Source organism: Apodemus sylvaticus, chromosome 15 (assembly GCF_947179515.1).
Source record: "Apodemus sylvaticus chromosome 15, mApoSyl1.1, whole genome shotgun sequence".
Lineage (NCBI taxonomy): Eukaryota > Metazoa > Chordata > Mammalia > Rodentia > Muridae > Apodemus > Apodemus sylvaticus.
In genome coordinates, this window is record NC_067486.1 from 44,760,589 (window position 1) to 44,832,677 (window position 72,089).

A 72,089-nucleotide genomic window follows, 5' to 3' on the forward strand; every position below is an offset into this window, starting at 1 on the left:
CATAATGGATAAGACAATGTGGCCTAGGAGAGACAAGTCATCTTTCCTGAAATGGTAGAAAAAGCATAGTTTAAGCAGAGAGCTATTCCTATTGAGGTACTGAAATGGAGGCTAAAAGTGAAAGCTGGAGCCAGAGTACTTTATCACAGAGAGAGACAGCAGGACAGATGGGGGCGTGTGTGAAGGGATGCAGAAGTGTTATTCCACATGACAAGCAGAAATAATGAAATTTGGGGGCCTTAGGCAAAATTTGAAAGCCTGCCAGTGATGATTTTTGTAATAACTGAGATCACGGTAATGTCCAATAAGATAAATATGTAACAGGTCACATCTTCATGGTTCTAACATGTGACCAGCCTGAGGAAAGCAGAAGTTAGCAGGGTTGGAAGGGTGAGAACAAGTTTGAAGAGATCTGACGAATGACCCAAGAAGCAAGATGTGGACGATCAGTGTGGCCTCTGTCATGTCCTTGAACAGCATGAGTTAAGAAAACTAGAGGTGCAATTATGAAACTAAATCTCTATTTTTATATTATTTTATATTTCCTATCTATATCTCCAGGGTTATTTGATGAATAACCCCACTATTTAATGAATTTACATCTCAATATTGTTATTAATTTATCTTACTGATATTTTGCTGTGAGTAGAATTATAAGGCACAGAATAGTGGTTGTAGTATCTAGCATATAGGAGCTATTTAATCAGCTCTTCTATTTTTTACAGCAAAACAAGTAGAAAAACTCTCAGAATCTTTAATGTACATGTGATAAATTTACCTGACCAAAATGTTAACTAGTTCCATTCAATAAATGATACATTTGAGATATTTCCTTTGGGTTCCACAGTAAATTGGCAAAGTAATGATTTTACATTTGGTTCTTTTCTTAATGCCTAATGGAAGTAAAATAACTTCTAGATTATTTCAAATGCACTGAAAACATAAATAGCAGTAGTTTGCCAGCTGCAAAATTGAGGCTGAAGGTACTTAAATGGCCCGTAGGATGTTGAATGTCCATAATCACTGAACATTCAGTGCAGTCTCTTGGCTGAAAACATGAGTTAATGTTTTAAAGTAAGAGGAACCAAAATAGCATCTCTACTTTTAAATAGTTTGTTAGATTGCAGTGTGGAGCTTACCATAAGCCCACATGTCACATGACATATCAGGGCAGGACTCTTCCACTATTCTTCCCAATTACTGTAACCTTATGAAGGTAAAATAAAGATGTATACCTTATTTTCAATTAAATTAAATTAAATTTCTAAGAAAAAAATGTGTCTCAAATGCATGTTGGATCTTGACTATCATTATGCATTTGAGTTGAGGTCTTTGTTTATTTATTTATTTATTTTTTACTTTCCACAGAGTCAAAATTTAGAGTCAGTGAGAAAATTAGTAATTTGTAGTACTTCCTATTTTCTTTCTTCATAAAGTTAGATTCTCACGGTTACAGCAAGAAACCATACAAAACGATATTTTATTGGGGACAGTTGTTTGCCTCTTTGCATTTTTGGACTGTATTTGAGTTGAGGTCTTAGTTTATTTATTTATTTATTTTTTTACTTTCCACAGAGTCAAAATTTAGAGTCAGTGAGAAAATTAGTAATTTGTAGTACTTCCTATTTTCTTTCTTCATAAAGTTAGATTCTCACGGTTACAGCAAGAAACCATACAAAATGATACTTTATTGGGGACAGTTGTTTGCCTTTTTGCATTTTTGGACTGTATTTGAGTTGAGGTCTTAGTTTATTTATTTATTTATTTTTTTACTTTCCACAGAGTCAAAATTTAGAGTCAGTGAGAAAATTAGTAATTTGTAGTACTTCCTATTTTCTTTCTTCATAAAGTTAGATTCTCATGGTTACAGCAAGAAACCATACAAAATGATACTTTATTTGGGACAGTTGTTTGCCTCTTTGCATTTTTGGACTCTGATTCCATGAAGATCACCACATTTCCCTGCAAGTCTTCTGCACCAGTATTGACTGCTTAGTACTTCACACCTAAATATTTCAACCATGCTAACAATACTGATGCAGAAGGCTACCATGGTTGATATCCATGAAGCCTTTGAGCTCCTTAGCAAGGCTTCTCTTATCCCATTCTACTCTTCCTTCTGTCCTTTCTCGCCTCCATGCACTGTCCTGACACTATCTTTAAAGGATTTTGTGTATGACTACATTTTCAACTGATTATCACAAGCAAGTCTCAAATAGACCTATTCATCTCATATCTTTTTTTTTCTGGTCTTTGGTAGCTGAATCTATCAGCTTTCTGCTTCTATCTACCATGTCTAGAAGAAAAATTAAAAGCTCTTGAGTGAAACTGTTTCAATCATTTACTTTCCTGTCCTCCTCATGGATTTGTATGCTGGAAGCAAAATCTTGGTTATATTTGTTCTAACATACCCAATACATTACAATGTGTTAAGGAAAGTAGCAGGTTATAGAAACAGTTATATTTCATAATCACACCATCTGTGAATAGAGTGCATCTAATCTTTCTATAGAATAGTTAAATTAACCAGGAACAAACCTCTTAGAATTCTTACCAGAGACATGACATAAGAATATTTTATGTGATAAATAGTGAAGGAACAGTTAGAATACTAGTTTCTACATCATGATGAATTATACATATAAATTTAAAATATATTTGCTGTCTTAAAACAAGAGAAATCAGTTAGTTTAATGGCGTATAATAGTAGCTTCTTGATAAGTATCAATTATCTTGGTAGGTAGGAAAGAAAACAAGTTGAATAGAAATAATCGTGGTCCAATACAGAGGTCAGCAAATGAACTGATGTTACTTGATTTGCTGGCTGATCAAATGTAATGCTTTGTGGAGGTATGAAATGTGAAGGAACCTTCAAAAAATTGGAGAGAGTAGGGAATGATTTCAACATCAAGAGTTTGCTTTTGGGAGTGATTCAATGTGATTCTCAAGAGTCTTTGAATTAGTTCTTATGAGAGTGGAATATTTTAAAGCAGCAAACGTGGCCTCTCTCTGCTCTCTCAATCCTGTCTTGTCTGATATGTCTCACTAGTGCTGCTGCCATGATGCCAAACCACTAAACTTTCATTAGAAAACAAACAAATAGACACATTTGATCTTGAGCTTTCACTCACTCAAGTTGTATATATTTTCTTTATGAAAAATCTACTTGGATATTTTCATGTAGCAACAGAAAATAAAGTAGTATATATAGCACATGGCTTGGTTTTGTATGGCTAGAAAATGAAGAACAATATTTACCTTTTAAAAGATTGTTAGAAAGAAAGGTTGTCTTTTTCCAATTTGTTGGTTGCCATTTTGTCCTTTTGACAGTGTCCTTTGTCTTACAGAAACTTTGTAATTTTATGAGGTTCCATTTGTCAATTCTTGATCTTAGAGCATAAGCTATTGATGTTCTGTTCAGTAAATTTTCCCCTGTGCCCATGTGCTCAATGTTCTTCCCCAGTTTCTTTTTTATTAGTTTCAGCGTGTCTGGTTTTATGTGGAGGTCCTTGACACATTTGGAGTTGAGCTTATTACAAGGAAATGAGAATGGATCAATTTGCATTCTTCTGCATGCTGACCTCCAGTTGAACCAACATCATTTGTTGAAAAGGCTATCTTTTTTCCCACTGGATGGTTTTAGCTCCTTTGTCAAAGATCAAGTGACCATAGGTATGTGGGTTCATTTCTGAGTCTTCAATTCTATTCCATTGATCTACCTGCCTATCACTGTACCAATACCTTAGTCATTAGGGAAATGCAAATCAAAAAAACCCCGAGATTTCCCCTCACACCAGTCGGAATGGCTAAGATTAAAAACTCAGGAGACAGCAGGTGTTGACAAGAATGTGGAGAAAGAGAAACACTCCTCCATTGCTGGTAGGATTGCAAGCTGGTACAACCACTCTGGAAATCAGTCTGGTGGTTCCTCAGAAAACTGGGCATGGCTCTTCCAGATGACCCACCCTCTACCACTCCTGGTCATATATTCAGAGGATTCATGGCATGCAATAAGGACACATGATCTACTATGTTCATAGCAGCCAGAAGCTGGAAAGAACCCAGATGTCCCGCAATGGAGGAATGGATACAGAAAATGTAGTATATTTACACAATGGAATACTACTCAGCAATTAAAAACAATGAATTCATGAAATTTTTAGGCAAATGGTTGGAACTGGAAAATATCATCCTAAGTGAGGCAACCTAATCACAAAAGAACACACATGTAATGCAATCACTGAGAAGTGAATATTAGCCCAGAAGCTCTGAATACCCAAGACACAATTCACATATGAAATGATTCCCAAGAAGAAGGAAGGAGAGGGCCCTGGTCTTAGAAAGGCTTGATGCAACAATGTAGGCGATTAGCAGTGCAGAGAACTGGGAGGGGGTTGATTGGGGAATGGGCAGAGGGAAGAGGGCTTATGGGACTTATAGGGAGGGGGGAATGGGGGAAGGGGAAATCATTTGGAATGTAAACAAAGAATATAGAAAATTAAAAAATAAATAAATAAAATAAAAATAAATTAAAAAAGAGAAAGAAAGGTTGTAAAATATATGGAGAGGACAGACCTGTGACTATAGAGAATGAGACATAGAATAAGGAAGAGAAACTGCAGGGGAGAGAAAGGTGGAGTGCGGGAAGAGAGAGGCAGAATTAGCCTTTTCTGTTACTTGAGATTATTGTACCCTGAGATAATTGTTTAATTTCTCCATGCCTCCATTTTCTTATCTGAGCACAGATTCACATTTTCCTACTGTGCTTATTAGATTTTTGTCAATTTGACACAAAATAAAGTCACCTGGATGTGCGGACTTATCCTCAATTGAGGAATTATCTTAATATAATTGCCTGTAGACAAGTCTAGGGGGGGATTAGTTGATGCGGAAGGACCAAGGCCACAGTGGCTATTGCCACCAATGGGCAAGTAGTGTCCCTGACTTGTCCAGAAAAGCAAGCTGAGCAAGCCCTGGAAAACATGCTATCAATCAGCACTACTATGTATACTCTGACTTAGCTCTGGCTTCCAGGTTTCTGCCTTTAGTTCCTGTCTTGGTTTCCCTAGATGATGGACTGTTACTTATAGCCTATAGGCTAAAATAAAGCCTTTTCTCCTCAATATGCTTTTCATCACAGCAGAAAAAGGAAAACTAGGACACTCATCATACTGCATACTTACATGCTGATCTACCAAATAGTAATTGGTGTCTGTGGCAGAGGTCATGGAAATGAGAAACAGCAGAGACAGGATCTGTGGTGTATCCTGATACAGTCTAACTTCTTCCTAATAGATTTGTTTCTGTAATAATCATGGTTCTTTGGTCTCTAAAATACCAAAGTAGACAGATAAGCTGTTTTTGATGACAACATATAGGAGTTTTAGAACAAGAATCAGCAATCTGCTCTTCCTTTTCCCTTTCAGCATTAATGCTGTCCTGTGTACAGGGGATATCTGCTTTATTATTTGCTTGGATTAAAATCTGAACATGATAATTGCGTGATAGGAAAGTCGTTCCAAATGAGTATGCCCCTCTTTTTGTTAGAATTAAGACAAAAATTCTAAAAGTTTTCATTTAAAACTGAACTAAAACTGAATGTAAACTTTAGGCTAAGAATGGTCAGGGCAAGTGTGTGATATCCACATCAACAGTAAGTGTAGCTCACAAAATTGAAATAATGGTGAAATTGAAACTGTTTGATTGCTGAAGGCTTTGTTATATAGAAGATACACAGAATGATTTCTTGTGCACTTATGAAAGGGAAAGCTAGAAAGGTCAGCTGAGGGCAAGACAATCTCACTAGAGTCTAAGAAGATAATGAGATTAAGTAAGATACAAGTCAGCTGTGTGAGGTTCCCAAAGTAAAACTCAATCATTACCTTAGAGAATATGGGCGATACTTTTTTTGAATGGACTTATTTATCTTCATAACACATGGACTTCTGCTTGTGCTACAATGGCTACCACAGTTTCAATGCAATTTTATCATCCAAAATTTCTTTGGAACAGATTGTTCATACTTAATAGCCAATCACATAGAAATGATAGTTGAAATTCCTCTTTGTTGAAATCAACGTAGTCTGACTGACTATTGGAGCTATAGTCTAATAAAAGATTTTAGCACTTTAAATGTGAAATAATTTATACGATTCTAGCAAATAACATCCTTTCCCAAGGCAATGGCAAGGACACAAAAACACCTTAAAAGGGCTTTGAAAATTCAGCTTTTTAAACATAAAAGTATGGAAACTCAAGACCAAGGATATTAAATAGAAATAATTCAAGTCAGTACCATAAATAATATTTTCAAGATAACTTCACAAATAAGATACATAAGCAGAAACTTCAAGGGCAGTATTAAATATTTCTGAAAATGAGCAGTTATGAAGTCCAAAGTTAAATTTCTCTACTCAAACATGTATTACATGTACATCATGGATAAGGTGGCCAAGTAGAAGAAAGAGTAGCAAATGTTATCTACTTATAAAAAAATCAATAAAGATCTTCAATTATATTTAGTAATTAGTGGAAGACATTGATTCACTTGTATCTTTAAACTGTGTGTGTGTGTGTGTGTGTGTGTTTGTGTATGTGAAATCTCATTCATTATTGTAAATCTCATCCTTATTGTAAATGGCAAAAAGGCCTAGTGCACAGAGTGAAGCACTGGAGAAATCAGGAAAGTTAAACACTCAGCTAACCTTTGCTAAGTGTTGTAATGCTAAATTTTATACCTGAAGGTCTATGTCTATGAGGGAATTCTCATGTCTACCAGCTTTTGTTGTGCAAATCCTGTTCCTTAATTTAAAACTACTGATGAAATAAAAATGGCTACAGCCAATTACTGGTGGGATTAAGGTAGGTGGGCTTTTTAAGTTACCTGGTTGAGCATGAGAGAAGGAAGAGGATAAGAAGAGAGAGGAGAGAGGCCACTTTGAGACGAGATGTACCATGAACACTTTGCCAGGAGAAACAGCAAGTATTTGGGGAACACCACTCAGGAGGTTACCTGGTCAGGAGTTAGAAAAGTAGATTAGAGGTTAACCCATGTAATTGTAAAATCCAAATAAAATGACCGTAACCTGAGTCTTATTTGTTTGAACACTAGTCAGGGATAAGCTAATATAGGGTCAAATACAGCTTTTCCTGGAATGCAGTGAATGATGTAGTTTTATAACCTGGTGATCCTTTGCTGTCTGATAGGACAGGTTTTTCCCATATCTCCCAGAATTTACTTATCAAAGATAATATCCTTTTCTTTTAAATAATGTCCTTTCCCCTTAAAACCGTGAGCATTATATTTAGGCCATAAAACCCATCTTTATGAGTGATGTCATTTGTGTTTTACAGAAGCCTATGTGACTTCAGAGCCAGGCCAATCCTGATCTTAGTCCTTCTTTGTAGACAGTTATCTTGATCATTGTTTCTAAGTCAAGAATCCATCTTATGGATGAAGCCATGTGTTCTTTACTTAGAACTTCAATGTAAATGTGTCTTAAGCTTTGTTGTACCCACGGGGCTGAGTTAATTGTTATGTAAATACTCTTTTTCAAAAATTGTGCTGTGTTTAACAGTGGCTAATCTGAAATGATCTGGGCAAGACATAAAGCTCTGGTCTAGAGCTGGTTGCAATAAAGTTGGGCTGAACTAAATTTCATTTTTACCTCACCCTGATTGCTTTTTCCCTACTTTATTGAACATGTTCAGGAATATATATCCTTAAACACTAAATTCCTTCATCAAAATAACTGAGATTTATCGTCTTTTCTACACTAAAACTCGTTGTGAGTGAAATCAATAATTGGCAGGGATAGGGACAAATAGTGATATGAGGTAAGATATAGGGAAGTCAATAAAGAAAATATTTACAGTGTCCTGTGCCATATTTGGAATACCTCCTATGTTGTAGACCAGAGGTATCCTAGAGAACCCTCTAAACAATATAGCTTATTGACATTTACCTTGATTTTCCATTAGAACTTGGTAATATTCTGCTGTTAAAGATACTGAGAAGGCTAGGCTGATTCCATGACAGGTTTCAAATTGGCAGACAAGGAGACAAGGCCTAAATCTCTGTTTCTAAGAATTGGGAAAGTTTAGGAAAGTCCAGGCCTCAGAAGCTACCCCACCACCTTGCCTGAGGCAAGGACAATGGGTCAACAGCAGTTTCTAGAGTTCCTCAGCAATAATTTCTAACCCCCACATGCTGAGAATGTCCCTAGAGATGGAGCAAGATAAAGGTCATCTACCCCAAAATTCCCTAATGTGCTATAAATCAGGCCTATGTGCTCATTTGGCTGTGTTTCTGTCTTGGTAGTAGGAAACCCCAGCATTCTAGCCTTCTTCAGAATAAAACACTTGTTGTATTTACATTCTATTTGAGTCTGGGGTATTATTCTTCAGCAAACCATGGACATTTACAACATCATTTACATTGTTCACAGACATAAAGAAATCAAGTTGTTATATGATCACGATGTTTACTTGTATCATTGAGGTTTTAGCTACACTCCTTTATACTTCCTGCTCTCACACTTCCAGGAACCCACACCGGGAATCTTAGGATCCTCAAATGAAAGATTCACACATATTAGCTTATTTTTAATAAGCAATCTAGCTCAATGGCTGGGCACTTCTAATCCTCTGCCTGCTACCTTAGGCCCAGTTAGGAAGTGGCTTATGGCCACTTACCAGAAATCACACATGGCTGGTTGGCCTTATCTCCTGCAGTTCCTATATCCATACATATCCCACCACTTCATGGCAATCTCTCTTTCTCCTCCCTCCTGCATCCTAGCCTGCACAACTCTAAAGGTCCAGGCCTATTTCCCTTTGCCCAGTCATTAACTGTTGGCATCTTTATTGAGAGATCAAAATCCAACTGGGAACAAGGACCTTTAGCTTTTGAACATGCAAATTCCTTATGGAATCAAAGCATTAGAAGCAATCTCCAGAACTTTCTCCATGGTGACTATCTCTCACAGCACTGGAATGTGCAATGCATGTGGATGGATAAAATAGTAACCCCTGGTTGGTCAACTTCTAGGTTTTCTAAGGTAAAATGGGTCAGTGTTCTTTAAATGTGTGAATTTTGGTAAGTTGATGATGCTCCGATAGAACTCCCTACACTCAGGAGCCTATGGGTAGAACAAATTGGATTTGATGAGTTATTAAGATAAAAAAGAAGAGAAACTTATGGTTTGAGAAAATTAGGATAGGTTTTGGGAAGAGTGAGAAGTAAATATGATCATAATACAATGTATGAATTTTTGAAAGAATTAATAAAATAATAAACATTATAAAAGAGATTAATGATTAATGTAACCAGTCAGAGAAAATTTGACCAAAAGAAGTTCTAAGATATTTCAGTTACTCATCTAGGTTGTTTCTAGAAATTTACCTCGCAAAATCATCGCATGTGTCTTGAAAGGCCAGCAGCTAAGATATTCCAAGATAACACATAGGATACTGTGTTCTTCCAGATAACTGACTTAGATCTTGCAAATTTAACTTGAATACATTCATTCCCCTTAGAACATAAAAAAATAGTTTTAATAATGACATGTCATAAAAAAAATCAGTGCAATTCCAAGGAAAAAATAAAAATGAGTAGCCATAAACTAAACCAATTATTTCTTAATCTTTATCCATGTTGTTTAATTCAGTAACGAACCACTTATATAAAATACTATGAAATTACAGATGTCCATCAAGTTTTCCAAAGACATTTTCAAAGGTCAATAGTTTTGAGAGTGACATAACCATCCTAAAGAGAACAAGGTCACATTATCAGTATGATATATACATCAAAATAACCTTGGGTGCATTATAAAGCAGTAATTTAAAAGTCTGCAATGGTGGCTCACACGTCTAATCACACAACTGGGAGACAGAGGCAGGAGGTTTGCTGCCAGTTTGGGGCTAGCCTGCCCTACATAGAGAGTTCTAGGACAGCCAGTGCTAAAGAATGATACCCTAATCCAACAACCAACTAACCAACCAAAGAAACAAACAAACAAACAAACAAAAAAAAAAAACAACCAGGCAACCAACTAACCAACCAACCAACCAACCAACCAACCAACAAAACTATGTGCTTGTGCAAGATGTTTGTTATTTTCTTCTGCTTTTTTTCTCCCTGTGATCATTTCTTCTGAAACACTATCATTTTATTTCTTTCCTGACTGCTTTCTGCTTGTAAGAAGAAAAGAAACTCAAATTGGCTTACAGATTTATCAAGCTATTTATGATTGTATGAGAGGAATAATTTTAATTCTGCTTGCATCATTGAATTTTATGCCAAGAGAGCTTAGATTCAACCCCAAAGCTTGCAAGACTGCAAAAAATTAGCACTTACTGTTCATTCTCTTTATTTGTTTACTTATCTCTGTGAAGTTCAAATAGCTTGATTTTGTTCTTTTGCACTTGGAAAATAAGTTCATTGAAGCAACAGTGATTTTGAGAGTTTTATAAATCTTTTCAGAGTGATTAGGATATATCTTGGATTTTGAGTAGGCTTCTTCTACAAGTTGCCCAGAGAGGGGTAGAATTTGGAATATTTTCTTATGCAATTAAACTGTAGAGATCACTAGGTATAGAGATTCTTTAGGGGGATCATGGTATTCACCTTCATGGTTGGTATACTCATTTGTTCCTTGGGTTTCCTTTGCTACTTTGTTGTTTTTGTTTTTTGTTTTTCATATTAAGACCTGGTCTTGCTATGTTGCTTATTCCTGACCTTAGACTCTTTTTTTTTTTTTTTTTTTTTTTTTTTTTTTTAGTTTTCTATATTCTTTGTTTACATTCCAAATGATTTTCCCTTTCCCGGTTCCCCTCTCCCCAAAAGTCCTATAAGCCCTCTTCCCTCCACCTGTTCTCTGATCTACCCCCTCCTACTTCTCGGTCCTGGTAATTCCCTACAATTCTGGATCAAGCCTTTCTAGGACCAGGGAACTCTCTTTCCTTATTCTTGGGAGTCATTTGATAATGTGAATTGTGTCTTGGGTACTCAAAGCTTCTGAGCTAATATCCACATATCAGTGACTGCATTCCATGTCTGTTCTTTGATAATTGGGTTACCTCACTTAGGATGATATTTTCCAGATCCAACCATTTACCTAAAAATTTCATGAATTCATTGTTTTAAATAGCTGAGTAGTATTCAATTGTGTAAATATACCACATTTTCTATATCCATTCCTCCATTGAGGGACATCTTGGTTCTTTCCAACTTCTGGCTATTAAAAATGAACATAGTGCAGCATATGTCCTTATTGCATGTTGGGGAATCCTCTGGGTATATGCCCAGGAGTGGTATTTCAGGGTCCTCCAGAAGTGTTATGCCCAGTTTTCTGAGGAACTGACAGACTGATTTCCAGAGTGGTTGTACCAACTTGCATTCCCACCAGCAGTGGAGGAGTGTTCCCCTTTCTTCACATCCTTGCCAACACCTGCTGACTCCTGAGTTTTTAATCTTAGCCATTCTTACTGGTGTAAGGTGAAATCTCAGGGTTATTTAGGTTTGCATTTCCCTAATGACTAGTGATGCTGAACATTTTTTAAGGACCTTCTCAATTATTCAAAGTTCTTCAGGTGAAAATTCCTTGCTTAGTTCTGTACCCCATTTTTAATAGGGATATTTGGCTCTCTGGAGTCTAACTACTTGAGTTCTTTGTATATATTGGATATTAGCCCTCTGTCAGATGTAGGGTTGGTGAAGATCCTTTCCCAATTTATTGGTTGCCATTGTGTCCTTTTGACAGTGTCCTTTGCCTTACAGAAACTGTAATTTTATGAGGTCCCATTTGTCAATTCTTGATCTTAGAGCATAAGCTATTGGTGTTCTGTTCAGGAACTTTACCTCTGTGCCCATGTCCTCAAGAGTCTTCCCCAGTTTCTTTTCTATTAGTTTCAGTGTGTCAAGTTTTATGTGGAGGTCCTTGATCCACTTGGAGTTGAGCTTAGTACAAGGAGATAAGAATGGATCAATTCACATTCTTTTGCATGCTGACCTCCAGTTGAACCAGCACCATTTGTTGAAAAGGCTATCTTTTTTTCCACTGGATGGTTTCAGCTCCTTTGTCAAAGATCAAGTGACCATAGGTGTTTGGGTTCATTTCTGGTTTTTCATTCCTATTCCATTGATCTACCTACCTGTCACTGTACCAATACCATGCAGTTTTTAACACTAGTGCCCTGTAATAGTAGGTCTATAATTGAAGTCTGAGATACTGATTCCCCCCAAAATTATTTTACTGTTGAGAATAGTTTTAGCTATCCTGGTTTTTTTTGTTATTCCAGATGAATTCGAGAATTGCTCTTTCTAACTCTATGAAAAACTGAGTTGGGATTTTGATGGGGATTGCATTGAATCTGTAGATTGCTTTTGGCAAGATGGCCATTTTTACTATATTAATCCTGCCAATCCATGAGCATGGAAAAATTTTCCATTTTCTGAGGTCTTCTTCGATTTCCTTCATCAGAGACTTGAAGTTCTTCTCATACATATCTTTTACTTGTTTCATTAGAGTCACCCCAAGATACTTTGTATTGTTTTTGGCTATTGTGAAAGTGTCATTTCCCTAATTTCTTTTTCAACCTGCTTATCTTTTGGGTATAGGAAGGCTACTGATTCGTTTGAGTTGATTTTATAACCAGCCACTTTGCTGAAGTTGTTTATCAGCTGTAGGAGTTCTCTGGTGGAGTTTTTTGGGTCGCTTAAGTATACTATCATATCATCTGCAAATAGTGATAGTTTGACTTCTTCCTTTCCAATTTGTATTACCTTGACCTCCTTATGTTGTCTAATTGCTCTAGCAAGTACCTCAAGTACTATATTGAAAGACCTTAGACTCTTAAACTCAGTCTTCTCTTTTCACTCAGCTTACTTAAGAAAAATATGTGCCTACTTATTAAAAAAGATATGTGCCTACTTAATAAAAATGTAAAATACAAAAAAAGTGCCTTCCATGAATTCATAGGGAAGGAGAAGGATGTGGTTTTACTGAATCCCACAGTCCTAAACTTTTATCTACTCTTAGCATTGCACAATACACCAATATCCAGTTTTATTCAACTTCAAAGATACAAGAAGCTAAAAAATATGTGAGATCTGATCTAGGTAAAATTGTGAACTTAATATGGTCTTAAAATTGTCTTAGTCAGAGTTTCTATTCTTACACAAACTTAATGACCAAGAAGCAAGTTGAGGAGAAAATGGTTTATTCAGCTTATACTTCCATATTGCTGTTTATCACCAAAGGAAGTCAGAACTGAAACTCAAGCAGGTAAAGAAGCAAGAGCTGATGCAGAGGCTATGGAGGGATGTTTTTTACTGGATTGCTTCCCCTGGCTTACTCAGCCTGTTCTCTTATAGAACCCAAGACTACCAGCACAGGGATGGCACCACTCACAAGGCGACCTACCCCCTTGATCACTAATTGAGAAAATGCCCCATAGATGGATCTCATGGAGGCATTTCCTCACCTGAAATTCCTTTCTCTTTTTTACCTCCAGCCTGTATCCAGTTGACCCACAAAACCAGCCAGTACAGCAAGCCTGGTGTATTCCCTGCAAAGTGGACACATTTGGGAAGTGGTGAGTAGAACTACAGGCGGCTTCTCTTCTGGGCTGGCAGGTTTAGAAGATGATTTTAAATCTTTTAAGATCCACTAAAAGGAGGATGTTCAGTTCTGCATTCTTATTATAGCTTCCATCTGATCTCTAAACTACAGGATCATTCATTTTGTTTTCTTGGTAGGGTGAGAATATGTATTTAAGGTTTAAGCTCACTCAAAATGTTCATTTTAGAATTTTAATCTTTACACTTTACATTTATGGTTTTACTTGTTATTTTTTTCTTTTGTACCACTATATTTTTTTATGAGAGTAGAAATCTTAGTGGTTGTGTCAACTGTGAGCCATATATGCATTGCTCTCATTTCTCTGGCTTCCAAGACAGGAAATATTTGATTCGTTAGCCTAACAAACTGGATGCTCTTGCTCGTATGATGAGCATTCACTCTGCCAGTGAGCATGCCATATGTTTAGACACATGGTTTTATTTTTATGATCTTTAAAACTTAATTTATTTTATGTAGCTTGTGGCTGTGATCATCATTTATAGGCTTGAGTACGAAGATTGGTGTCAGATTAAAGGGCTCTCTGCTTTGGGCTGGAATGAAAGCAATGCTTCACTTCAAGGTATGAATTCAGAGAAATAAATATATTACTATCAATAGGAAACTTCTGAGCAAGTTCATTTTTTATTAGGACTTTGTTGTTATGTGAACCGTTTCACAGGATAGATACAAGGGAAAGGTTACCCATAAATTGATTTAGAGAGAGCTTTAGGTTAGATTATGGACATCCATTCTATGCATTATTAGTCCTTGACATTTTAAAAATCTTTATTATGGATAGAGGAGAAAAGATTGTTTACTTTATTTCAAGGCTGTTTATTTCTTTGTCAGAATGTTTTCAGAACAAATAAGGGAACTAGAAAACATGGGGAGGATGATTAAAGTAAATTAGAACACAAACTCTATGATGATATCTACTAATGTATACAATGTAAATGTTTGGACACATGAAAACAGACTTAACACTATCATTGCAATGGAATTAATGACTATATCACATACCTACCAAGATCCAAGACTTTTCTAGAACATTTTATTTTGATTTATCTTTAATAAGAAAGCAGCATAAAATCTGGTTCTTTATATTTTGAACCAGTACTGAACAAATACTGATGTACTGCTCAAAACTTTAGAACATATCGTCAAAGAAGCATAAGATTCATTAAACAACTTCCCACTCTGCACATCTTCTGCTCTATAGGCCACTATTGCCTTCTTTCCCCCTCCACAATGAGCTTAATTCCTCTAGAACTTTATGTAAATGGCATCACCCAGTATTTGTCTTCTGTCACTGGCTTATTCCACTGATCATAATGCTTTCTAGATTGTCTACTGCTTTTTGGAAAGAGGTGCATATAACCTTTACTTAGGTGTTGAGAAAGTAGCTGCCTTCCTTACCCTTTGAGTATAATAAAACCAGAACTTATTCATGATCTCCAAAAGCTAGTATGAACATAAACATCACTCTTCTGGTCCTTGATTCTTTAACAATATACTTTGAGACAACCTTCTCTTTCAACAAAATGTTCTGGAGATGAAATAATGAACAGTATATTCGTCCTTCCCTTCAGTACTCCAGTGGTACTTAGTTTGACAAGTACCATGTGATACTCAAAATATCCCACTGTAATTCGTGAGATATTGTGAAAGAAATAAAGTTAAAGGGAGGCATACTGTTTTAGGCTTACTGCATGTATTTGAGTGATTCAGTACAGTTAGAGCAAAGTTTCATTGTATGCTGTGAATGAAGCTTTAAAACTTGGTAGTAAAGGAGAACTAGTCGCTGAGCACATGAGCTGCCATATTTCTCATGATTTTATAAAGTTTACTTTTTTATTTGTACAAAATAGAAAAATGAGGTTCAAATTTTGCAAAACCTATGAAAATTTCTAGTTGATCTATTTAAACACATTCTCATTTTGATCTTAAAATTATATGGATGAATTAATTATCCCATTCGTGCTTGTAAACATTGTAAATAATCTTATCAGCTATGAGTAATAATTATAATTATGATTTGATGTTTTAGAGAGTCTTGCTATAAACTGAAAGCCAGACTGCCCTAGAACTATGTAGTTATGGCTAGCTTCAAAGTCACAATCCTCATTGTTCAACCTATTGAGAAAAAGGATCATAGGCATACCCTGCTATATCCAACTCATACTATTCTCAGTTATTTAATTTAATATGTATTAACTAGGAGGCATGGCTCAATTAGCTATGCAAGATGGTTGTTCACTTTAAAAAAGAATATGAGAAAATTAATTTATTGGTTTTATATTTCTCTAACCCTCCTTGCCCCTAAATTTGTTGGTTTTAGTCTAATATGAAATGTTCATCATTTCTGAAGGATTAGATAGGCTCTAGGGACTGATATTTATCATTTTTCTATTTTTGTCACCTCTTGAAATATTGGCCAGGAATATATTGTTTTATAAAGCCAGTACCTCTATCTTATTAATGGTTGCAAACTGTGATATTTATGGCTCTATATCAGTGGTTCTCAACCTACAGGTAATGACCCCTTTGAGGGTTGAATGATTCTTTCACAAGGAACTTCTAAGACCATCAGAATACATAAATATTTACATATCTCATACCTCGTTGCTCATAACTAGCAAAATTTCAGTTATGATATAACAATGAAAATAAATTTATGGTTAGGGTTCACTAACACATGAAGAACTATATTATTAAAGGGTCATAGTGTTAGGAAGGTTGAGAAGCACTGAAATCTATATCTGTCTCTATCTCTATCTCTACATCTATCTATCTATCTATCTATCTATCTATCTATCTATCTATCTATGTTAATCTTGGAAAGTTATCCAGTAACAGAGCTGTTAGGGACAGGGCTTTGATGCACATTCAAGCTTCCACAGGAATAAATTTATAAGTTTCATTTTTATTCTCTTTTCTTTAAGCTGTTTCCTAGAGATCCCATGTCATTGTTTGGTTAGTAGACAAATATCTATTATAAATTTATAGATTTGAATTTTATTTGTTCAGAAACAATCTATCCAGATTCCTAACAATTTTCTAAGAAAAAGACACTTCTGATACTGAAACAGACTCAATTACATGTGATAGACATTTCATTGCTTTTAACAGGTTGGTAAAAGACAAAGCTATAAAATAAATTACCTCATTTGATTATTTTGATGTTCTTGCATGAACGATTTATCTAGAAGTTATTTTGCTCACAAGTAGGCATTCTATGACTATAGTATTGAGAGATTATTATGCCTTAGGGAGTTTTAAAAATAATTATGTCATACTTTTTAAAAAGTGAAAATAATTTAATATCTATTTGATGTAGTAGACTTTGGATACTTGACCTCTAATTTCCTTCAATTGGGCTATATTTAATATTCTGAACAACGGACAGTACTTACCAGCATGACTAAAAAGGATGGAACATGGCATGACTAAAAAAGGATGAGATGGACTTGTATTTACACAACTCACTTTTAGATACCTGGGCTTCTAAAAAATGAGTTTACCTTATGATTCTATTTGGCAAAGATTATGTTTACACTCATTTAGTGATGCCCTACAGATGCCTTTCAGGCTTCTCTGGCAAAGAATACAATCTCAAGTTCTAAAACTCTCTTTTCAAAGTAGAAGGTAAGAAAATTGATAGGAGACACAAGCAAACCTAGTTAAACTCAGTGGGTCACCCAGAAGCAAGGCATGAAAGTAGGCGGGGTCTTGTTGGGAAGGGGCTCCTCAATGGGAGAGGAAGGGAGGGAGGACAAGAGATAGTAATCAGGGTGAATATGACTAAAATTTGTTATGAACAATTTTGAAATGTTAAAGAAAAATTGTCAAGCAGTCCATTTCCTTTCACCATATTTATAAATGCTATCCACAGAAGAACCTTGAGGATTAGAAAGCAGATAATTAGCATTCCTTTGCGAAATCACTTCATCTGATTTGACTGTTTAAAGCAAGCACTGATATGATGTCTTCAGCCTTTCCTGAGCAGTGAACTTGTCATGACTTTTCCATCTGAGACCCCAGAAGGAGTTATATTCAATATTATAACCAAGATGTTATAGTTCTTCTAAATAATTAGTTTATCTATTTCAAAATATGAGTTATGTAAAAGTGATAATTGTATCTTTCACAAAAATACTGAATTTCCTTTTGTCATGAAGAGTACATGTCTTATTATGAGCAGAGTTCAGCCTAAAGGTCTAGCTAGGGTTTTAGAAGGAAACTGCCTTGATACAGTACTCTGCAATTAAGACTTTCCTTTTCTGAGACAGAAGTCAGAGCAGGTCCTGGGATGTGAATGTTTTCAAAATTCCCATATGGAAACTTAATCAGTGTTGTGATTAGTCTAAGAGAGGGTGCCTGAGCAGGTAATGAAGCCAGGAGAGCAGTGCCATTATGGATTGAGTTAATGACCAAAAGGGCATAAAGAGGTAAGTTTATTATGTTATGAATGTTTATTATGTTATGACCCTTCTATGATATAAAGACACAGTACTCATCCTCTCCAGAGGATATAGCTATCAGATACAATATACTACAGAAATGTGCCCTCATTAGATACCAGCCCTGCCAGAACTTTGATCTTGAGCTTACTTAACTCTGCTAGAACTGCCAAAAGTCAATTTTTTCTCTTTTTTTTATTCAATATATTTTTTTATTTATATTTCAAATGATTTCCCCTTTTCTATCCCCCAACTCCCCGAAAGTCCCATAAGCCCCCTTTCCTGACCCTGTTCTCCCATGTTGTATTCCATAGCTGCCTGCAACTTTTACAAACTGGGTTGCTGGAAGAGAAGCTGAGGGATGGATGAGGAAGGGGCGAAAAGAAGGAGGGCCAAGACAATATTTCACTGATCAAGGCCAGAAACTTTAATGGCGGTCAGACTTTTCAACACTTTGGGCAACCCCTCCACCCAGACTCCAGGCTGAGTTCCGGGGGGGGGGGGGGGGGAGGAGTTGTCCTTGTCTTAACTGCTCTGGCAGCTGGGTGGGTCACCTGCTTAATTCAGGAATTCCTAGACCTGGAGGAACAATGAGCTTAACCTTCACTGAGCTTCTCCACCCTAGGATAAAAATTCCTGCTTTAACCTACTTCCCTATTATGTCCTAAGGGCAGATTCCTGTCCGAAGCCAGGGATTGTCCTCGACCAATGTCAAACTCCGACCATGTGCATGACTGCCCCAATATGGCTCTGTACATTTCCTCCCTTTTTTATTAATTTGAAAATGAGGAGGTAGAAAACAAGTAGATAAATATCCTTCATAACAAGGTGGGCCTTAACCAGGAGGGGAAGCATTGACCGTAATTCCTCTTAAATATTGTATAACATCTTTTTCAGAGGAGGGGTAATAGGCTCCCTTATTATTTTAAGGACAACCTTTCGACATTAACCCCTATGCAATTAGGGGTACTTCCTGGAGACTCAGAAGCAGAAATTCACCTCCCCATGCAGTGCCTTGCCTCGCACCTCTCACTGATACCCATGTTTGTTCATCAACAAACACATATAGATCTGAGTTCTATGTGGCTCCCTCTTTGGAGATCCACTTGTGTAAGTTTTGAAGCCAAGGGGTCTGCAAGTGTCTTTAACAGACATGCAATCCTTCCATCCAGGTGAGCCTGGGTGGAGACAGCTAGTCTGCTTAACAAACAAGGTCAAGAGTTAAAGGTGGAACAGGATTAACTTGTCTCTGAAGTATCCAATTCAGTTGCAAATTAGCAACTTTAAGGACACAAAGCTTGGCCTCTGGGATGGGAGAGGTAGCCATGTGTATCAACAGATAAGTAGTTACTTCTCAGGAAAAGTGGAGACTATATTTTAAATTAACACAGCTAGCTGAAGATTGTTAGCCATCTTCAAAATTAGAATCTTCAATATTGGAATTATTTCTAGACCAGTCTATGGTTGAGTCAGCTCAACCGTAAGGTGAAGAGTCATTATAACTCCTCTTTAGATTAATTTTTCCTAAGCTAGCTTAACAGTCTCCATGTTCTGTCCCACAAAGTCTAAAAGTTTGAAGCAAGGCAATTTATCTAACCTGAGACATTTGACAGTTAAAGTAAGTCAAGAACATACACCCAATATAGCTCTTATGTTACCATTGTCTGGGCATTTAGCAAGCACACAGTCAGCATATCTTCACCATGCCACACCAATCACTCTGTTAGCTAGCATGCTTCTGCAACTTTCTGTGGAAAAAACATAGGGGACATGCCTTCTTCCCCAATATTAAATCATGATCATGGCATATGTCAATAAGTGAATTTCTTCATTTAACCTAGGCATCAATATGCCTAATTACAGGATGTCATATACACTCATCAAGGAGTTCCTTGGCATCTAAATTTTAAAATTTTCTTAAAAATATGCAAGCATAATTTAAATGATATGCACCGGAACACAATTTCCCCTCTGTTCTCTCTTCCAAGAAGATATTGTTTTATTAATTTAAGTTGGAACACAAAGTATATACCATAACATAGGCAATAACTGTAATTATAGAAAATAAATGTAGCATTTTTAGTTGCTTTTTCTGTTAGAGCAGTTGTAACTAGACAGCCTAAAAATGAATCATTAGTCACATGCACATATTTTTAATCTTTATATTAGAAATATGAGTATCATTTACCTGCAATAATTAAGTCCTCTAGGATTAACACCTTTATGTGTTAGAGGTAGAAATTGAGGAAATCAAAAACAAATCTTTATAATCTGATATGCACAAAAATACAAAATTATTTTTTAAGCCTTTACCCTTTTGATGATATGAATAATATGCTTGTACACTGGATTGTTTTTATATAGCCTCTCTGGGAGAAACATTTTATGTGTCTTGCATTAAGGGGTCTTGTCCAGGCACCTTTTTTAAAGATTAATTATATAAGTATATTGTAGCTGTCTCTCTAGCCTTTGGGTTAGCTTTCAAATACCTAAAGGACAGTCATTTAGAGAACATATCCTTTGAAATTTGAATTACATTTGCATAAACAATTGTAAAAATTAAGAATTAGCAGTATTAAAAGGGAAACAATTTAAAGCAATTATAAACCATGATATATATATATACATATGTATATATATATATATATATATATATATATATATATATATATATTTACTATTATGAAAAGCTTGATTTTTAACATCTCAAAAATAGCTGCTATAATATTTGTGCTGAAGCAGGGAGAAACTTAAAGGAATAAACATGTGATCTGATAGTAACAAATTATCTTTTGGATAACAATTATTAATTTTGCCTAAAAAGGCTTGCCATGTAATAGATCAAGCATTAATAATCAATTTGATTGCTGCTTGAAGCAAGGAACAAACGTTTTCTACCTTGAAAACAGAGGTTTAAGACCTCCTGTGGCAAGCTTAAGATAAGGTTAATTTAAGATAAAGCCAATTAATATATCCTAACAACCTTTGAAAATCGTTTACCTAAAAATTTTAATTTTAATACAAGAAGTTAGGATCTTAAATTTTTCAGTGTATAATGTGCATGAAATGTTTGTTACAGGCCTTTGCTCCTAACTATGGACATTTTTTCTCACATGAAGTAAGGCTATTAGCCATTCCTTGAGGCAAAAACCTTCTAATGAAAATGCTTTGTTGTTTCTTTAAAGTTAGAAGCAAATGCTTTTATAATTATCAGAATGTAAAGCAAAAAACAACCCTTTAAATCCACAATAATTTTGTAGGGAGTAGACAGGCCAAATGTTAATGCCTTTATAGCCTCATGGACCTTTCATAGATTTGAACAGCATTTTAACCCACACCTGGACAAGTCAAGAATTTCTTTTTAAGCCACATACACCCTAGGTGAGGCTGTAAGGCAGAAACAATTTCTCAAAGCTTCCTCACTAGCTTCCTCTGAGGCAGCTCTAAGCTTTGCATTAACTCAAATGTAAATTTTTTTTATCTGCCCTAGGATCCACTTTGAGTCCTTGGCAAGAACATTGTATGAAATTCCTTAATTGTAAATATCTTTTAATCTGAGTCTTTTATCTAAGACCAGAACCAAACCTATCAGTCCTGCAAGGACATTTTGAGGATTAAATAACAAAAGGAGCCTGTAATTTTATAGTCAAAGGAACATGCTTGATATCAAATACATTTCCACTGAGATCTCCTTTTTAATCTTCGAGGGTTAAATTTTGCTTCTACCATTGTAGCCAATAAACTTGTGGAAAAGTGGCAATAGGCCTATAATGGCCACAGCTGTATCACCCTTAAAATTATCTTAATTACAACATATGTTAAGAATCGTGAGCCTGCAAACTGAATACTGCAGCCAATGACACACTGGCGATTTTTATTGTAACTCAATTTTTCTTTGCAGTATTAGAGCACAACTGCAATTTTGGAAGCAAATCCCAATTTTAAACAATCTATTTTCTTTAAAATCAATGGCAAACGCATTATTTTACAGCACAAGGTTTGTCTGCCAGTTCTTATGTTCAAGTGTATGACAGTGTAACTTACTAAAGAGACATTGTTTTAAATCTTTAAGTCCAATCTCCAGGCCAAGATTCACACAAAACACCATGCCAATTTAGAAGCATCTTAACGGCCCCCCCCATTTTCTGGGTTGCATCATGCTACGTGTTGTTTAAAAATGGCGACTACCCTAAACTACCAGCTTTAATCTAACTTTTTGTTAATAACATTATACCTTTTAAATCATGTCCAATGACTTTTAACCCAATACTCTATATAGTCAATACATGCAAAATATACTCATACCTTTAAGACCAATTATAAACAAGAACAAAGTATGAGTTGCATTAGGCCACGTGTAGCTAGTTAAGACGGCTCCAACACTGAATCACCAGTTTTAAACTAACCTTTTCTTAATAACACTATACCTTTTAAATAATAACCAATTAATTTATAACTCTTTAGTCAAGATATGTAAAACCTTATACCATTAAAACCAATTAGAAACAATAATAAAGCGATTACACAAATTTCATAAGTTAAACCAAAGTTTTCCCAAATCTTGAGTCTTCTGGGCTTTTAAAAGTGGCTTTTTTTCCCCAGCCATGTTTACCTCTCACTGCAGCACAGCTTTAAATCAGTCCCCCCACAAACTGCAGCTGGCTCAAGAGGTTGCCAGCAGATGAAATCCTTACCAATTTTTCTTTTTAACATGAAACAAATAGTCATTCACACAAAAACACAGAGATGACATAAACATACACATAGACAAACAGTCGGTGCACCAGGACAAACAACACAGAAAGATACACAGAAAGAGAAGCACGCTTGTTGATAAGCAATTGCATTCATTTTCCTCTTTAAAGCAGCTCTAGGAGGCTGCGGATATATGTCTATTTTTAAAACCCTTTACTTTTTTGTGTGAATCAGCTCTTACGAGCTTTGGACAAATGCCTACCACATTCCTACATCATATTCCATTGTCTGCCCCCTAAGCGAGTTCAGTACTCGGTCCATACTGCCTCACTTAGTCCATATCTTCTAGCTCATCATGAAGAATACCATCTTTTTTTTCCGTTTTCTGTAAAGCTTCACCAAAACAGGGTCACCTCAGGAAGCCTTCTTGTATCCAGCCGCACGTCTGGGCCCAACTCTGTTGTATTCCATAGCTCCCTGCAGCTATTACAAACTTCGTTGCTGGAACAGAAGCTGAGGGATGGATGAGGGATTGTCCTTGAGCAATGTCAAACTCAAACCATGTGCATGACTGTCCTAATATGGCTCTGTACACTCCCACCCACCCCTTCCCACTTCCCTGTTCTGGTTTTGCCCTATACTGCTTCACTGAGTCTTTCCAGAACAAGGGGCCACTCCTCCATTCTTCTTGTACCTCATTTGATGTGTGGATTATGTTTTGGGTATTCCAGTTTTCTAGGTTAATATCCACTTATTAGTGAGTGCATACCATGATTGATCTTTTGAGACTGGGTTATCTCACTTAGTATGATGTTCTCCAGCTCCATCCATTTGCTACAAATTTCATGAATTCATTGTTTCTAATGGCTGGATAGTACTCCATTGTGAATATATACCACATTTTTTGCATCCCCTCTTCTTTTGAGGGATACCTAGGTTCTTTCCAGCTTCTGGCAATTATAAATAGGGCTGCTATGCACATAGTGGAGCATGTATACTTATTACATGCTGGGGAATCCTCTGGGTATATGCCCAGGAGTGGTATAGCAGGATCTTCTGGAAGTGAGGTGCCCAGTTTTCGGAGGAACCGTCAGACTGATTTCCAGAGTGGTTGTACCAATTTGCAACCCCACCAACAGTGGAGGAGTGTTCCTTTTTCTCCACATCCTCACCAACACCTGCTGTCTAATGAATTTTTAATCTTAGCCATTCTGACTGGTGTAAGGTGAAATCTCAGGGTTGTTTTGACTTTCATTTCCCTAATGACTAATGAATTTGAGCATTTTTTTTAAGATGCTTCTCCACCATCCAAAGTTCTTCAGGTGAAAATTCTTTCTTTAACTCTGTACCCCATTCCTTAATAGGGTTATTTGTTTTTCTGAAGTCTAACTTCTTGAGTTCTTTATAAATATTGCATATTAGCCCTCTATCTGATGTAGGGTTAGTAAAGATCTTGTCCCAATTTGTTGGTTGCCGATTTGCAATTTTGATGGTGTCCTTTGCTTTACAGAAACTTTGCAATTTTATGATGTCCCATTTGTCAATTCTTGCTCTTAGAGCATACACTATTGGTGATCTGTTCAGATGTTTCCCCCTGTACAGATGTCCTCAAGGGTCTTCCCCAGCTTTTTTTCTATTAACTTCACAGTGTCTGGCTTTATGTGGAGGTCCTTGATCCATTTGGAGTTGAGCTCAGTACAAGGAGTCAAGCATGGATCAATTTGCATTCTTCTGCATTCTGACCTCCAGTTGAACCAGCACCATTTCTTGAAAAGGCTATCTTGATTCCATTGGATGTTTTCAGCCTCTTTGTCGAGGATCAAGTGGCCATAGGTGTTTGGGTTCATTTCTGGATCTTTAATCCTGTTCCATTGATCTGCCTGCCTGTCATTGTACCAATACCATGCAGTTTTTAACACTATTGCTCTGTAGTATTGCTTGAGGTCAGGGATACTGATTCCCCCAGAATTTCTTTTGTTGTTGAGAATAGTTTTAGCTATCCTGGGTTTTTTGTTATTACAGATGAATTTGATAATTGCTCTTCCTAACTCTGTGAAGAGTTGGGACTTTGATGGACATTGCGTTGAATGTGTATACTGCTTTTGGCAAACTGGCCATTTTAACTATATTAATCCTGCCGATCCATGAGCATGGGAGGTTTTTCCATTTTTTGAGGTCTTCTTCCATTTCCTTCTTCAGAGTCTTGAAGTTCTTGTTATACAAATCTTTCACATGTTTGGTAAGAGTCACCCCAAGTTACTTTATACTGTTTGTGGCTATTGTGAAGGGTGCCATTTCCCTAATTTCTTTCTCAGCCTGCTTGTCCTTTGTGTATAGGAAGGCTACTGATTTGCTTGTGTTGATTTTAAAACCTGTCACTTTGCTGAAGTTGTTTATCAGCTGTAGGAGTTCTCTAGTGGAGTTTTTTGGGTCACTTAGGTAGACTATCATATCATCTGCAAATAATGATAGTTTGACTTCTTCCTTTCTAATTTGTATCCCTTTGACTTCCTTATGTTGTCGAATTGCCCGAGCTAGTACCTCAAGTACAATATTGAAAAGATAAGGAGAAAGGGGGCAGCCCTGTCTAGTCCCTGATTTTATTGGGATTGCTTCAAGTTTCTCTCCATTTAGTTTGATGCTGGCTACCGGTTTGCTGTATATTGCTTTTACTATGTTTAGGTATGGGCCTTGAATTCCTGTTCTTTCCAAGACTTTAAGCATGAAAGGATGCTGAATTTTGTCAAATGCTTTTTCAGCATCCAAAGAAATGACCATGTGGTTTTTTTCTTTGAGTTTGTTTGTGTAGTGGATTGCATTGATGGATTTCCGTATATTGAACCAACCCTGCATCCCTGGGATAAAGCCTAGTTGATCATGGTGGATGATCGTTTTGATGTGTTCTTGGATTCGGTTGGCAAGAATTTTATTGAGTATTTTTGCATCGATGTTCATAAGGGAAATTGGTTTGAAGTTCTCTTTCATTGTTGGATCTTTGTGTGGTTTTGGTATCAGTGTAATTGTGGCTTCTTAGAAGGAGTTGGGTAGTGTTCCTTCTGTTTCTATTTTGTGGAATAGTTTGAAGAGTATTGGTGTTAGTTCTTCTTTGAAGGTCTGATAGAATTCTGTACCGAAACCATCTAGTCCTATGCGTTTTTTGGTTGGAAGACTTTCTATGACCCCTTCTATTTCTTTAGGGGTTATGTGACTGTTTAGATGATCTATTTGGTCCTGATTTAATTTTGGTATTTGGTATCTGTCTAGAAAATTGTCCATTTCCTCCAGATTCTCCTGTTGTGTTGAGTATAGGCTTTTGTAGTAAGATCTGATGATTTTTTGTATTTCCTCAGTTTCTGTTGTTATATTACCCTTTTCATTTCTAAGTTTGTTAATTTGGATACTTTCTCTTTGCCCTTTCGTCAGTCTGGCCAAGGGTTTATCTATCTTGCTGATTTTATCAAGGAACCAGCTTCTGGATGCATTGATTCTTTGTATGGTTCTCTTTGTTTCCACTTGATTGATTTTAGCCCTGAGTTTGATGATTTCCTGTCTCCTACTCCTCCTGGGTGAATTGGCTTCTTTTTGTTCCAGGGCTTTCAGGTGTGTCGTTAAGCTGCTAGTGTATGTTCTCTCCATTTTCTATTTGGAGGCACTCAGGGGCTATGAGTTTTCCTCTTAGCACTGCTTTCATTGTGTCCCAAAGATTTGGGTATGTTGTGCCTTCATTTTCATTAAATTCTAAAAGTCTCTGATTTCTTTCTTTATTTCTTCTTTGGCCAAGGTTTCATTGAGTAGAGTATTGTTCAGCCTCCACCTGTATGTGGGCTTTCTGTTGTTTTTGTTGCTATTGAAAACCACTCTTACTCCATAGTGATCTGATAGGATGCATGGGATTATTTCGATCCACTTATATTTGTTGAGGTCTGTCTTGTGACCAATTATATGGTCGATTTTTGAGAAGGTACCATGAGGTGCTAAGAAAAAGGTATATTCTTTTGCGTTAGGGTGAAATGTTCTATCAATATCAGTCAAATCCAATTGGTCCAAAGCTTCAATTAGTTTTAATGTGTCCCTGTTTAGTTTCTGTTTTCCTGATTGGTCCATTGAGGAGAGTGGAGTGTTGAAGTCCCCCACAATTACTGTGTTAGGTGCAATGTGTGCTTTGATCTTTAGTAAAGTTTCTTTTACAAATGAGGGTGCCCTTGCATTTGGCGCATAGATGTTAAGAATTAAAAGTTCTTCTTGGTTGATTTTTCCTTTGACCAGCAAGAAGCGTCCTTCTGTGTCTCTTTTGATGACTTTAGTTTGAAAGTCAATTTTATCTGATATTAGAATGGCAACTCCGGCTTGATTCCTGGGACCATTTGCTTGTAGAATTGTCTTCCAGCCTTTTATTCTAAGGGAGTTTTTGTATTTGACACTGAGGTGTGTCTTCTGTATGCAACAAAATGTAGGGTCCTGTTTCCTTATCCAGTCTGTTAGTCTATGTCTTTTTATTGGGAATTGAGTCCATTGATGTTAAGAGATATTAAGGAATCGTGATTATTACTTCCAGTCATTTTTGATGTTATTTTTATATTTGAGTGGTTATCTTTTTCGGTTTGACGAAGGAAGTTTAGTATCTCGCTTTTTCCAGGGTGTGGTTTCCCTCCTTGTATTGGAGTTTTCTTCCTATTATTCTTTGCAGAGCTGGGTTTGTGGAAAGATATTGTGTAAATTTGGTTTTGTCATGGAATAACTTGGTTTCTCCATCTATGGTGAATGAGAGTTTTGCTGGGTATAGTAGTCTTGGCTGACATTTGTGTTCTCTTAGAGTCTGCATGAGATCTGCCCAGGATATTCTAGCTTTCATCGTCTCTGGTGAGAAGTCTGGTGTGATTCTGATAGGTCTTCCTTTTTATGTTACTTGGCCTTTCTCTCTTGCTGCCTTTAATATTCTTTCTTTGTTTAGTGAATTTGGGGTTTTGATTATTATGTGACGGGAGCTATTTCTGCTCAGGTCCAGTCTGTTTTGAGTTCTGTAGGCTTCTTGTATATTTATAGGCATCTCTCTCTTTAAGTTGGGAAAGTTTTCTTCCATAATTTTGTTGAAGATATTTGCTGGCCCTTTCAGTTGTAAGTCTTCACTCTCATCTATACCTATAATCCTTAGGTTTGGTCTTCTCATTGTATCCTGGATTTCCTGGATGTTCTGGGATACAAGATTTTTGCATTTTGCATTTTCTTTGACTTATGAGTCAATAGTTTCTATGGTATCTTCGGCATCTGAGATTCTTTCTTCCATCTCTTGTATTATGTTGTTGATATTTGCATCTATGGCCCCTGATTTCTTCTCAAGGTTTTCTATCTCTAAATTTACCTCCCTTTGTGATTTCTTAGTTGTGTCTACTTCTGTTTTTAAATCCTGGATGGTTTTGCTCAGTTCCATCATTTGTTTGTGTTTTCCTTTAATTCTTTAAGAGATTTTTGTGTTTCCTCTTTTATGACTTCTGCCTGTTGACTCAAGTTCTTGGGCATTTCTTTAAGTTTTTTTTCCCCCTGTGTTTCTTATTTATTGGCTTCTATCTCTTGGGCCTTATTCTCCTGCATTTCTTTAAGTGATTTTTGTGTTTCCATTATATGGGTTTCTAGCTTATTCATGTTCCCCTGTATTTCTTTAAGAGATTCATTTATGCTGTTTTTGTGTTCTTCTAGCAGCATCATGACCAGTGATTTTAAATCCAAATCTTGTTTCTCAGGTGTATTGGCATAACCAGGACTTGCTGATGTTGGAGAGTTTGGTTCAGATGCTGCCATATTGCCTAGATTTCTGTTAGTAGTGTTCCTGGTTTGCCCTTTGCCATCTTGTTTTCTGGTGTTAGTTGGTCTTGTCTCTTGCTGGTGTTTGAGCCTCCTGAGAGGCTCTAGGGATATTTATGCAACACTGGATGGCTGGGTTTCCCCTGTTGCAGATTGGTGATGTGCTGTCCTCCTCTTGGGTGCCCTTGCAACCCTAGTGTGCTTTCCCCAGATTGTGTCTGTGTACTAGATGGTGCCTGTTTACTCTTTCAGGGAGTGCTGAGGGTGTATGTTGCGGGACCTTTCCTGAGTGATGATCACTCTGCTGGGAAGCCGAACTCCCAACCGGGTTGGAGCACACAAGGCTAGCCTAGCTGCTCAGGCCCTGAATCTAGGGAAAAGCCTGGCAGGCCAAGTTCTGAGCAAAGTTCCCCTCGGGCTATGAGTGCTAACTGGTTCTGTCAGGAGGCCAGGATGGCTGCATGTGCGTGCTCCCTGAAAGTGCCCCTGGTACAGGCAGAGGTGAGAGTTCTATATCTTCTTCTGAAGGCTGATAGTGGAAGAAAAGTCAATTTTTAATAATTACTAACTACCGAGGTTATAATACTCCATCATAACAGCATAAGTATAAAAATAATTTTTATTTAGCTGATGGAATTGTCATCTTATAGGCTTACTGCTGAATAAACTCACCCTTTCTAGGGTTTTTTGTTTTTGTTTTTTTGTTTTTTTTTTTTAATGAATTCTTACTGGTTCAACTAAGCTGTTCTGACTCAAACTCCATTCCAAGTTGACTTATTCCAACTTGGCTTCTGACTGAATTGCTCTGCTTGACCTCAATCAAGAACTGACCTCTGTCAATTTCTTCTAATCTTCTGACTCATTATTTGGCTTGAATTGCCTCTGCTACCTGAGGTAAATAGAACTGAATTCAACTGCCCTGTCTTCTGCACTGACTGACTAAACTAAACTTTGAACAGAACTTACTAACTGGAACTCAGAGTTCTACATGCTTCTGTCTCCAAAGTCCTGTCCTTAAAGGTTTGTATTACTATGCCTGGACCTAAGCTTTTCTTTACTTGAAACTTGCTCTATACCATGCTACATCTGAACTCAGAGATTTACTTGCCTGTGTCTTCTGGGACTAAAGATATATCTGCATTCCAGCCAGATTACAAAGACTTCGAAAGTCTTTGAATGTTATCCCTTGCCAAAGCAGCCATGATGCTGGATTAAAATTCCTTTGCACACAAATGAACTGAGGCAAAATAAGAATTAGGAATGTTCAGAAAACAACTACATAAAAGTGTAGAAACAGGTTTGTGACTTGTTTATGGGTAGAAATTAAACCAAAAATCATTATTTTGTTGAGGGGTCCAGAACGGAAAAAGATATGTAGCCACACATTCATTCTTCCTAGAGATCATTTAAATGGTAAAATTTGATCAAAGGGTTGATAGAAACTTTTATGAGTTCTTAGATAAAAATGAGGAGTATTTCCTTTGAAAGTAGAAGTCCATTATTATAAGAAATTGGCAAAGAAGTAACTAAATTTAATCCTTGTCTTGATACTTTGAAGGAGACATAGAATACAGAAATAAGCTTAGCTACTATTCACAAGTTCATCAACATTAATAGAAAGCTAGAGATTTTTGAGGGGGCTACTCTAGTCTTAGATGCAGAGAACCAATTTGTTAAGAGAAGAACAGTTTCAAGTGTGGCATACAGGTCACATGTGCATCCCATAGTGTTCCACCAAGCCTCACTTCAAGTCTGTTCTCCCTGCATGCTTGTGTTCCATGACTGCTCCAGCTGTGAGTTCAATGGACTCAAATGTGATACCAACCACTGCTACAGCGGTTGAAAACTGTTTTTAACATCGAATGGTTCTATATCTGTAGGTGTGTGTAGTATGTAATCTGTGAAGACATCACCTCCATCTGGATTTCACAGTAATCCAAACCTCAGGTTCTGTGATGAGAATCTTTGTGGTGATAGGGTTGCTGCAGAATTCCTATTGAGTAACTGTGGTTGAACAGAATTAAAGGGAATGCTCATTTTTTTTTAATATTGTAAAATAGAACCACTGAATGTGGATGAACAATTTGGCCTGAGAGAGTCACTGGTAATTATCTTCAACCTTTGAGGTTTGCTTTATGGGCTTTGGGTTTTGGAATTGCGTGGGATTATCTTGCTCCTTTCTTCTTACCCTTATCTTCTTTCTTTCTTTTAGTGGAAATATTTATTTTTTGTCCTAATAATATATTCATAAAATATATAGTATGTTTGATTTTTATAGATTCAAATATAGTAAAGAAATCACATCAGAAAAGTCAAATTTTGAGTCTTACTAATATTTGATATAGGTGGGAACTCTAGGTTTTAGAACTGAATTGCAGCATGTGTTTCCTTACAAAGAGGAGAAAAATTATTATATTAATTTTGGGAGTCATTCAGCTTACAACAATTCTGTTCAGGTCCTCAAAATTCATTTTCTTTCCCTATTCATACTACATTAATTCTATCATAATATTTGAGAAAGAGAATTAGAAGGGTTTTTTTTTTGTTGTTGTTGTTGTTGTTGTTCATTTGTTTTTCTGTCTGGTAGAAGTACTCAATCAATCTGGAGTCCAAAAGAAGTGGAGACAAAAAGCACAGGATGGGTTTTTGTGAAACGTGATTTTTAATGATGTGGAGTGAGTTTTTCTTTCAGTATTGTGGCTTTTCTTTTGATCGTGTGATCTTCTAAATGCCAACTCTTCCTCACAGAAGTTTGCTGCATAGACCACAAGATTCAGGTTGCTTGGTAACTGCGTCCATGCTACTGTCCTACCTTCATAATCTTTATAGTTAAATTTCTTTCAAGACAAAAATGCAGCAAGATTGCTCTTTTATTTCATCTACTGTAAAGTTCAAAAAAGGTTGAGCTGAAAACTGTCCAAATGAGGTAGAAATTGTCCCTGCAACCTTTGAATTTTAAGCTTGAACTCATGAAAACCAAAGGCAAACTCATAGCAGAAGGCTACTGGCTGATTAGTATTCAACTACAATATATTAGAAGCTGATCCTCCCACATCAGTCCTCTTTCAAGGAGGATTTTTGACTATTTAAATATCTTTAAAGTTGAACGATGACTGAGCTCCCATATTACCCATCTGTTAATTGAGCTTGTTCTTGTTGTCCAGACCATTAGCAACAATCAGAGCAGGAAGGAGCTTTATTCCACGGCATGGCTTTCTGAAGGGCACTTTCAGGAGAGCTATAAAGTTCCTTCATTCTTCCATGTATTCAACAGCAGCAATCTCTGCACTTACAAGATCCACGATAGGCTGTCCTGTTTCACACTTTGTTCAAATGGCAAAGAGTTAGATTTTCTTAAAAACAAATTACTGTATCATTAATTTCATGTAGCCAGTGCTTTCTGAATACTCTTTCTGTGTCAGTTACTTTAGGATCTTGAAGTTCAAAAATAATCAAACATCCTGGTCTGATGGTGCTTTCCATTAAAAGTTGCTTATGGATGGTATGTGATAACATGGATATGAAGTAGGCTAAAGAGTCTTGTGAGTGATGTATACAAAGAAGGTTCACAGTAAAGATTCCAATTCTAAGAGTAAAACATTGATATTTAGCTACTTATTAAATTTATACTGACTTAACAAATCCATTTTAAAATGTAGCTCTTGGAGTTGGTTTCCAGACTTCAAAGTTACTGAATGACTTATAATTTTTTTAATGACATGGTCTTCCTGAGTCTATCCCTTTTTGTGATTCCTGGCACTCCGTTAATGTGGCTTTTTTTCTCCTTTTCTGTCTTGTAATTTTTTAAAACCATTATTCAACATTCATTTTTAATATCAGTTATTCCAGGAAACCTTCCCAGTCCTTAGTGTACTTCACCAACATAATGATTAGTCATTCTTCTAATATCTGTGAGCAACCGAATTAAACTGCATTATCAGTGCTAAGCACAAAGCAGGTACTTGATACATCCTCATTAGAAACATTCTGAAGGTTGAATTGACTTAAATTGACTCACATCTAACATGAGATTCCTCTATAATTTGGATTCTGGCCATCCTTTTATTTGTGTCAGCACACATAAACTGATCTATGCCAACAAAGCTTTCCTACTCACAATTCTTCAAAAACCTTTTTTTTTGAAATTTTAATCTGTGCTTCTGCTAAAACATAGCTAACAAATCTCTACCAAAGTGTCTTAATTACACTAATTCCATTGTCTTCTCTTTGCATATATGGAATACTTTGTAAAGTTTTTTTTGGTTTTTGATTTTTAAAGTTATTTTTTAGACAATATAAATGTACAACATTAAAATATGACTGTTCTTTTCATTCTATCTATCTATCTATCTATTATCTATCTTCATAAGAAGAAATATTATCTATAAAGTCCTTTTCTCACAATTGTTTGGCAATATTATGTTACTAAAAATAAAAACATAATATATTATACATGTAATATATAATGATATATAGTATAATAATATATAACATCAATTTATCATCTATCTTATAGGAAGAAATATTATCTATAAAAGCCTTTTCATATAGTTACTTGGCAATAATATTATATTATAAATATTATACAAACATTTCAAAAACTTTGAGTATAGCAGCATTTAAGTAATAGCCACTAAAACTATAAAACCTGCCTATTTTCTCATTTAAGAATATCACTTGTGATAATTTGTTGAGAAAAGTTAAAGGGTTTTACATGTATTATTTACAAAAGAAAAAAATAATGATAAATTTTCTTGTATAAAATTACTTTACTATTTTTTTCAGCTAAGCTATGGATTTCCAGTAAAAAAACAAACAAAACAAAACAAAAACCCAACAAACCACTGATGGGGTGTATACATCCTTTTTAAGTGTTGTCAGGGAGGACCCAGAAGCCCTCAAACCACAAAACCTGTTCCTATTTCCTCTTTTAGTTGTCTATCAGAACTAAATGATAAAGCCCTATTGCTGAAGACACCATGCATCTTGGTTGCGTAATATAAAAAATCTAAGTTTGAACTAAGTTGGAAGTTTTCTTCCTATCATTAGCTATCTTTGTCCTGGAAGATGTTATGTATGCTGCTGAGATGAGAAAGGCATTATTAGTCTTATCAATTTATGGATCTTATAAATTGGATGACTAGCATTCTATGCAAGATGGGTCTACGTGTGAAATGACATTGTTATGGAGGAATAACTAATCATTTTCTGATTGGATTGAGGCATGAGTAACAGGAGGGAATATATGCCTACTATTATAAGCCATGTCAAAAACACATGACTGGGAAGGTTATAAATCACAGTGGGGAACTGAATTGTACAGCTCATGTAAATTGACACATACCAAACTTCCTTATAAGTATTTATTGTTCTACTCATGGACAAATGCTACTGTCATCTTTATCAGAGTATCTTTTATTTCCATTGACCAATGGTGAACACAGAGAACCATTGTTGTGCAAGTTACTGAGATTAAGTGATAGGCTAGCACTCCAGAAGATGTTTGTACCATATCATTTTAGGATCAGGGAGCATCATGGAAGAGGAACTGAAAAGAATGTAAAAATTGTAAGATACATAGAAGGTCTATGAAATGGATTTTTTATGCAAGACACAATTATTACTATCAAGAACTCAGAGAATATGTGGATGCTTGCACTGTGTCTGCACAGAAGTAAGCCTATCAACTGCTGGGAAAGGATGGAGGAGGGACGTGGGTATACTGCTTCAGTGATAAATTATTTGCTACTGATGGATTCAGACAGATGGGAGAGGGCCATTGACTTTAGTTGTGTACCCACTTGTGACTCCACCAGATTCTGATGCATAGTTCCACCCTAGTAGTCATATAGGTGGCCCTGGTTAAATTAAGTGGGTCACAAAACAAAACTGAACGTTAAGAATCCAGGAAACTGAGGAACATGGGTTTTGATACAGGAATGGGAGGGAGATAAGTTACTAATTTTGTGAAGACTGATAGGAATCAAATTGAGTCAATAGAGTATGTGAGTAATATGAACTTCAAAGCAATATAACTTTTTCCAATAAATGAACATGGATGTCTTCTTATTATATCTTTGATTTCTTTCATCAAAGCATCATACTCATTGTAGGAATTTTCTGCCTCTTTAGTTTCCTAAAAGTGTATAAACCAGAATCAAAGAACAAATGCTACCTGATTTCACCTGAAATCTAAGTGTTTTGAAAGTTAAGGATACACTAAGAGTTGTCAAAGGCTATGAACATTAAGCAAAAAATAGATATTGTTTTAGGTATTGATGTATCTGATCAACTTGTGAATCAAGTTAGGAAAGAAACACAATTCTGTTATTCCGCTGCACAGCAGAATGACTATAAACATTTCAAAAATATCAAGGAAAGAGTTTTGACTTTTTTAACCTCCCTGAATGGTAAATGTATAAGTGAATAGATATGCTTACTCTGATTGTTACATTATGCATACTGGTGTAAACATACCATGTGGAACTCCATTCTAATGATTCACTTGAAAATGAAAGTGTAACCACATAGTAATTTTTATACCACTTAAAGGATTTTTCCTAGTATATAAAGTGTGGGATAAAAAAATTAAAGCTTTTGGAGGCTTACATCATTGTTCTAAGAGTGTGGGAGTGTGTGCCTACTTTACATTAGTCCCTAACGCCCCATCTTCTCCATGGATTGCTGAACTCACTGGTAGAGCTGGACCCTAGCAATGGAGAATTCAAACAGTTATCTAATAAAGCACCTGACTAAGACAAATTCATTCATAGCAGTGTTTTAAGTTAGGACTTGTTGGTAGACAGTATAACAATTTAAGATCTCCAAATTTTATCTGTAATATATTTGACATTCTGATGACGTATATTTTGAATATTTTTTGGATACCACTGATTATTATTTTCCTGATTCATATCAATTCTAGAAGATCCCTTTTATAAGGCATTTCCAACCATTGGGAACTGGGTAACATGTATTCTTCTTTAACATACACATTTTCTTTTTATCCATTTCTCTTTATATCCTAGCCACATAAAGAAATCAGTAACAGATAACAGCAACAAAAATCTTTGGTTAGTGCCAAGTAAAAATGTAGGCTAAAGGAAAATACATTTAGTATACAAACACAGGCAGAAAAAGGAATATCTAGATGAAAGATATATATAATTATATTATTATTATAAATGTATTATTATAAATGTAAATGTCACCTTTATTTCCTCAGATGAGTGATGAGAGACGTACTTAGCTTTATGAACATACGGCTTGGGTGAGCCTAGAATGTTTCTATCTAACTATTCCTAGGCCTAGGTCTGGAAGATTTTAGTTTCCAAACAACCTAATCTTGAAGGCTTCTTCCAGCCCTTGTCTGCTAACCTGGGTCTAGAATGTGTCAGCCTCTGAGACTTACTGCTGAATAAGCTCACCCTTTCTGGCTCTTTCTGAACCCCGGCTGGCTAGTCCAACTCAGCTATTCTGGCTCAAACTCCTCTCCAAGCTTACTAGTGCATATTGGCTACTATGGTCTTCTGACAGAATTGCTCTTCTTGAAAGGATTGCATCTGAAATCCACAAACAGAGCTGTTCCAAACTGAACTGCTCTGAATACAGGTCAAGGGTCCTGAACTAAACTGCACTGAAATGAATCTCTGAAATGAAATGAACTCTCTCTCCTCACTGCTCTTAAGTAGGCTCTCATCCCTGTCTGTACTAGAGAGAGTTGGGCACCTCCTATCTCTAACTACTTCTGTCAAATCATTCTTTGATTCATTGCTTCATCTGCACCTCAATTAGACTCAATTGTTTGGGATTAAAGGTGTGTAGTAGAGGCATGTCTATATTTCAGCCAGAGCAATTACAGGTGTGTGATGTGTCTGTATGCCAGTTGGATCATATTTTTGGATGTGATTTCTTGCCAGAGCAGGCATGTTGCTGGATTAAAATTCTCCTACACATTAGTGATATGTAGATATGATAGTAAAGATGATATAAAGATATAGAAGTCTAAGAAGAACATTTCTCTTGGGGATAAAGGAGAGTAAAGAATAGTAGAAAAATAATTCCTTGAGTAATATCTTCATTCTAAACTAAATGTTCATTAATTAACAATAAGGACAAAACACTGCAAGAATATAGAAATCTATTCACGTTTGCTTTCCTATCTGGATTACAGAGTATCTGGCACACATCTTCCCAAAATATGTGGTAGTATTTAAGTGAAGAGGAGGAAAATACTTTGCATATTCTTGGGAGAATATTGTTTGTGATCTTAATTTGAAAGTGTTACTTCAGCACTACCTAGAAGCTGCTGAAGATTTTTCAAAATTGGAAAATTATTAGTTGTTTTTTTCATCCTTCCCCCAAAGTTGTTGTATCTTTCATCTATATATTTGCAGAGTTAGTGAAATATATATTCCCAAAACACATTATTAAGAAAGAGTGATTGCAAAGTGTCACCTGTATTTTGTTACTTCTCTTTGGGCTTCCTCTCTCTGCAGCAGGCATACACTTCTAATCCTTTTATTTGCTGGGACAGAAGGATCTGTGAAAACAATGACAGTTTTTTTCTCACAAAGCAAAAGGTACTGAAAATCTGAGTAATTACAGCCCCATTCCAATTTTACTCACAGCAGTTAAATTATTTAAATGTCTTTTCTGCAGTCAAATGATTTTTTTTAGTTTACAAATATTTTATTACCATCAGAGCAATTTCATATCTATTATCTTTGTTTCTCAACTCTGCACTATTAAAAATGGGAAAAAATCTTCCCAAAGCAAATACCAATTCAGGTGCTAGTAGGAAATTCCATTTTTTGAGGTGCTCATTGTTCTGAACTACGGGAACTGTAATATACTTTATAAACTAAGGTATGATTTTTGAAGATTTATACATTAATTTATGTGAACATGTGAATATGAGCATATGTCTGAGAAGACCAGAAATAGGTGTGTGATCCCCAGGATCTGGAATTACAGGTGGTCTGAACCATCAGAAATGAGTGAAAACTGAGCTCAGGTCCTCTGAAAACAGTAAACACTCTTAAACACTTATCTACCCTTCTAGTCCCACATATATATTATTTTATAAATGTGTTTTGACTTATCAAAGCAGGAAATCTTGAATTTCAGGCCAAAAATAAAATGTGTGGAGTGAATTAGAGAGTTTCTGAAGGGTATGTAATAATGCTCAAAACTTCGCTAAAATTTAGCATATGATGATTCTATTTGTCTCATTTGTTTATCAACAGTTGATATTGTAAACAAAACATAAAAAATAAGTAATTCTGATTTTAATCTACTACCTCTCAACCATTCAAATGAATAGTAATTATACAATTAATTTAAAGTATTTAGTAGAATATATTTTAGTTTTAGAAAATAAGATTTGAATATCTTGAATTTGAGAGACTTCACAGATGGTATCACAAGAAACATCTTAATGTGTAGGCATGTCCATAAGATTTCAGCTCTTTGTCATTTGGTTGAACATGTTGTGGTATCACATCAGTCTCTGTGATTGGAGGGCACAGCTCTCTTAGAACATGTCAGAGTCTATAAAAAAAATAAGACTAGCTAATGAGGTAACCAGAAATATTTATGTGCACATTGCATATAGTTATGTCCATTTTGTGGGACTATTTCTATAATTGAATATTTAAATAATTAAATATTTTACTATTTACTGAAAAATGTAGACCATTCTTTGTGATGTAGATTTTTTTTCTACTAGGAAAATCATATATGGAAAAAATAATGCTGCAAATTACCCATCCAGCACAGGTCAGGAAAGCTATTCATCTCCCAATATCTTCTCTTTTAGACCAGAAATAAAAGCTAGAATCCATTACCCAGTTTCTTATTTTCATTCTATTGAGTTACATCATTTCAGAGAGTTCAGTTTGTGCAATAGAAGTGTGATTTTTTTTTTTTTTTGCCTCTGCTCCCAGACATACTGGAAAATGATTCTTACCCAGCTTAAAGTGAATTGAGTCTGGCTCTCGTTCAGCATTGGTTATTGCTTCACTCTCCTTTCCCAACTCTGCCACTGATTATGGGGAGCTCTTCTGGTCAATGGGATCCATTTCAGTTCCCAAAGGATCGGGTGAAGCTTATTGTATGGTCATAGGGTGACTTACACTTTAGCGACTGCCTGCTTTTCTACCAACAATGAGCAGAATCAGTAAGCCGGGCTTTTCAACTCCACAAACTCCCTCGGCACAAGTAAGTGCAGTCTGTGCTGAGATCTGTCTACTTATAGGAAATTCACCTAGGAGAATTGTTAGCTATGTTCAGAATTTCCTAACAGCCTCACTTCTATGTTTTATTTTTCATTCTAATAAAATTCATTTTTATTGATATACTATATATTAATAATGTAGCAGGAAAAGTTCTGACAGATATGTATATTTTGTAAGATTAACATATCCATTTTTCATTTATCATTTTTATCATAGCATCTATATACATTTTTCTAACATTTAAAATGGTCATATATATGTACATATATAGTTACATCTATAAGTTATATATGCAATTATGTTAGTTGTTGACTAAGGCAGATTTCATGGAACATAGAAACTGGTAACCTATATTTTGCCTCTAGATGAATTTCCCTTTGGACTGACATGCTTGCGGAAAAAATCTTTTCAGTGGCTGGATTCCCATACAAGGGATTGCCTAAAACTCTCCAACATTTCTAAGAACTTAGTGGTCTGTGGGTCTCTGTCCACAATCTTGTCACAACTTGAACACAAGCTTGTGCATTAATTCTGATTAGTGGACAAATGCTGGCTAAAATTAATGTCAGGAAGTCAAGCTAAGGACCCAGTGGGCAAATTCAGAATTCTTCTAGCATAGGAATCAATATTTTCTATTCATAAATACACAAATGTAGAAGCTTCCCAGTTGCTATGGTCCTATGTCCCATACCCTTTGGCTGTTGACAGCCCTGCCTGAGTGGAGCTTGTTCATTCCTGACACACTGAAGAGGTATTTTGGATATCATATTCCTGGCCATTCTTGTGACACTCATTTTATGTCATCAATTCCGAAAGGGGATTCAATATTGCCCTGGGAAAGACTTTTCCGTGATGGTATCAGAAGATTGTCATCAGTGAAATTCCAAGTTTCCTTGCCCATTCTTTTAAGCTTTTATACTGGCTTCAGGTAGGGGCTTTAGTTCAATTGTGGTCTGTCCTGTTGGGGAGGGGCTTGTCCTCTGGCTTTGCCTGCCAAAGACATCCTGTTCAGTGGGAATGGCCAGCCCCCAGGATACTTCTTCATTGTCTGTGCTCTCTGCCTGATGGCCATAGTCAGTGGACCACTGGAGTATGACAAGAGGAAGGTAGAGCCATAGGGAGACAAGTAGAATCTTCAAAGAAAAGGAATGTGTCACCTTTGAATTTGAGAGTAGATCCTATAACCACTGGTGAGCTGTGGTTTCTACAGTTGAAGTTCTCAGCAGCTGGGAACCATTTTGTAATTCTGTAATTACTGATTTGAAAAAATCTCAGTGGCTTTTGTTTGCTAGTTATGTGCCATCTCCCCACCCTCCACAAGCTTGGGATTCAATTAGAAAAAAGCTTAGGATGCCCTGAAGCTTTTTTGAGTAGTGCTGGTAGGGGATGCCATACCTCCCTCCACACCTCTCTTCTGAAGCAACAATAAGGTGACTGCATGAAATCTACATTAAGTGGCAGCTTTCTCTGACCATGAAATTTGATGACATTCAAGGTCTATATGTCCACCTTAGGGCTATTATAGAAATTGAAGAACTCTTAGATTATATTGAGGGACTAACTAGTCCCTTTGAGGAAAGAGATTTCAAGTGAGATGAAATGACATTTCATAGTAAACCAAAGTCTCAAAAGGAAATAATGAACTCTTGTAATCATGACTATATGGACAATTGTGAAAACCAAGAGGAATTGTGTTTACATCAGGAAGTCAAGGATGACATATTATGTATCATCAAATGGTTGTGTATTGAGAATCTGTCACACAAAGATGTCATCTAACATTATGATGTTGTTACCTAGAAGAGGTATGTTAAAGATGTAGGGAAACAGCATTTGGTATGTCCCTTTATTTTACTTTTTAAAGAATTATATACATGAGTACTATATATGCATCATTTCTACCCTGCACTATCCTCCCTCTAATTCTTTCATGTCCCCAACCATGTTCTCAAATTAGTGTACCTTTTTAAAATGATTGTTATAGCCATGGAGAAGTTTTTAGTTCAGTTCCACCTGGATTCTTCTAAGTTTCTCAACAAGCGGATAATGACCACCTTGTGGGTCACATATCAAATATCCCACATATCAAATATATACATAATAATTCATAATAGTGACAAAACTTCAGTTTTGAAGTAGTAGTGAGATAGTTTTATGGCTGGGGGTCACTATAACATGAGGGAAGAGGCAATAAGCTACATTTTATTGGGAGGTTTTTGTACTCTCCCAATAAAAATTAAAAGGGAGGTTTTTCATACTTATTTAAATGCTCTATGGCTCTTGTGAGAAGAATTATCATCTAACATGGCAAAATTTCATTTTAATTATTTACATATGTATACATATGCACACTATATGTATCTCAGTAAATATAAAGTAATATCCCAGTTTCTTTGATATACAAGTAATCCATACAAATCTAAACAGAGAAACATCAGAATTAAATGGCATTGTATATGAAAAACCTCCACATAAAACCAGACACACTGAAACTAATAGAAAAGAAATGGGGGAAGACCCTTGAGGACATGGGCACAGGGAAAAAGTTCCTGAACAGAAAACTAATAATAGCTTATGCTCTAAGATCAAGAATTGACAAATGGGACCTCATAAGATTACAAAGTTTATGTAAGGCAAAGGATACTGTCAAAAGGACAAAACAGCAACCAACAAATTGGGAAAAGATCTATACCAACCATACATCCAACAGAGGGCTAATATCCAAGATATACAAAGAATTCAAGAAGATAGACTACAGAGAGCCAAATAACTCCATTAAAAATGGGGTACAGAGCTAAACAAAGAATGTTCACCTGAAGAATATCAAATAGTTGAGAAGCACCTAAAGAAATGTTCAACATCCTTAGTCATCAGGGAAATGCAAATCAAAACAACCCTGAGATTTCACCTCACACCAGTCAGAATGGCTAAGATCAAAAAGTCAGGAGAAAACAGGTGCTGGTGAGGATGCAGAGAAAGAGGAACAGTCTTCCACTGCTGGTGCGTTTGCAAGCTGGTACAACCACTCTGGAAATCAGTCTGGTGGTTCCTCAGAAAACTGGGCATAATACTACTAGAAGATCCAGCTATACCACTCCTGGGCATATACCCAGAGAATTCCCCAGTATGTAATAAGGATACATGCTCCACTATGTTCATAGCAGCCCTATTTATAATAGCCAGAAGCTGGAAAGAACCCAGATGTCCCTCAACAGAGGAATGGATACAGAAAATGTGGTATATTTACACCATGGACTACTACTCAGCTATTAAAAACAATGAATTCATGAAATTGTTAGACAAATGGGTGGAACTGGAGAATGTAATCCTGAGTGAGGTGACCCAATCACAAAAGAACACACATGGAATGCAGTCACTGATAAGCGGATATTAGCCCAGAAGCTTGGAATACCCAGGAAACAATTCACATAACAAATGATGCCCAAGAAGAAGGAAGTAGAGGCCCCTGGTCCTAGAAAGGCTCAGTGCAACAGTGTAGGGGAATACCAGGACAGGGAAGTTGGAAGGGATTAATTGGGGAACAGAGGGAGGGAAAAGGGCTTATGAGACTTTCAGGGAGGAGGGATCCTGGAAAGGGGATATCATTTGAAATGTAAATAAAGAATATGTCGAATAAAAAATAATTAAATAGAACAATTGAATCATGGGTGAAATACACACCCATAGTCCAGCTACTCAAGAGGCCGAGGAGGATCATTAAGTTAGCTGTATGTGATTAGATTACGAAGCAGTAGGCTAAGAACATTGCCTCAAAAAGCATCCTATTGCTTTTGACTTCATGTTTGAGGACAGCATGGGCAACATAGATTCCATCTGCCAATGATTATTGCTACAGTAACATGCTACAATAAAGATCATATGTATAAAAGAAAAAGAAATGGAAATAATTGGAAAATATTGTACTGAGGTGACCTAGAATCAGAAAGACAAATGCAACATCTTCTCTTATTAGTGGTTCTGTGCTCCAGATCCTCAGGTAAAAATATATATCCTGGACTAAACTCAGAAACCAAGAAAGTAAAAAGGGACCATGAAAGAGGTGGGAACAAAGGAACTGTAGAGAGGGGTTACTATGACAGAGATACAATGACAGGAAAGAGATGAAAAACATTGGGATAGGGAGGGTTTTATCTGAATAGCATACTAAATGTACGCTTTCTTAACTTTTGAGTTTGCCTAATATTACCATATGCTGTCTTCTCATGGTATAGCTAATGCTAGAACATGGCTGCAATCAAGCAGACTGATCTTTCCTTCTCCCTCCCTCCACACACTCTTAAAGGTGATTCTACTTCACAATATTCTCCACTCAAAATTTATAATTATATCCTTAATAGCAGTTTAGACAGATATATAAATCAATTCTATCATCAGATTGTTTCTGACTTTGTAGTCCCTTAAATTGTAAGCACAGACAGTGACAATTTGCTAGAACTTCCAAGAGGGCTGGATATAGGTAGAACTCCCCATCTGTTACTTCAACAATCGATGACATTTCTAAATTTAGAGAGAATTTTGCTACTGAGATAACTTATAGTGAATATTCTAGAAAAAGTGCTATACTTGTAGTTAGACTCAGGTTCTGATTTTAATTTATGATACCAAGTTTACAGATGGGGTAATATTTGTTATAATTTACTAGTAACATCAAAATTATTAAATATTTGTTATGATCTAATGCTTTGTGCATGGCACTTTCCCAGTCTATTAAATAGTTTTGGATGATGATCAATAGTAAAACAGAAATCTTTTAAAAATGTGTAGAATCCAAAAATTCAGTCTTGTCTGTTCATTATATTGCTATTCAATTGGTTATCTTAAACATAGTCAAAGGGATCACCACGCCAGTCAGCACTCTTGGACTGTAAGTATGCATCTATTACCCAGTCTTGAGAAAATTATTACATTTCTCATGTGTCTGTTTTCTAAAGTATGAAGCTATTACTATTACATGTCACTATGAATGTTAAATGAGGAAAAACAAATCTGTGGCTTGAGTACAGACTAAGAAAATGATACCATGACCTATTTGTATCATTCACAATAAGCTTGTTTGTGAAATGATGTCTCAGCAGTTATAATACTTACCGCCCTTCAAAGAACAGAGATGAGGTTCCCAGTATCCAGATGACAGCTCCTAACTCTTACTCCTCTCCTAGGAGCTTAACGTCCTCTTTTAGTTCCATTAAGGACCAATAATGCACTTGATTTACAGTTATTCATGTAGGAAAGCACTCATATAAATGGAATATAATTAAAAAACAACTCATGGCATTTATTCTCATTCCTTTGATCAGAATGCCAAGGACCTATATTCTCGGTATTTATGTGGTTGAAGGAGAGTGGTGGAGAAGGAATGGTCTAACTGGGGTTGGAGCTAGCAAGACAGGATACAGAAGGTATAATGAACTTCAGAAGTTTTATAGAAACCTCTTACAATAGAAGCATACTAAAATTATGCATAAATACAATGTTAAGAGTTTAATTTAATGGTTACACAAAAGTGAAGCCGAAACCCCAACTAGACTTCTCATACTAGCAAACAAATACACCAGGACCAGAAAGACACAGGCTACTGTTTTTATGGTTTTTGACAATGGTGCCACAATTATCCCTAAGCATTATGACTGTTGTCAGTTCTCTTGCTTACCCATTAGAACTTGAAGATAAGACTCTAATGCTGAAGACATAACATACTGAGTCACTTAGCATAGAAAAATCAAGATGATACTCACCTGAATGCTTTCATGATGAGAGAAAGTACTATGAAAGTCTGCCAGAGAGAGAGAAAAAAATCCCTAATTTAACCCAGCTGTTAATCAGGCAAGATAAAAAAACGAATGACCTGATACAAAATTACTATTACATTGGTGTGATAGGAGCATAAATGCTATGGGAATAACTCACTATGTTTTGGTTGGATCTAAAGCCCACTCTAAGAAAGAAGCACATATCTGGCACTACTAATGCAATCAAGAACATGTGGCTAGATGGAGTGACACTCAATATCTTATTGTTTAAATAGACATAGTATTATAATGTCTTCAAACAACTTATTTCTATACTCATAGATGAAGGATCTCTTGGCACTCATCACTGCTTCTTGTTGCAGTAGGTAGACATTTTCAGAGATCCACAACTGATCAACATACAGATATTAATGGACTATGGTGTGAACCTACAAAACATAACCCGTCCTCTCAAGTTGTCCTCCTCACAGAAGAAGGTTAGAAACATTGTGCAAACCGGAGATTGTTGATAACGTCAAGGGGAAAGACTTTGCCATATCTGCCAGGCAGTAACGCACTAAATTCATAGCTATTGGGAGCATAGAATGGGAAGGGTGGCCATGGAATTCACTATTAGCTGAGGAGCTATTTTCATGTGATAGCTTTAGGTAAAGGGAAAGTCAGGTTTTTGTTGTCATTTTTTTGGTTTTTGTGATGTGTCTGACACCTACAGATAGACCCCACACTATGCCAGGCTATACTCTCCGCACTATCTGGCAACACAAAAAGAAAAAATCTTGAAGTTGGGTAGGAAGGGAAGGTCTGGGAGAATGGAGAGGCTGATTGTGGGCAGAATTGGGGAAAGAGATTGGATGTGTTTATAATATTTGTATGAAATATTTAAAGAAATAATAAAATGTTAGTAAATTTCTTAGATACGTAAGTACAAATGGATTACATTTATCAGCTTCTTGATGTATTTTCTGTTATCTGGACTTTTCTAAACAAAAGGGAATTCCTGCGCATTAGCAATGGGAACAGTATTTCACCCTTTCTAAATGATGATGCTTCATAGAAAGATTTCAAACTCAAAAGGGTTTCCAAGATATAGTAAATAAAATGAGAAAGTTACACAGGAAATACACATGAGCATAGTATTATATATGAATGAAAAGTCACACAACTTAATGTTATTTTCTATTCAGAATGTGGATACTGATTTAAGAGGGTAACCATTTGAATTAGTTTGATATTTTGATGTTAAAAAAAGAAAACAAACAACTTTTAGGAACCATCATGTCAACTTCTAAATAATTCAATAGCACATACAGTGATTTAAAATGAGCCACTTATAATTTAAATGCAGTTTGGAGAATGAAAGTAGATTTGCTTGTTCAATATGAAATAATTATTGTCTTTCCAAAGGAAGAATGGAGATAGATTACCTCTAAAGCCTCACGTGTTTATTATAATCAAGCAAGCTTTGCACTTACAGCTTACAAAATATTAAAATTTCAAATATTAAATAATAAGATCACATACAACCCTGTTTCAGTGCCATTAGCTTCCAATAAATCAAATTTGCAGGAATAAAAGGATCGAGTTATTGTGTTTCAACGGAGAGGAAATATTAAAATTCATGAGTATTGTAAAGGACATTGTACCTAAAGCAGAACAGATTATAGTCTGCCCATAAAGTAATAGAAAAATCCAATAGGAATTTACCCTGAAATTATCAGAAATCAATCAAAACTAGACATATTGAGAAATGTATATAATTAAATTGAATGATAATGATAGAGAGTTAAAGATTAGGGAGCTACTTTATGCATAGCTGATATCCTCTACAGTCAACAAAGTGAGTAAAGAGAATATGAAGGACACTGGCACACAGTCTAAGAGGAATGGCATTGACAAAGGTGAACTAGATGTTTCTAGATGAAATTGGATGTGAAAGCCATAGAGATTGACAAACATAAATAGAAAAAGCAGCAGCAGAATTCACAGAAGAGGCTATAGAAAGTTTCTATAAACTATGCTCAAAAGTTTTTATAATACATTAAGCTAACAAGTAATATTAACTTAGGAAAAATAAATCTAATAAAAACTCTTGAAAGCTAATATAGGATATTATTTAAGTATTTCCTCAATAAAGGATGTCAGTGCAGGTCATTTTTCCTAATTTTATGAAGAAATTTGTGAAGACATTCAAATAGAAATGGTGATTACACTCTGAGTCATCTTAGTAACCTTTTTATTATAAATGTTTTCCATTATGAATGTCCTAGAAGGATGATGAACTCTACAGTGTCTGTGTTACATCAATTAATCAAACTGCCAACATAAGTTTCTCTCTAAAATTAAGTTCTCTTATACAGACAATCTAACCTATAATGGGGGGTTTGCTTTTGGATATACTATGGTATATATCCACACACGAGTCAAATTAGTGAGAAAAATTTAAGGAGCTATATTCTTTTTCCTTTAAAATATTAAACAGCAATAACTGTCAAATAATCTTAAAATTTGCAATTTACAAAACATGTCCCTTAAATTAACCCAATCTTTTATTAATAAACTTAATTACCAGGATGTTTCTCATTTACTCTTGGTAGTATCTATGGATATTAGAGGGGTATGATTATTAAAAAGAAGGATATGTTTCTATTGTCTATTGTATGCAGTCATCATAATTATGTCAAGTTTGGACATGTGGGTTGTATTTATTTTAAAAATTAAATACAGCTATAACATGGAATTAACCATTCGGTTTTAGTTCAATTATGAGTTTTGTACTTTTACCCTCTTAGACTTATATTCAAATGATATATTAGTCAGGACTCTGAAAGTAACAGAAGTTATAGAATGAATTGCTCTCTCTATATATTCAAATACATATATGACAATATGGCATCTATTAGATGATAAATAGATTATATAACTATATCTGTACATATATCTGTATTTTTTGAGTTACTCATAGGCTATGATCCAGCCAATCCAAAAATGGCTGAAAATGAACAGAAAGTCAAACAATCAATAGTTGCTTAGTTTATGAAATTGGATGCCTCAGCTGATATTCCGTATATATGCTAGAATTTGGAAGAACTACTCTTTAATGCCAGTGAAGGATAGGACTTTCCAGCAGGGTAAGAACAAGCAGATAAAGAGCAAAGGCCTATTTCTTCTATGTCCTTATACAGTTTGAGCAAAAGGTGTTGCCCAGATTAGATCTGGATTATCAATGTGGATTAAGGTTGTGTTTCCCACCTCAAAGAACCAGATGAGAAAATCTTCCCATTTCACATTAAGCAGAAATCCCTCATAGGTGTGGCTTCCCATTTGTGCTTCCAGGTATAGTTAAGTTGCCAACCAAGAGCAGCCTTTACAAAGTAAAAGGTAATATCTTTGGCACATCTTTCACTAAAACAATAGATAATGTATTAGTTTGTGGAATTGGTCAACTCAGAGACTGATGCATAGGAAACAGACCCCATTTCTTTTCCCTATCATTATTTCAGCGAAGTGATTTAGGAACCTGGGACTTCAAATATGATCACATCATTTCAGAAGTGATTGTAACTGTAGCCCCTTCTTTCCTTTATACTGTCTTAATAGAATCGAGTTTAAGTTTGAGTTCGATTTTTTTCTTTGGGGGAACTTGTCATATTCTTCCACCTGTGTTAATTTGGTCTCTAAAACTCCATTTTTATAACTCTTGTAAATGATTCAACCAAACATTGTTCATAAATTGCTTAATAAATTTTAGGAGAATATCTTCTCCCATTTAGTTCAGTCTTCACAGAACATGAAATCTTAGAGTATCAGTACTGAATCGTCAAGCAATGTGGGTTTTCTAATGAAGGGAACCGCCAAACTTAAAAGCTTAGATATTTGCTACTATTTTGAAGAAACATTTCTTTTATATTACCATTCAGTACTTTAAAAGAAAATAAAAACACAGGCATGTTTGGAAATATCATAACAAAACTCAATACTGTATACTCTTTAAATTAATATACATTAATTTTAAAAATTAAAATAATTGCCTTAAGCAACCAACAAATCAAAAAAAAAAAAAAAACCTCAGTCTAAAATTAAATTGCACTTGGTGATGTAAATTATAGGTCTCAAATTGCTGATTTACAAATTGCTTACCAATGGTTGAAAAGAAAGTAATGTACAAAGTATGAATAATGCACTTAGAGAAGTACCCTGATATCTTTGAAGACAGTAGGAGAGAGAGAGAAGATAATTGGAAATCCAAAGTACATAGACAAAATAATGAGGGAAATGAGCCAAGGGCACCTGGACTAAATAAAGGAAATTTCAAAACAAAACCACTTTAAAAGATATTTTCAGATATCCTCTGTGGCTCCAAAATGTAATGTAAATATGTAAATAAGAAATGAACTTCTGAGAAAGTGAGAATGTTATCATGGGTATTCATTTGAGAAGAATTCATAGAGGGTTCTTTCAAGAGTATCTGCAACAGTCCTAGTTATGAGGAAAGTCAGAACTTAAAGTGATTCATTTATGACTGTCAGTGAGAGGATGCTTCTTGCATTTGAAATCATTTCTGTGGTTCTCATGTTCTTTAGTTTCCTAAAGAAGCAGTCATTGGAAAATGCCCTTTGCTTTCTATGATTTGATTATGTATCTTGTAGTATGATCACACAGCCACTACTAACCACAGATTTTGTTTTGAGTGGCCAAAGCTATCATACCAGTAACTTCTCCCATATGATGCTCTGTACAATATGAGGTCACAGTGTTTGTACATTCTTCCTGCTCCTTTTTATTTGGTCTTATGGGTTATTTGATCTGATTTTTCACTCCTCTTTTCACACTGCCTATATCTACAATAAAAGCAAGCGCAAGATAGGATTTTTCCTCATATTAACAAAACTGCAGTACTAGACAATACATGAAAAGGTTAAAGTTTGTCCAAGACACAATTACTTAGGATAATAGCCATGTTTACATCTATGGTCAATATCTCCTCTTCTCTTAGCATCTTAGTGCTGTTGGGAGTGAGGGGTGGTTAACCTCATTCTAACTTGTACATTCCAGTGTATCCTACATGTGATAATTTATATATGCTTTGCCCAGGGAGTGGTAGAAGGTGTAGCTCTGTTGGAGAAGGTGTAGCTCTGTTGGAGTAGATCACTGTGCGTGTGGGCTTTAAGATCCTCATTCTAGCTTCCTGGAAACCAGTATTCTACTAGCAGCCTTCTGATAAAGATGTAGAACCCTCAGCTCCTCCTGCACTTTATCTGCCTGGATGCTACCATGTTTCTGCCTTAATTATAATGGACTGAACCTCTGAACCTGTAAGTCAGCCCCAATAAAATGCTGTCCTGTATAAGCCTTGCCTTGGTCATGGGGTCTGTTCACAGCAGTAAAACCCTAAGTAAGATGCTACACATCTTCACATGGTTATGTTTTGTGCCTTAAAGAAATACTAATGTTGCTTCATTCTGCAATTCACTCTCTACTCTCTAACCTGCAACAGAAGATTAGGATTAATACCCATCCATTCTCCTGTCTTCCCCCTCCCTTTTCTCTGTCCTGGTACTCCCCTACAATGCTGGATCAAGCCTTTCAAGATTAGGGCCCTCTTCTTCCTTCTTCATGGGAATCATTTGATATGCTAATTGTATCCTCAGTATTCAGAGCTTCAGGGCTAATTAATATTCACTTATCAATGATTGCATTCCATGTGTATTATGGGACATATGGGGAGGGGGGAACTGGGAAAGGGGAAAGCTTTTGGATTGTAAACAAAGAATATAGAAAATAAAAAATATATATAATAAAAAAAGATTAATACCCTCACTTTCTCTGTCTTTGTTTCTGTCTCTAGTCTCTTTATCTCAATCTGTCTGTCTCTGTCTCTCTGTCTCTCTGTCTCTGTCTCTCTGTCTCTCTCTCTCTGTGTCTGTCTCTCTCCCCCTCTCTTTTTCCTCTCTTTCATAGCTGGGTAGGCCTGTTGGTTGTTTTCTTTTTCTTTCTTTTTTTTTTTTTTTTTTTTTTTTTTTAGAAACTTACATGACACTTTCTGGTATCAACTTGGTAAAATACTCTAGGGTTTAGCTCTTTTCAAGAAAATCATGTAGCTCGTCTGTTTATTTATGGTCCTCACGTGGACTTTTGTTTTATCGGTAGTTTTAATTATTACAGAATATGTAAAACTCTTACATATTTATGATGTTTTCCAACTGGGACCTAAAGTTAGTTAAATAGAGGAATCTGAAATTTTCTTTCCAGATGTAGCTATGCTATAAGAAACATTTCCAACACAGAGTTATTATTTAACTTTTACTTATATTTTGGAGTCTTTTAAGTCTACTCTGGAAAGTGTAAGTATTTACCTGTTTCTGATATGATGATGATATCATTAGAAGTTACTATCTCTTGTGGAAATCATGTAAAGTTGGTTTGCATCTTTTAAGTTCAGAAAGGAATCCTATGTACTTCCTAACATTTCTGTGAGTTCTCAAGGGAGTACACTTCTTATCGTCACTTCTAATTCCAATTTCTTACTCACTTTGGATTTCATATACCTATTTGTCATTTCTTCTAGCTGCTTTTGCCATAATTTATTCAGAGAAAGAACAATGTTCATGTTCAAGGTCTTCCATGTATCATTCAGAGAATGAATTTCTAAATGTAGTAGTTTGTACTAAATGTAGAGAGAGAAGCTGGTCTTTGGAAATGAGCAGACATAACTTATCACACCTCACCTAGCATGTGATCATTAGGGGTGCTCACCTTGAAGTTCTTTAAACTGTTCTGTCACTGTTTGAAACAACATGCACTTGCCAGACCATATTAGCTTTTTATGGTGATTTTAAAGGAATATTCATCTTACTATGAGTAAGGATGGCTTATACTTTGTATTTAGATATTATTAATTTTGTAAGTGGAAATTTTTGGACTTTTTGGAGAGTCAGTTGTTTCATGTGATGTTTTTTCTGGAAACAGTCTTATGAAGGGATAGCTGAAGCAGATATCTGGTTAGATTTTTTTTTTTCTTTTTGAAAACAGACACATGTTGTTTTTCTTGAAGCTGCTTAGAAAAAGGGCAGGTTGTCATGTTTTCCTAGAGCCTAAGCTTGAGAGAATATGTGATGTTTGCAAAGGGTATAAATAAAACCCAACAAAACAGTGGATGATGCTGTGTGGTATTGATTTGCCTTTCTTTGCTGATCATCATTTGTCAGGAGTTTGTAGAGAGAGATGCATCAAAGAATTTCTTGTGGTATTTCAAAACCTTCTTGTTGCTTCTGCAGACTTATGCCAATTGGTAGAGGCTTACTGCTTCTCCTGGATCAAACAGCTGTTGCTGATGCATGAATGGTGTTTGCAAGTGGATTCACCTTCCACTGCTGATTCATGTGATCTAAACTGTTGATATTCTGACCACACAGATTGGATTTGGCCCAAAGAACTATTTCTAAACAGGTCCACATTCTCCTTTGCCCCATTAACCTCCCCTTTTTACTGCCTTTGGTGAGTAGTGGGCTAGAAGGGAGGTTAAAGCATTTAAGTACACTTATTAAAGTCAGATTTAATATAAATCTACAAATTTTAATAATGTAGAACTCTCGTACTATAACAAACCAGTAAGAAATATGTTATATTTATAGTGGTTTTATTAGTATTTATAGTGGTTTTAGTAAACTAGGAAAGAGACATCTACCCAGAAGCCACTGTATTGACTACTGGGAAATACAATGACAAGTTCAGAAAGTTTGGTTTTCATGAATTTATTATGGGTAAAACTTTAAAAAGTTCATTGTACTAAAGCCTATTTGTTTCCTATGTAAAATAAGTTTGTCCTGCTATATATAAGATCATTCACCCTTGAAAGAATCAATTAACTGTCTTCCTTTGGAGCAAAAGCAACTTAAAGAAAGTTCACTTGCTTTGGCTGTGATGGGAATGACCCTGATGGCTGTTTTCTCTTATCTGTATGTCCTTAGATGTTCAGGAATGTCCTTCTCCTATTCCTAAGTTCCTTTGTTTATTTACTTTTGATTTCTGCAGAGAAATGTCCCCCCTTTTCCAAACCCATTTTCTATCATACTTACAGCTTGAGAGGGCAGGGATAGGAGAACTAAGGATTCTAGGTCATACTTAATCATGCTAGTTTACGTGTTCATGACATGTTTCTCATGTTTAAGGTTAATTTTACACACGCAAACATATGTACACAACATTTGTAGTGGTTAGTGGAACATACTTAGTTTAAGTTTCTAATTGCAAGAAAGAATCCAACTGTCTTACAGCAGAGATTGCTATTTACCAAGTACTTGCTGTATAAAGAGGAGGACCTACATTTGAACCTGGATACTCACATAAAAAGTTACATGTGGTAGCACATGCCTCTAATCCTAGCATAGAGTGGCACAGGCAGAGAGGAATTTCTCTGGAGCTCCCTAGCCTGCCAGGCCAAGTTGGTATCTTCTGTGTCCACTGAGAGACCCTACCCCAAGATTTAAGGTGTAGAGATACATAAAAAGTTATCAGATACTAATTTATGCTCCCTCATACCACCCCCAACAGGGTTGCCTCTAGATATCAGTGAGAGATTGGTTCTATACCATCTGTGAATATCAAAGCCTTTGGGCATTCATGTTTTATGTAAAATTGCATGTGATTTCTATAAGGTCTACACACAGCTTCCTACATATAGTAAACCACTCCTGGATGAATTATAATAACAAGCATCATGTGCATGCTCTATAAATAGCTGAATTATTTAGGAAATATTCACAAAAATAAAACTATGTTCATGTTAGCTACAGATTCATTTCTTCCTAAGCTATCTTCAACCTTAGGTTAGTTGAATTTACAAATGCAACAATAGGAGATAGAGAAAAAGGGTTTTGTATTAAAATGAGCTTTATTAACTTGTTTTCTCGAAACAAAGTACTTAGAAAATAATCACATCTTTTTTTTTTCTGTTAGCCTGCTAGCCACTGCATTTTCTCAATATTTATACCAAGTGGCACAGACTACATTACCTCATCTGAAACACTCTTATAGTTTAAGGTTACATTTAAATAAATAAATAAAAAGTGTAGACGAGGCTGGACATTTATTTATTTATTTATTTATAAGTCACAATTCAAATCAACTCGACCATTTTTTTTCTTGCTCCTGGCTTTAGCCTTAACATATTTTTTCCATTAAAGTATTATTTGGACTGAGGAGATCTGCAGCAACCTGGAACATATTTTCTCCAGTGCTTGGTTTTAAGCTCCCTATTCATCCCCAAATTCTCTCAGAAAATTCTGACATGTTTGAGTATCGCTGAGCAAACAATGGCTATGCCTACATCAAGAAGCAGCCTGAGTAGAAACTATGTCAGTTTTATTGAGAGAGTCTTTAACAGCTTAATGAAGCTGCTTCATCTGTCAATAATAATATCCTCTGACTGGAGAACTCAGACATAACACACTGCTTATTATGAAGTGTTTAAAGCATAACATAGTGAAATCCTTATGACTCTACCAACAGCCAACTTCCCTGCATCTTTTTATTTGGTCATATATACTTCTGTTGCTTTAATGAAATATTACAGATTCAGTTGTCGTCCAGTGCTCAATTATGCAAGCTTCTGCTTTCTTTTCTCTGGAAACAACTTATTGGTATTATTTACTAATATGTTTACATAATATTGTATTTGCATTCTGAAATAATTTTTAATTTTTGTTCTTCTGAAGCATGTAAATTCTAAATGGTTGTTGAAATGTGATTTTTTTCTTCACGTTATAAAAATTATTTTTTTAAAACAATGTTTTTCTGTTATTCATTCATTTTCCTGGGTGATTTTACATCACAAGGTATATTATTTTTCTTTGTTTAGTTTTTCCAAGTTTCTGTAAATACTTTAGTAGACTTTAGACTTTCAGAGGTGTTCCTTGAAGAAAGGATGAGTATCAGTAAATAAATCATCTTAGAGTATTTCTCTAAGATGTTAAGATTGGAAATGATATGCCATTTCATGACAGTGTTAATTCTTGTTAGGTAAATCACAGGAGTTTTGTTTTCTTAATTTCTCAATCACTTCTACTTCTCACTGGATGCATAATTTTTAATGTAATTCTTTGAATCTCAAATACTGTATTACTATTGTTTATACCTTTCCTAGCCCGCTGCTAACTCTTCCCATGTTTCTCAGTTTCTCTCCAGGTTATAACCTCTTCTTCTGTATTTATTGTTCTTACACACACACACACACACACACACACACACACATACATACATACATTTGTATCTACATCAATAGCCTGCAAAGAGTCCATTTAGGATGCTCCAATATATGAGTATTTAAGGCTGATCACTTGAGATTGAATGGCCTATGAGTATGCTTAATATTTCTAATGATTTGTATTTATTAAGGATCATACATTAGCTCAACCCAAACATCAGTCTTTGAAGGATGGGTCTGAATTCCCTATATTAATAGGCTTAAATAGGCTTCACATTACCTTTTATTCACGGTAAATCAGTTTGGCTAGGACTTTTATTTCAACTAGTTCCTCCAACATTTCGGTAGCATAGGGCAAATATCTTCTTCTTGTTTTTTACCCCACCCACCCCAGCCCTTTGTAAGCTGTGTTTGTCTTATCTTAATCCATAAGAAGTGCTGCGAAAGCTCTTTCTGAGCTGATGACAGTTTGCCTGTCTTTCCCAGTTTACTCATTGTCTTAATTGAACTCTTGACTCTGATATTCTTTTGGATGAACCCTGCATGCTCTGTGGTACTCACTTGACTGTTTTTTGTTTGTTTGCTTTTGCTTTTACTTCCCTTCTTGATATTGGTCTTTATTTCCCTTCTTGACAGTGCAAAAATTCCACTTGAGCATTCATTTTAGAGCTATTATATGAAAAAAATGCTAAATTTTCATTCATGGTTAACAAATTCGTTCTGTGGGCTTCCTTCACTTCTTTCTTGCCTCTAAGGCTGATAGATATCTGTTTTAGCAATGTTTTTTATTATATATTCTCAACAAAAAGCCAGATATTATGTTCATAAACAATGCTCCTTTATTTTTTCTTCTTACTATATTCTCCGACTTAATGATTATTCAAGATGAACACCAAGTTATGGATTTTATTGCTTTAATGCTTACTGTAATCTATCTACTGATATGACTTAAGATTGTTGCACTGGAAATGAAAGCAGTGAAAAATTACATGAAAGCAGTGGAAAATCCCCATCTCCACACTGGCAAGTTTGATTTGGTGGTTACTGAAACATCAACTTTTACTGAAACTGGCATACCTTTCTCTGTCTTTAAATACCAAATTTAACAGGGTGCACAACACATTGCTATGTGAATCAAAAAACCTGAGGGCGTTTTTGCTCTGTGGTCCATTTTATTTTCCAAGTGGAGAGCCATAAATATAGAGAGCCCTTGGAATTCCTAAAAATGGTGCTGTGCACAGTCTGATCTCCAGTAAACATATTGCTCTTAATTCTGATTAGAACTTTACCAACAATGGCATTAGTTCCATAGCCTATCAAGTTGTGAGGGATCTTACCATTTACATAACATCATCTTACTTCTGAAAAACATTAGCGAACACACTAGATCATATTCAATGGCTTTGGGATTTAAAAATGTAACCCGTGGTTTAAATAGCCCATGATCAAAAGCACTCCTTTATTTGTCCATCCGGCTGTGTTTGTAGCTGGGCATTTGTACATGTGACATGATCCCAGTGACCCCAATGATACTGCTTTCTGTGTATCTCCCCTTGTTTACCTTGTTTTTAATTAATTAATTAATTAATTATGTTATTAAGTTTGAACGCACCTAAAATTTAAAGAAGGGAAAGCGAAACAGCTAAATTTTACTTGTGGAAATTAGGGCATTAAAGAAAGAGAAACTATGAAGATATAAAAATATAATCTTTGCTAGTATAGAACCATCCCGAATAATTTCCTCTGTTTCATAACATGTTATTATTTAAATAGACTCTTTCAAGTGATGAGTGGGTAGCCGGTAGCATTCCAAAAATCATTTGTAAGTGAATTGCCCTGTATCTTGGAAGACATTTTCTGTACAAAGAACTTCCTAAAGGATCCTTATGTTCCCTCATTAATCATGCAGTCATTTCAGGGCATCACAAATGTAAATACACTGGGGCCATTTCAGAAAACATCTATCATACGCTCCATTATGGCTTCAGGATGAGGATTGCCCTAATGCTAAATCTTTGTCCAGCCATGTTCAGCAGTGAGGTATGGCTTCATTGGAAGTGAGCTGGGTGTTAGACTCAGAAACATGGAGAAACATTTTACTCAATACAGTTCTCTGTCTCCATGATAGAAGAGCTTCTCACTATAGCCACAATCCAGTCGCTCAGAATCAAAGGGCAAGAATGTTCTCCAGGAGCAAGATGGGATTCTAGACTGATGAGCAAATGCTTTGTGACACACTGCAGATAGCTAATAATTTTTTCCTCACAGTCTTTCGTTTTTTGAATGTAAATATCCTGTTAGAGTTTATTTTACGCATTTGTTTGGCATCAATTTGGGGAATTAAGAACTCTGTTTCATTTGAGTAGCAGCTCTATACCCAACTGTTTCCTGTAAGTCTCTTATCTACCACTGTTTTCATTTTATTTCAAGGCCTTTCTCTCTCTGTCTCTCTCTCTCTCCCTCTCTCTCTCTGTCTCTCTCTGTCTCTCTCAGTCTCTCTCTCTCTGTCTCCTCTCTGTCTCTGTCTCTCTGTCTCTCTCTGTCTCTCTCAGTCTCTCTCTCTCTCTCTCTCTCTCTCTCTCTCTCTCTCTCTCTCTCTCTCTCTCTCTCTCTCTCTCTCTCTCTCTGTAGTTTCTCTCAGTGGCAGTAGAAACTTCCAAACTAAAAATTAACTCTGACTCGCCAGAGGCAGCTTTGTTTCTGTAAGTAATTATTTGTAATAATTGCCACACTCTTTTCTGCAGGAGTAAGGCTCCTGGGGTCACATGGTAACATCCCCGCACACCATGGCTGGGGCTCCTGCTGGCTCTTGTCAGATTAATGTATGCTGATCTCCCGCTGAAAACCCACATGGGGTTTTTCCCAGGCCACCTGCAGAGGAGGAAAGGCTTTTTATTTTTCCCTTAAAGTTCTAAACCTTTAATTTTCTTTCTTTCTGGCTTTAGAGGAGGAAGGGAAGAAACATCTAGAATGTGGATTGAAGTATTTAGTGCCACTTATTGTAATGCTATTTTTACTGAATTTCATCACAGGGGGGCAAAACACCAACAGGAAGTTGGGAGTATGATCTCAAAACCCTCTAAGATGTCTCTCTTGTATTTTTCTCTTAAACAACGTGACAATATTTTGATAATTCTGCTTGTGATTTTCTTTAGCTCAAACCTTATTATATATGTTATATGTTATATATATTATATGTCCTTTCCTATAATGCATTTGTCAGGTGTGTCTTTCAAAACTCCTGACACAGGCCACTTTAAGGATGTGGCAACTACAGTGGCTTGGACTGCAACTGCATTTGATCATAGTGAGCAGCAATGCTTGGAGTGTTGGCCACACAGTAGCTTAAGGACCACACTGTCATAGGTTCACTAGCACACAATGGTGCTACAATGAAGATCAATGTCTCAACTGTAATGGGCCCTTTATATACATGCAAATCATACCCAAACTATAGCACCCCTTTGACATAGGCTTTTCTCTAAATAAGATTTTTTTATTCGATATATTTTTTATTTACATTTCAAATGATTTCCCCTTTTCTAGTCCCCCACTCCCCGAAAGTCCCATAAGCCCCCTTCTCTCCCCCTGTCCTCCCACCCACCCCTTCCCACTTCCCTGTTCTGGTTTTGCCCTATACTGCTTCACTGAGTCTTGGCTTTTAGTTGGGAAAGTTCAGACAAAGAACTTTTAATCTTTGACTCACCCTCTGGCTCTGGACCACATCTGTGCTTCTCTCCTTCTTATCATAACTTGTTTTTCTCAAAGTAGAGTCATCAACAGTTACCTTCAGTTTCCAAAAGTTTATCTTGATTGTTTTCTTTTATTCAAGGAAATAAGAAACTAATGTGTGTGTGTTTAATAGCTATGTTCTTTCTCTCTCTCCCTCTTTCTTCCTTTTTTCTTTCTTTCTTTCCTTCCTTCTGTCTTCCTTCCTTCCCTCCCTCCCTCCTTCCTTCCATCCCTCCTTCTTCCTTCCTTCTTTTTTTCTTTCTTTCCTTTCTCTCTCTCTCTTCTTTCTTTCTTTCTTTCTTTCTTTCTTTCTTTCTTTCTTTCTTTCTTTCTTTCTTTCTTTCTTTCTTTCTTTCTTTCTTTCTTTCTTTCTATAAGATCAGACACATATCCTCATAATAAGGCTGAACTAGGCAACCCACTAGGAACAAAAAGGGTCCCAAAGGCAAGCAGAAGAATCAAAGACAGACATTCCTCCCACTGTTATGGATCCCACAAGAACACTGAACTACACAACCATAGCATATATGCAGAAGACCTAGTTCAAACCCATGCAGGCTCCCTGATCTCTGTGAGCCCACTTAAGTCCTGGTAAGTTTACTCTGGGCTGTGTTCTTGTGGTGTCTTTCATCACTCTTGCTTCTCCAATCCTTCCTCCCGCTCCTCTTCAGGATGTCCTGAGCTCTGCCTAATATTTGGTTTTGAGATTTTTCATCTGCTTCCATCACTTGCTGTATAGTGTCTCTCATCTTTCAGATGATGATTATGCTAGGCAGGAGACAACTTTCTGGACAGAACACCAATAGTGCAGTCAACAAAATAGATAATTAATAAATGAGACCTCATGAAATTGAAAAAACCTCTGTAAAGCAGAAAACACTGTCAATAAGACAAATGGGAGCTTACAGAATGGTAAAAGATTTTCCCCATCTCCACATCTGACAGAGGGATAACATCCAAAATATATAAAGAACTCAAGAAACTAAACTAGACATTACCAAAGTAAATAATCCAATTTAAAATGAGGCATAGATCTAAACAGAAAATTCTCAACAGAAGAATCTCAAATGACTAAGAAATACTTAAAAAAATGTTGACCAACTTTAGCCATTAGGGGTATGAAAATCAAAACAACTTTGTGATTCCATCCTATACTGGTCAGAATGAAAACTACATTCTTATTACACAGACTCTCTTCATTCGAAGGTCATGAAATAGACACAGATGGGAAATACTTAAGGTGCTGAAAGGTGATAATGCTTTCTCATATGTTGTGCTAGACAATTAAAATAAATTAAAACTTTGCTCGGCTATTGTATGCTATAACTAATTTAATTGTGGTGGTCTTGGATTGCTCATTTCCTAATTCCCTCCTTGTAAAGCAGTCTCTCTGAAGTCTTGTGAATAATATACACATTTATATGGATGAATTTTAACTTGGAAACACGAATGTCAATGTTTGCATGATTGAAATCCTTTTATTGCAATGGATAACATTTCAAGGCAGCACATTTCTCTCTCTCTGCACTGCAGCTTTCTTTTGACATTTCTGAACACACACACACACATACACAGAGACATACACAGAGACACACACAAGACACACACAGAGACACACACACATACACACATGCACAGAGAGACACACACACACACACACACACACACTGATACACACATACATGCATTCATACACACACACACACACACACACACACACACACACACACACACTGTGATGTTGTCTACAACACCTTTAGTAGAGACTGGATGATCTTATGACCCATATACCAAAGAACTTAGAGTATGTGATAGACCCTTTGTTTAGACTGCAGTGTTCAGAGAAGGAATACTTGTAGTGATTTCTCAGCAAGCCTCCATGTTAGTCCTCTAAGGCCACCGAGAAGTAGTCCCTTACAGACTAAGTGAGGTGCTTTAAGCTGATTATGGGCATTCTTAGGTTATACAGTACAATCATTTGCTCACTGGTGAGTTCTGAACTAGAAGCTGCATTCTTCATACAATGAAATTGCTAACCTTGTGGGACAAATAGATGATTCAGTAATATTTTCTTTATATTTGTAATGGAATAAGCTTTTACTTAAACCTGTTGCTGTCAAGAGGTAGGTGAATCTATGACTGCTTAGTGTCATTTGCATGTCACTTGGAAAGACTTAGTTTTATTGGTGCTTACTCATGGTATTGAGCAAGAAAATTCCTTTCATTTCTCATATGTATTTAAGGAAAATTGCTTTAAGCAGTCAGTCTACCTTAACAGAAGCTTAAAAAGAATTATGCATGCGTGCATATGCATGCACATGTGTACTTGAACCTCGGCACAGGTAATATGCATAACATGTTGATGATTTGGCTCATTGCAAATGCAGCTCATTATCCTTCCAGATTCTTACTCATTTGTGTCTCTTTCAAAGGTTTTTGTTCCTGAGGTTTTGTTATCTTATTTAGACGAAATTGAGAAATTACTCCTTCCTGTAATTTAGAGGTTTTGAAAACCAAGAACTCAGATATTGCAAATGTGCCTGCTGTGTTCATTATGGTGTCCTAAGTGTCTAAAAGAGGAAACTGCATATAGTGGGCCACTGGTGGTGTATAAATGAATGAGCAAATGCCTCCTGAATAGTGAAACTCAATAAATGGAGTATTTTTTTTTTGTTCTGAGCCCAGGATTCACATGAGTTCGTAGTCATTTAATCCTCTTAGCTACACATACAACTATGAAATTGTGTGCTCCAGTTGAAGGGGCAGACCCTGTTGTTGTTGGTCTCTGACACTAGACCAATGGTTCTCAATGAAGCTTTCGGAGCTGAATGATCCTTGTACAGGGGTCACCTAAGACCATCAGAAAACACAGATATGTGTATTAAAATTCATCAAAGTACCAAAATTACAAGTATGAAATAACAATAAAATAATTTTATGGCTGGGGATTACAATAATGAAAGGAAATGTATTAAAGGGTCACAGCATTAGGAAGGTTGAGAAGCAATACTCTGGGACCATCGTCTGTCACAGTGACAGCTCTCTTCAGCAATTCTGGTATGGCATTTTGTTACTAGTTCATGGATCTTAGCTGCTTTCTCATTTGACTCTCTGCTTTGTACTACCCAGATATCAAAGAGACAATGGACACAATGTTATCAGAATTTAAGATATGAATTCTTCCTCCCTGTCAAAAATGGAGTGTTCATTTAAGGTCTGTTTTCTAAAATGATGCTTGCCAAGATCAGGAACATGTGAGCCAACATTAGTTAGTTTATGATATTCCCACATTATCAAGTGATAATATGACCATAACCACATTCATCCATGCTTTTGTGAACATTTTCTTCCTCAAGGGATCATAATAACTAAAAATGGACACTAAAAGCATGATAATATAAAACATTCCATTGTTCTTTCTCCATAGCTATCTCTTAATTGCTTACTGTGCCTGTTCCTACAGCCATTTTTCAGCGATAATGAAGGGAGAAAATAATGGAAACCAATGGTTTTTAGAGTCACTCACTACAGTGGCATGGCCTCCTCCAGTGATTACAGTGTGCTTTGCCAACATACCTCTGTGCCTTTTCTTCTGCTTGGTTTGTAATAACTTTTGGCTGTTGTCCATATTGAAAGACTCAGTGCTTAGAGAGAAAGAACTAAGTATTCTCTCGCCTTTCCAAACTATGCTTTGACTTTTGCAAGTTTTGTTTATCCACCAGAAAAGGAGGGAGAAAGGACGGCAGAGAAGAGCTTGATAAAAATAATCCATCTAATATTGAGAATTTCCCTTTGTTTTGTGACCTTGCTTGTTAGAACCTGAAAAATGTAAAAAATTAAATTTAAAGGGAAAACTGGAATTTATAATTACATTTGAAAGAAGAACAAATTATCTCTATGGACACAGAATAGAGTTAGCTGGATGGACATACTAAACTGGAAGCACTGATTTTATTTGTACTTTCCTCTGACAATAGGTAGGTGATTTTGAACTCTCCCTATGATAAACTCAGGTTGTACATTACCTGACAGAGGAAAGCAACTTTCAGATCTGGATGGTTTATTGTTAGTCTCAGTTATTGAGCAAAATTATTTTTTTTTTATTGAATATCGTCTTCATTTACATTGCCAATGGTAAAACCTTTCCCGATATCCCCCCTCTCCTAAGTCCCCCAAACTCCCCCTCCTCCTTTCCCCTGCCTCCACGGATATGCCCCTCTACCCAACACACCCTCCCTCCCCCCCTCAGTTTCCCTTTGTTCTGGCCTCTGTTGAGCCTTTACCTGACCAAGGACCATTCCTCCTACTGATGCCCAACAAGTCCTTCCTCTGCCATATTTTTAGCTTATTGTGTTAAAATGTTAAGAATTGCTCTGACCATAATTGTGTTAAAAATTCCAGTGTAATCATTCTTGTTGCAAGTTGAGTATCTTGACCTTCTTATGTTCAACATCTTGATACAGATTATTGTGCTTGTTAGAGCACCAAGCAGGCTTCCTCCATCCTTGGTGGGTATGAATTCTATACCCTGTCCAATTTATACTCAGTGTTTTCCTTTGAAGCATTGTATGCATGCTACAAAATGGTGTCATGGGAGACTTTTATTGATGTGATTTGCCTCCATGCTGTCTTTCATGTTTTTTCCCAACACTCACTCTTTAAATGACGAAGACCTCAGATGCTTCCAGTCCCACTTTTGTTTTAGAAACATGAGTCGAACAATGTCCTTTAGAGATTCAGTTTTCTGTTAGGGTTGAATAGCATTATCATCCCAACTGAGCAGTTCTCTTTTCAAAGCTAAGGGAGCTTCATTGTTGGCCCGATGGTATATTGCTTCTCAGGTTATGTGAATGTGCCAGTGAGAAATATTCATTCTGTTGTTTTGAATGGCATATTGTTTAAGCATGTCATTAGGGTATTTTTGTACTTGTTAGGTTTTACTTTGATTTTTTTCTTTAGTTATTGTGGATTCCTGTAGCAAACAAATACCATATTAAAACAATGTAGAAAACAAGGGGATCACTCTACTATCACTTTGGCAATTATAGATTTAGGAGCCAGCATTTATAAACACTATCTCTATTACCTCCGAGTTAGATAAATTTCGAACAAATTATTTTATTTCTGTGGTATGCATAATAATGATCTTCTGATGTTTTTTCTTTGATTTCCAAATCATATGCATGTGTTATTGTACATGGCAAAGGGAGCTTTGTAGATATGATTGTATAAAGATCCTCGAGTTTACAAAATTATCTGGGACTGTATGGATGGGCCCAATATAATGTAGTATCTAGAGATGTGAAAACACAAAAGTAGTTAGGAATAAGAAAGGTGGGAAGGAAGGAAGATGGGGAGAGGGTACTGAGGAAGGCAAAGGAGGGATAGGCACAGAGAATGAGGTAGTGAGGGAGGAAGGGAATAACTGCAGTTTACCTAGGCAATGAGAACAGGGCCTGAGCTAAGATGTGTAGGGAGCCTTGAAAGTGGAAAAAGAGAAGAAACCCCTGCTTAAAATCAACAGACCACAGTTCTCATGACATCTTGATTTAAGCACAAGTAAAACCAGGCTTCTGACATTTATAAATAAAAAATTAAGTTATATTGTTCTACCTTTGCCTCTACCACTGTGTTTGCATATTTTACAACAGAATTAGGAAGCTAATCCAATCTCTGTAGACCAGAGATTTGGTTTGCTAAAAATTTCGAAGAGTCATGGGTCTTATTTCTGAGAATTTTGACCATATCAAATGAGATAAGTATAAAATAGAGGTGTAGATATTAAAGACCTGCCATTGGTGGAAGTGGAGGGTAGTTGCTAACTCAGTGATTGCTGCAAATAAAGAGCTATTATCAACTTATTTTATTTTAGATCACTTTTTTTTTTTAAACTTTGTCGTTTCATTTAACTCTTCCCCATTTTTTCTACTTCCAGGAAAATAAATATTCCTGTTTTCATTTTAATTGATCAATGAAATTAACAAGAACATTTTTGACCACCCACTAACTAGTTAATACTATACGTACATGTGCCAAAATTTACTTTTTAAATAATAATTCCTGTGAGTTTCTGTTATTTATATTTTCAAAGTTGAATGAAGTTATACTCCACAAAGCTGTCATACACAGCCTAATGTGCATGTGTGCTATACAGTATCAAGCATGTTTTGAAAATCAAGCACATGACAAAACATAGAAATGTTTTGCCTTGTATTGAGCTAATGCTTTACTGTAATGAGAACAACATGACCAGATACCAAAAAAGCAAAATGTAATTAAAATATAAGAGATCATGTGAGAAAGTTGCATGCTGATATATTTGCAAAAGTCTTTTGAAGGTTAGTATGAAAACCTATATAAAGCAGACTCCTCATAAAATAATACATGCATGAAGGTGATTTAAATGAAACCACCAAATATTTAGGGAGACAGAACTCACCCCCAACTGCCTACTTTCTGCCACCAAATGAAAATTCCAGTACTAGGATTTGATTATATATATTTTGGCTGCTCAAGTCTCAGACAGACTCTTTCCTGCCAAACAACGCGTACTTTTCATGAGACAAAGTTTCAATATTCCAATTTTAATTTTAGTTTTATTTAACTTTAGTTTTGGGGGCAAGTGGTAATCATATAGAGCAGAGCAGGACTAATTTGTATTGGCTGGGTTTGGGGAAGGGACAGCAATCAGCAGTTCATCCTTAATACTGCGTCAGTTCCATCACATTAGTGTAAAAGGGGCACCACATCACTGAAATAACAGTGCTGGATGCATTAGCATCGGCCTCCTTGACAGCATCTCTGCTGCCTTTAGAGTAGAAGCAAAGAGCAGAAACAAATGAAATGATTCAAGAAAATTGCAAAGATGGTGAGTCATAGCAGTTGGGAGCTCCTTCCGAAATAATTTACACCCACATTCAAACTATGGTGATTCTCCTTCAGCATACACACAGAGAGATAAGGGCAGTGAAAGTAGACCACTTCCTAAATCCAGGGTAGAAAAGAAAAGATATGGGCTTTTAGATAAGCAGAGCCTTCCATCTGCATCTCCCAGATGTTCCACTAAAGCATCTGATTTGAAGAATAAGTCTTGAACTGTAATTTGAAGCATATAAAAGTCCATTATTGGCTTTAGTGCATTAAATATATAAATATGCTATAAAATGAATGTTATGTCTTGAGATATACCATAAGGTTATACACAGAGTAATCACTATCTAGGGCCTGATAAATGATTCTGTAACAAGGCTGCTTTCTCCATATCCTTTCCTTCTAATCTCTGCTCTCCCAAAGGCAACCTTGTCATGAATTTACTGGTAATAATTTTGTTTTTTTGTGCATTCTATGCCCTATGTCCCTATATATATGCACCTCCACAATTTAATTTTTATACTTGTATTTTATACAATATTCTATAAATAGAGCGATGGAATGATCTGCCATGATTTGATATGTATTCTTCTATGCCTCTCTTTTCTCCTCCCTCCATTTTAATGCGATGTGCGTGAGGAAAGTCATGGCATTGTTTGTGGTTCCTATAATTGTTTCTGAAGTCATTCTAATGGATGCTGCTTTTTACATATTCATTATAGAATGAATGTGGGAAAACGTGGGTATGATTTCAGATAACATTTCCTTAACACAATCCGAGTTAAGATGAATATCCATCAGTTGCTAAAAAAATTACATTAGTTTTTAGTGCTGCATAACAAATAGCCACAAACATGCCAGAGTAAAACAGCACCAATTTGTTATCTAGCTGTTCTAGAGGTCATGGGTAAGCCGAGCTAGTCTCTCTGCCATTGGTCTCTCAAGACTAGAATGCCCTGTCAGCTGAGCTACTCTCTGATGTACAGGCTGGGAGAAAAATTTGTTTCTAGGTTCACTCAAATTCTTGGTATAATTTAGCTCTTTGCACTTGAAGAGCTCAAGTTCTATATCCTTACTGAAGCTGGCTGGCAGAGGGTTACTCTCAGAAACTGAATGCTGTTGATAATTGGCTAGAAAGACCACTGAATCCATGCAGAGTCTTCAGCTTAAGCATGATGATCTGAGTTCAGATTCAACAACCCTGCAGAAACACATCCAAGCACATCCAACCACATCCAACCATCACTCTGAGAAGTCCAGGAAAGGAGGGGAATCTCTAGAGCTCACTGGCCACAGTGTTCATAGCCAATAGGATTCAAGTTTTCTTTTTTTTTTCTTTTTTTCTTCTTTTGGTTTTTTGAGACAGGGTTTCTCTGTGTATCCCTGGCTGTCTTGGAACTCACTCTTGTAGACCAGGCTGTCCTCGAACTCAAAAATTCGCCTGCTTCTTCCTCCCACGTTTTCAAGTTTAGTGAGAGATCCCATTTCACAGACAAAGGTACAGAGTGATAGACGCATCCAAGGTTGATTTCTGCTTTTCATATGCACGTGTACACAGGTATGCATTCATATACCTAAACAGATTTATATAGATGTTTGTAGGTCTTCCATATGGTTTCCTCTGTCTACAGAGTTAGTCACTTACAAATGAAATCTAAGATTATACAAATTAGCTTTTGTTTAATTTTGCTACCAATGGGGAAAGGATTTGCTTTTTAATTGATTTTATACACACACACACACACACACACACACACACACACACACATATCAGTCTACTGTAAGAATAAATTTAGAATTTCATGTGAATTCAAGAGAGACATGATTCCATTGATTCTATTATTCAAAATACTTATGAAACCTTCAAGATAAAACCACATGCACCTCTGTCCTTCTGCTTTTTTTTTTAAAAAAATTCCCCATTTAAAGTCTTGTTTAGATATTCCCATAATACCTATACCCATTCTAAAGCTTTCATTGAAACTCTTTTTATAACTGATGTTTTCTCTTATCTCTATGAAACATGAATGTTTTTAAAAACTAATTTCATGGATAAAGTTTCATAAATATTAAGTAAATAGTGTAACTGTGCAACTTGTAAAGCTAGTTAAGTAGTGATGATGTCAGCCAACAAGATGCCCCAAAGCCATTAACCACGGGTACAAATGGTTCTAGCCAAAAGAGTGACAGAGCAATGCCTTGTTGGGCAACAGTGGGAAGAGAGGTCCTTGTTCCTGGGAAGGCTCAATAGATGCCCCAGCGTGGGGAAATCAAGGGGTGGGGGGGGGTGGGAGTAGTTTGGGTGGCGGGGCATATACTTGGAGGCAGGGGTGGGAGGATGGGTTGGGGGTTTTCGGGGAGGGGAAAACTCGGAAGGAGTATGACTTTTGAAATGTAAATGAAGACTATATTGAATAAAAAACTTTAAAAAAATAAAGCTTGTTAAGTAGCACATCCGTTGAAGCCGAATGCCTAGAGAATCTTTCTCTTACATGTAATGCTACATTCTTAATCTTGGTGAAGTGAAAACTTATCTCATATTTCTTAAATGATAAAATTTTAATGATACTGCTAGTTTTTTATCTTACCACCCATTTAAGGCTGAGTTTTTCCCCTCAGGACTGCCATTTTCTCTATTTTCCAGTGACATATAAGGCTCTAAATGTCCATTAACTTTTTTTGTTTTTATGCGTCTTTATCCTGAATTCTCAAGGGGCTAGAACTGCTTTCCTGATACCAATGGCAGAATTGTTTAATACAGCGTAATTCCTGGTACATATACATAACATGAGAGTAAAGATGCTGGTTCAGGATTAGAGCAAGAGATCATGCTTCAACTTGCACTGGCTGATGGCAAGGTATCTTTTGCTTTCTTTTGTGACTATAGCTTGATATTATATAACTTTAAAGAGCTCTTCGGATTTCCAGGATGAGGGGATCTTCAGTACCAAGATTATTTCTTTACACACTCTGTAAACTTTTTGAAGTTTACAGTGCTAATTTATATATATAATCAGATTTTATCCCCTCCCCCCATCCACCCTCCAACTGTTCCACATCCCATACCTCCTCCCTACCCCCCTGTCTCCGCAAGGATGCATGAGGATGTCCTCATCACCCACCCCCACCCACTCAGACCTTTTAAACTCCCTGGGGCCTCCAGTCTCTTGAGGGTTAGGTGCATCTTCTCTGAATGAAACCACACCCAGCAGTCCTCTGCAGTTTATGTGTTGGGGGCCTCATTTCAGCTAGTGTATGCTGCCTGGTTGGTGGTACAGTGTTTGAGAGATCTTGGGGGTCCAGGTTAATTGAAACTGCTGGTCCTCCTATAGGGTTAACCTCCTTCTCAGCTTTTCCCTAATTTAACCATAGTGGTCAGCAGCTTCTGTCGCTTGGTTGGGTGCAAATATCTGCATCAGACTCTTTCAGCTGCTTGTTGGGTCTTTATGAGGGCAGTCATGCTAGGTCTCTTTTTGTGAGCACTCCATAGCTTCAGTAGTAGTGTTAGGCTTTGGGGCCTCCCCTTGAGCTGGATCCCACTTTGGGTCTGTCGCTGGACCTTCTTCTCTTCAGGCTCCTCTTCATTTCCATCCCTGCAGTTCTTTCAGACAGCAACAACTATGGGTCAGACTTTTGACTGTGGGATGGCAATCCACTCTGTCACTTGATGCCCTGTCTTCCTGCTGGAGGTGGGTTCTATAAGTTCTCTCTCTCTACTATCAGGCATTTCAGCCAAGGTCCCTTCCTTTGAGTCCTGAGAGTCTCTCACCCCCCAGGTCACTGGTGTGTTATGGAGAGTTCCCAACCTCCTATCTCCTGAGGTTGCCTGTTTCCATTCTTTCTACTGGCCCTTTGGGATTCAGTCCTTTTCCCTCACCCACTACCAGATGAGGTTCCCCTTTCCCTCCCACGCCCTGTTCATTTTCCATTCCAGGTCCTTCCCATCCTCCCCACTTGTGACAGTTTTATTCTCACTACCAAGTGGGACTGAGGCATCCTCACGTGGACAATTCAGCTTGTTGATCTTTTTTGAGTTCTGTGGACTGTATCTTGGGTATTCTGTACCTTTTTTTGTGGTAAATATCCACTTATTAGTGACTACATACCATGCATGCCCTTTTGGGTCTGTGTTACCTCACTCAGAATGATATTTTCTAGTTTCATCCATTTGCCTGCAAAACTCAGGATGTCCTCTTTTTAAATAACTGAGTAGTATTCCATTGTGTAAATGAACCACATTTTATGTATCCATTCTTCTGTTGTGGGACATCTGAGTTGTTTTCAACTTCTGGCTATCACAAACATGGCTGCTATAATCATAGTGGATCACATGTCTCTGTGGCATGGTGGGGCATCTTTTGGGAATATTAACAACAGTGTTATTGCTGGGTCTTCAGGTAGATATATTTCCAATTTTCTGAGGAACCTCCAGATTGATTTCCAGATATACTGCTAATTTCTTATTTCACTACCATGTTTATTTGGGGTTGCTTTTTATGCTAAGATCTGTAAAGAATGATTTGGGGTAGTCTGTAGATAAGGGTCTCACATTTGACATACAATTTGAATCACCAAGCTTCAGATGTAGACCATTAGACCCCTACTCTAAGAGACACTGGTGAGTCAACTTGGAAAGGGCTGTGGACTGGTATTTCCAGCAAGTTCTCTGGTGCTTTTCCTAAGATCACAGCACAAGAACTGATTAATGACACTCTTACAAAGCACTACTTTGCCTCCTTGTAATACTCATGTATGAAATAAAACTGCATCTTGCTTTGGATAAATCAAATTAAAAGCACTTACATGCAGGTTTTTTTCCCAGAGACTCTTAAAAGTATCATTAGAATTCTGAATGCACTTCTCATTAAACTTTGAGCTGTTGGTGACTGATCTTGTCAAAAGTTTTCATTTGGCAGGTTCTACTACTAGTAGTTATAACAGAAATTACACAGTCTTCTCGATACATAAAGAAAGGGCCTCTGACAAAGTTCAACATTACTTCATGATTAAAAACTCCAAAGTGACAAAAAATAGGGAAGGTGCATATTAAACATAATAAAGACCACATATCACATATAGGTGAAATATACACAATGGAGCAAAATTGAAAACATTTTTAATAAAATCAGGTATAAGACAGGGCTTTTCAGTTTCTTCAGTTTTATTCGGTATGCACCTATGGTGATGCATGCCAAATGTGTTCAGCTTAAAGACTTAGCTAAAGCACTAACTCAAGAGAAGGGATATCAAAAGATACCCACAGGAAAGGGAAAGGGAAAGGTCAAACATCTTTATGATGAAATAATACTATACGGCTGAGACATCAAGGGTCCACAAGTAAACCTTTAAAACTGACAAACAATTTTAGAAATGTAGCAAGATGCAAAATGAACATAGAAAAATTAGTACTTTTCTTTATGCTGATAATGAATATACTGTAAAAGGAATCAGAAAGTATAGTCTGTATCCACCATAATAACCTGAAAAGAAAATAACTAGAAATAAAATTAACTGTGGAAGTAAAAGATATCTTTAATGGAAAATTTTAAGAAACTGAAGAAAAATCAAAATTTATAAGAGGTGGCATGATTTCCATGGATTGCCAATATAAAAGGAAATACTGACAAAATCTATTGTCTATAGAATCAATGGAAAGCTTATAATATCCAATAACTTTCTTTACAGAAACAGAACGATAAGCCTATAATTTATATGGAGCTACAAAAAAGAATTATGAGCAAAATTAAGATGCAGAACATATTTTAATAAATAATTTTGAGTTTTACTACAGGGCCACAGTACCAGAGCCTTCATGGACTGTCACAAATCAGATATGTGTGTTCATTAGCAGGTGAATGGATAAATAAGATGTAAGAATTGTTTGTTCACACTGTACTTCTAGTCATCTATGAAGATTAATGAGATGTTATTTGCCTGAAAATGGTACAAGCTGGAGATCATCACATTAATTGAACAAAACCAGACTCAGAGAAGAGAAATATAGCATACTTTATTAGATTCATGTATCCTAGATTGCATTTGATACACAGAACATATAGCATAAAGTTAAAAAAAAGATAGGTGAAGGAAGGTAAAGTCTTAGTAGAGGATGGGCTATGGAGGAAAAAGGGAAGGCTATTAAGCTTAAATATGTCTCAATTACATGATATACTAGAAAGACATTGTCATTATGAGACCCAGGACTATATACACTGTCTACAAGCCCAAAATAAATCTCCCCAAACCAAAACTAACCAAACAAAATCAAAGAAGATATGATTGCTGGTTCAGAAAGATTATCATGGATAGGCAGGTATGTGGTTGCTTGAATCAATTTGTAAGTTCATACCTGAGAATGAAGTTTACTATTAATTTGTAAATGAAGGCTCATTTAATTTTAATCTACTATTGCAATATTAAAATATGTACAACTTCCCCAGATCCTAGATTACTATATTCTAAAGTGTCTTAGTTGGAGTTTCTATTCCTGCACAAACATTATGAATAAGAAGCAAGTTGGGGAGGAAAGGGTTTATTCAGCTTACACTTCCATGCTGCTGTTCATCACTAAAGGAAGTCAGGACTGGAACTCAAGCACGTCAGGAAGCAGGAGCTGATGCAGAGGCCATGGAGGGGTGTTCCTTACTGGCTTGCTTCCCCTGGTTTGCTCAGCCTGCTCTCTTATAGAACCCAAGAGC